The 70,166-nt window shown below is 51.0% G+C and overlaps 2 protein-coding genes across 6 annotated transcripts; one reads left to right on the forward strand and one right to left on the reverse strand.

Moving 5' to 3' along the window:
- Window positions 1-2,937: 2,937 nt before the first annotated feature.
- Window positions 2,938-11,008, forward strand: MYBPH (myosin binding protein H). The gene is made up of 11 exons (XM_055234140.2): window positions 2,938-3,213; window positions 3,303-3,437; window positions 4,165-4,332; window positions 6,707-6,795; window positions 7,148-7,343; window positions 7,526-7,665; window positions 8,274-8,433; window positions 9,352-9,488; window positions 9,649-9,835; window positions 10,066-10,116; window positions 10,650-11,008. The coding sequence occupies exons 1-10, from the start codon at window positions 2,961-2,963 to the stop codon at window positions 10,080-10,082; spliced, it is 1,482 nt and encodes a 493-aa protein (XP_055090115.1). The 5' UTR covers window positions 2,938-2,960; the 3' UTR covers window positions 10,083-10,116; window positions 10,650-11,008.
- Window positions 11,009-11,341: 333 nt separating this feature from the next.
- On the reverse strand, window positions 11,342-51,058 carry ADORA1 (adenosine A1 receptor). Of its 5 annotated transcripts, XM_055234129.2 has the most exons (4): window positions 50,943-51,050; window positions 50,438-50,592; window positions 49,679-50,000; window positions 11,342-13,415 (listed from the first exon to the last, which is right to left on the reverse strand). In XM_055234129.2, the coding sequence occupies exons 2-4, from the start codon at window positions 50,553-50,555 to the stop codon at window positions 12,776-12,778; spliced, it is 1,080 nt and encodes a 359-aa protein (XP_055090104.1). In that variant the 5' UTR covers window positions 50,556-50,592; window positions 50,943-51,050; the 3' UTR covers window positions 11,342-12,775. The 5 variants fall into 5 exon arrangements, with proteins under 5 accessions (XP_055090104.1, XP_055090107.1, XP_055090106.1 ...); XM_055234132.2 differs by lacking the exon at window positions 50,438-50,592 and having other exon boundaries at window positions 49,679-50,076; window positions 50,943-51,058; XM_055234131.2 differs by lacking the exon at window positions 50,943-51,050 and having other exon boundaries at window positions 49,679-50,076; window positions 50,438-50,546.
- Window positions 51,059-70,166: the final 19,108 nt, after the last annotated feature.

Raw genomic sequence — 70,166 nt, forward strand, 5'->3', positions numbered from 1 at the left:
GCGTCCTCAGATTCACCTGCCTTGGACTTAACCCAAGCATGGCTGATGGCCTTCCAAATATTAAAGTCATTGCCATCCAGATTTCTAAATTAAATTCCCTGTTGAAAGAAACGTTTTCTGTTTCCTGAAGGCTAGCAGGCCCTGGGAAAGAAGGCTTTTCATCCCAACAGTCCATCTCTTCTGATCCACGGGAAGGTGGTGGGAGATCATCACAGGACCAGGTTAGAAAGCCCTGAACCCTGGACCCTCAGGGCCAGCAGGAAATACAGATGTCATCTCATGCACCCTTCCTGCCTCTTGGGATTGGAGTCCCTGCAGAGTGCTTGAGAGATGGCCCTCCAGTCTCCCAGTGAGGGGCAGCTGATTGCCTTGGAAGCAACCCATTCCATGGCTGGGCTGAAATCTGTCAACAGTCCTAGTGCTGGGCTTAGCCCTTTGTTCTGCTCACCCCTCCCCTGACACTCATCCCTCCAACCATTCAGAGATCAAAGTACCTCTGCTCAAGCTGGCCTGAGATAGGAGGTCGGGAGGATGTGATGGGGTGACTCAGAACAATAGACAGATTTTCAGCCTTTATGAGGTGGAGATGCTCTCATCGGGCTTCTGTTGAATTCCCAGGGCCCCAGGAATGCCTTTATCCAAAAAGACTCCAGATACACACCCCAAAACTAAAGAGAATTGATTTGTGGATTCTCTGATGTTTGGATTATCTGTGACTTAGGATAATCACAAATTGGCCTGATGGTTTGTGACTCTGGTTTGAAGTGGAGGGAAGGAGGAAATATCTGAAATCTGAACCAGCTGGAGCTGGGCAGATGCTACTGATCCCAAGGTCACAGCCCTGCTGAAGGCGAAGAAAGCAAGGACTCGGCAAGGCGTGGGGTGGGGTGTGGGGAAGGGGTACCTGGCATTTCACCTCTGGCTGGTGGCGCCAAGTATTCCCTAATCCCTGCCACTGCCCACCCCACCACACAGGGATCTTGGAAACCCCAGGGCTGCAAGCCCTCATGGGCAGCCAACTGCCCTCCCCTGGGGCCACCCTTCCCCCAGCCTGGGACAGGCTCTCCAGGGCTGACTCAGTGTCCTGTGGGGTTAGTCACATTCGCTTATAGCTGCAGAGTCACAGGCCAAGGATGGAGATTGGGTCTCCAGGACCCGCTCCCTGCCTGGCAAGACGTGGAGTCACCTAGCAGAGGGCAAGGGCATCCAGGGAGGGCCAGATCCAGAGGCTCCCAGGCCCTGCACTGCCACTCCCCAGCAGGGACAGCAGGGTTGAGAGGCAGCCACACCCTGGTGTCCCCAGTCCCCAGGAAAGGGAAGAGCATGCATGCTGCTGAGGGCCCTGAATAAATCACGTTTACTTATTTTTTAATCGTGAGCACATCTTTCATGCTAAAGAGTGCATAAAGGTATTTGTTTAATTTGAAGAATAACTATGTAGTAAGAACCTGTGTAACCACCACCCAGGTCAGGAAAGGACACCTCATTAGCACCCCTGCGGCCATCATGATCACATAGATCCCTGATCCTCCACCTAGAGGCACTCGCCATCCTAACTCTTGTACTGGCCTCATCTTCCTTTCTGGCCTTACCACCTACGGATGCACCTTGAAGAAGAGAGCCTGGTGTTGACTGCATTTGGATTTAATGTAGATGAGACAGATGAGACGCACCATTTCTGTGTGCCTCGCTCTTCTGCTCATCACTGGGTCTGTGAGTAGCTGAAGTTGCTCACTTGACCCCATATTTTGCTTTACAGTTGCAAAAACACTGCACAGTTATTTATCCATCCCACTGTTGAGGGACAGCTGTTTTCCCCCACATTTCAACAATTACAAATAACATTACCATGAACCTTCTTCTCCATGTCTCCTGGGGCATGTGTGGGTGTTACATGAGCGGCACGGCTGGGTCATGGAGTAGGCACCTCATCCATTTTACTAGGCACTAGTAAAACTCTCACATTTTCCAGAGTGACTGCTCCAATACCAGCAATAAACTTTCTTAATGCTCTCCCTCCTTCCTGACACATGGCATTTTCTGGCTTTCCAGTGATTCCCAGTCTTAACATTTTATCGAACAAATGAATCAATGACTAGAAATCTGGCCATATCTGCCTCCTTTGGCACCCTGAGAAAGCCCATGCCCACAGCCTGCTTGGAAGAGTCTAGAAGCTTCAGAGTGCTCTCCTCCACTAGGGCATCTTCCAGGTCTGCCTACGACTGCACCCCACCCCGAAGGGTGAGGGGTTCTCTGTAATAGGTGGAAAACTGAGGCCCACAGCAGGCATCACAGGAGACCAGCTCCTTACCAGCTGCCCAACTGAGACAGGAGCCAGGAGACTTAGTGCCCCTTCCTGGGGTTCCAATGCTGGAGGACCACCCTCTGAGCAGCTCCACCCTCAGCATCACAATTCCCTCCCTCTGTAGGGCCCTCAGCCTCATACAGCACAGGCGAGAGTCCCTGGGAACTGTGGGAGCCCAGGGAACGTGGACCCCAAAGGCAAAGCTGGGAACGCTCATAAGGAAGACTGTCCCAAACTGTCAGGGCCCCAGCACCCAGCCTGAGAAGCTCTGGGCACAAGTGGCCCCCTAGACGCCAGACACACAGAGCCTGAGCTGGGTCATTCTCCAGATAGAAGTTCTTCCTCCCATTGCCCTGACACCTGGCACGCGGCCTGCTAAATGTCCCATCTCACCCATCTGCGCCCTCCCCCAGCTGGGCACCAGCACCCTGGCTGTTGAAGGCCACTCGGGGTGATGGATGAGGGAGTGACTCCTCAAGGGGCCCTTGTGGTTCCTCCCCCAGAGCTATTCCTGGTCTGGGCTCCCCTCCACCCTCCACTCCTCCTGCTTGACCTGACCCCACAGCTGGGAATCGTTTGCTGGGGGTGGGGCAGCCCAGGACTATATAAGCCTGGACCTAGGTGTCCCAGGCACCCTAGAGGCCCAGGCCCCCCAATGGCTGACCCCTGCACACTCCAGCCTGGCCCCCCAGCCAGTCCAGCAATGATGGAAAAAAACACCTCCGAGGGCCCTGCCTGCAGTCCAGAGGAGACCACATCTGAGTCTGCCAAGGTGCCCACCGCACAGCCTCCCGGAGAAGTGGCAGTATCAGAGTCCACCGGGGAAGAGCAGGTGCCCAAGCCGCAGGCCCCTGCCCCACAGGCCCCTGCAGCCTCCACAGCCACTAAGCCTGCACCCCCAAGTGAAGGTGACTGAAGGTGGGGCAGGGGGAGGAGGGAGGCAGGCATGTCGGGGGTGGAGGGGAGCTCTTGGCCATGAACCTCTTCATCTCCCCAGATGTCCCCAGTGCCCCACTGCTGCTGACCCTGGAGGATGTGAGCAACAGCTCCGTGACTGTGAGCTGGGAGCCCCCAGAGAGGCTGGGGAGGCTGGGCCTCCAGGGCTATGTGCTGGAGCTCTGCAGAGAGGGAGGTGAGTGCTGGGCTGTCTTGCATACACCCAGGGGAGATTGTCATGGAGGGCCGCAGGGACAAGTGTGCAGGCCCTGTGGTTGGTCAGTCTGGGAGAGATACAGAAGGAGGGGATGCGAGCAGTGGGCTCTTCAACCCACCCACCTGCCCTTTCTTGCTCCACCAGCAGGAGAGCAAGAAAGGGTAGGTGGGTGGGTTGAGGGGCTCCCTTGTCCTCAGCTCCAAGGAGCCTCTGAGTAAGGGAAGGGTAAGGGGACACTGGGTTCTCCTTTGGCGAGAAGGTAAGGAAGTGCTAAGTCTCAGAGGACTCCGAAGTGTAGGAAGTGGAGAGGCAGGAGCTGGAGAGGGGAATGTTAGCGTAAGAGACAGTGAGGAGAAAGCGGGAATGGGGCGGGGCTGTGGCAGCCACATCCCTGCTGCCACTGTCCCCCTCCATGGCCCAAGTCCAGCCTGGCCTCTGCCTCTGCCCCTACCTTGCTGTGTGACTTTGCAAATGTGTCCAACCCTCTCTGGGCTTCAACAACCTCATCTCTGACCACAGTTTCAGGGCTCTAACATCAGGTGTCTTTGATGCCATTTGACAAGAAGTCAGGGAAGGCAAACAAGGGGAAAATGAGGCCCAGAGAGGGAGGCTGATTTCCCCAGATCACCAGCAGGAAAAGAAGCCCCATGGAGAGGGGCGCCTGTGGCCACACTGCCAAGACCTCACACTCTCTCCATCCCCTCAGCCTCAGAGTGGGTGCCTGTGAGTGCCCGGCCCATGATGGTGATCCAGCAGACCGTGCGGAACCTGGCTCTGGGAGACAAGTTCCTCCTGCGCGTGTCTGCAGTGAGTTCCGCAGGGGCTGGCCCGCCGGCCATGCTGGACCAGCCCATCCACATCCGAGAGAACATCGGTAAAGCCCATCCTGGCCTTCAGCTCCCCAGCCCTTCCCAAACACCTTATCTAATGGAGAAACTGAGGCCAGCAGGTAGAGGGAACCAGGCAGTCATTTCCCCCGTCCCACGCGCACATGCACAAGCCACACGCTATCACCATCTTGCCTTAAGAAAGTTCCAGGTTCCTCAGCAGCAAGGGGCCTCTGGAGGTCTAAGAAGCCATTTTCCTGAGTGGTCCAGCCCCCATGCCTTGAGAAAGGGGCTCAGAAACAAAAGGTCAAGTTCCCTGGGTCACCTGCTCAATGCTAAGAGTCCATCTGTTCTTTCTCCCTCTAATCTCAATCTCTCCAGTGGCCATAAACACTCATTTTCTGCCCATTGCCTGTGGCCTGGGTTCCAGATTCTCTCAAAGGTCTTGAAACAGAGAGAAGGCCCTGCTTGCCCCTTGTTCCACCATGGCCCTGGAAAGAAAAAGAGGGCCCATGAAGACTTCTCCATTGCAGAAGGCATACCTCACTGGGGCCCCGAAGGCCAGCTGCCATCCCCATTGCTAATATTTCTATTTGCAAGGTGCATTAGCCTCAATCCTCCCCTCGCTCCCCTCCCAGAGCTGATCGGGTTTCAGTCTGTTAATGACAGTGAGTCATTTGGTCTGATCTGAGGTCTCTGGGGACAGCACAGTCCCCCAGGGTGAGGAGAGACACAGGCAGGCAGGTGGCCTGAGGCCTTCTCCACCTTCCTTCTTGCTCCTCCACTAGGGGATGGATGGCTTCTGGTAGCTCTAGACAAGGCCTCCAGAAGGAGAGGGGATCCACAGGAGGGGTCAAGTCTGGATTCAAAAGGAAATGCTCAGCTCTGAGGCCTGAGAGACATGGGAACCATGGGGTTAGGGAGCTTAGATTCATAGACTATCGAGGTCCAAGGAGATCCCAAGGAGCCCAGGGCATCCCTTGAGGTCACCCAGCCTTTTATTGGCAGTCCCAGAGTCTGATGCCTACACAGGACCACTCATGCCCCACTGCACTGCACAGCATCTTCTCTGGTGGCACCCAAAACCCAAGCCTCCCAACCCTAATTCCCAGCCTTTGGCTCTAGGTGAGATGTGGCCCCACCAGGCAGCTGCAGTATGGCCGTGTCAACTCTAGTCCTGGAGGTGCCAGGAAGGCCTCTTGGTTGGGAGGGTGCTGGGCCTTCCCCAGGGAACCAGGGAGCTCAGACTCTGAGAGGCCCCTGAGGCCCAGCATTGATGGACCCAGCCAGACTCAGCACCCACGTCTCCATTCAAATTCCTCTGGCAGGAGAGAAGGGGATTTCCTGGAGAGAAGAGGGAGGGGAGGCTGTGAACAAATGGGGAACAGCCAGGCTTGTCACAGGGCAGAGTGGGGGCCCCGTCCAGGATCCTTGGCTCCTCAGCTGTCTCTCCTTGGCCACCTGGAGCTGCCAAGAATTCTTGACCCCCTGCAGCTGTCCCTAGAGCATTCCATGCCTGAGCTCCCAGAGCCAAGTGCCCACTCAGCTAATCCTCAGAGACACCGTGTTCCTTCTCACTGTCTCATCCTCCTCTGCCTTGCATGCCACCAACCAACTGCTGCCACCTGTTTGCTGCTGAGGAGCCTCAGTCATGGCCCCAGCACCCACCCCGGGGGACAGGGGTGGTGGCCACTGCAGCTTCCCTTAGAATGCCCAGGGGCTTCACTGGTTTCCCCTGACCAGATGAGGGTCAGAAGGTCATTCCTTAGTATAGCAGGTGGCTGAAATAGGCCTTCAGGAAGGACTTCCCAGCTCTGAGACTAACAGATTATGGGAGGGGGACAGAGGAAGAAGGGGGGATACCTGCCCTGGCTTCACTGAGGAAGGGAAAGATCTTAAACCTCTCAACAGGGCCTGGAGACAGAGGAATGGAAAAACAGGGTTTCATAAGGGCTTCTCTGAAAGTCCTGGGCTTGTGGAGTGTCGGGGATATTAGAGCAGGAAGACGGCAGTGGCCTCCCTTTCCTAGAAGTGCAGCCTGACAGGTGCAGCACCTGCTTCCCAGCAGGGGGAGACAGAGAGTCAGCTGGGGCCCATCTGGTGCTTGGGAATGCCTGGGATGCAGGGCAAATCCCATCCTGGCAGAGTAGAGGCGCCAAGGGAGTGCCCAGGATGCTTACCAGTTCACACCATGAAGGCACTGACCTCCTGAAACCTCCTGCTCCCTTAAGGGATTTGGGCCCCTAGGCCTCAGGAGTGAGAGCTTCACCCTTCCTGTAAGGAGGGACCCCACGGCAGCCAGGCACACCCAGGACCCTCCTCCCAGCCAGCATCCCTGACCAGCTGTCCCCTGCCCCACCTCAGAAACCCCAATCAGCCACCCTACTGCACTGCTAAGCCCAGACTCTTGCTTTGATCCAGAGGCCCCCAAGATCCGTGTCCCCCGCCACCTCCGTCAGACCTACATCCGCCAGGTGGGAGAGACGGTCAACCTGCAAATCCCCTTCCAGGTAGGTATTCCCCCCACCAAGGGTAAGAGCCCGGGTGGGAACCCAGGCCCCCATTTAAGGGGAGCCTGGGAGATGGCAGGATCTCCAAGGGTCCGGCTGAGACCCAGCGAGACGGCCTTGTCCTCCGGCGATCATGCACATGATTCATTGGTGATTCTCAGCCTGGGGATGGGCAGGTGGGCCCCCAGAGTGGGCTCCGGGCAGCACCTGTGGCTCCAGCCTCTGCTGCCCCTCCTGAGAAGGGCCAATGGGACAGGCTTCCCCGAGAACAGGTCCAGAGACTCCTGGAGTTAAGGGGGTGTGGGGACCCTGGCACCTCCCTACACTCACCCTGGGGGCTCCTCCCTGCCAGGGGAAGCCTAAGCCTCAGGCCACATGGACCCACAACGGCCGTGCCCTGGACAGCCAGCGGGTGAGCGTGCGCACCGGGGACCAGGATTCCATCCTCTTCATTCGCTCGGCCGAGCGCTCCGACTCTGGCCACTACGAGCTCACCGTGCGCGTGGAAGACCTGGAGGCCAAGGCAGTCATTGACATCCTGGTGATTGGTATGGAGCCAGGGGAACAGTGCTGCCTCACGGGGGACCTGGAGCCCCCGACCTCCTATCCCAGAGCTGACGGCTGATGGGAGCAGGCCAAGGGAGTGTGGCAGGAGCCAAATTTTGGGTATGGGGGCTCTGTGGCCAGCCTGGCCATCACGCTCACTTCCCCTCGCACTCTGGGCCTACAGAGAAACCTGGACCCCCCAGCAGCATCCGGCTCCTGGACGTCTGGGGCTGCAATGCTGCTCTTCAGTGGACGCCACCCCAGGACACAGGCAACACAGAGCTCCTGGGCTACACGGTGCAGAAGGCAGACAAAAAGACAGGGGTGAGGCTGGCTGAGGCAAAGTGGGGTCGGGGTACGAAGTGGTCAAGGTGGTGGGGAACGCCCACCCCACTGAGTCTAGGGACCGAGTCTAGGGATCGAGTTCTGGTCTGCCCACTGCTAACCTGACTCCCGGAGGCCCTTAGCAAGACTCTTCCTCTCTGGACCTCAGATGCCTCCTGAAGACTGTGAAGAGGGCTGGCCCGGGCTGTCTGAAGCCTTTCAAGTTCTGGAGCCACGCTTCTCAAATCTTAATGTCCACATGAGTCACCTGGGGAGCTTGCTAAGAGGCAGAGTCTGACTCAGTAGGTCCAGGGTGGGGGCTGAGGGCCTGCATTTCTAAGATGTTTCCAGGTGATGCTGAAGTTGCACTTCCATGGGCCACACTTTGCGCATGAAGGCTCTAGGATTCTCTGAGGACCCTACAGAGGTCACCTGAGTGACCCAGGGGCCCCTTCTTCCAATTCAATGTCCCTGAGGCCCAAAGCTGGATGGTTCAACATCCCAGGGTTGGGGGCATGGAATGAGTTCCTGTGAGGAGAGGGCTCCAGGGTAAGCAGGGAGGGTGAGGACAGGGGTGAGAAACGAGGGTGACACCCGGGGCCCTGCAGCAATGGTTCACAGTGCTGGAGCGCTACCACCCAACCACCTGCACCATCTCCGACCTCATCGTCGGCAACTCGTACTCCTTCCGGGTCTTCTCAGAAAACCTGTGTGGACTCAGCGCCTCGGCCACTGTCACCAAGGAGCTCGCCCACATCCAGAAGGCAGGTGGGTTTGGGCCCGGAGCTGGCTGTGCTAACTCTCTCCCTGTCCCTGCCTCTTCCTCGGCGTCTCTGCACCCCTCTCTCTGGGCTTCTCCTGGGCGTCTGCCCCTGGAACGCTTGCCGTCCCCTCACTCCACAGCTATGCATACACACACATGGAGTGGCTGTAAAGTAGTGAATGTGATTGGCTGATTTTAACAAACACATCAGAGCACATCCACACAAATGAAAGATGCCCCTTTGGAGGCTGTGTACTTATTCCAAAGAGGTGTGTGGCTACCAGCATCACAGCAGCCGCCGAGTCTCAGGCAGTGCGTGTCTGAAGGGAATCTAAAGGGTGACCTGTGCATGGTTGGGTAGTGTGCTAAAAAGGGTGAGTTTGCTAAAACAAGCCTCCCAACCCTAATACATACCACATAGATGGACAAGAGAGATAGGAGTATTTACTGTCTCCACACAGGCACCTGACCCTCTTGCGTCAAATGTTAAACCCCGGGCCCTTTTCCCTGTCCCTTGTGTGCCCCAAGGCCCTCTCCGACCCACAGTCTGTGTGGGTTCCAGAAGGCAAACTTTTTTTAACACTAGCCTGGACTGCACAGAATTAGGAAGAAATTTTTGTTTAAAAAAGGAAAGCCAGTCAAGTCTCCAACGACAAACACAAAGGAAACGTGGCATCTCTGAGTTGCTAGCATCCACCTTCTGCCAAGACGCTCTCATCTCTGGTTTTTCCACCTTTTGTCTCTACTCATCACCCTGATCCACCCAGCTACAGTCTCAGCTTTCTCTGCCTCTTTGAGATTGTCCAAGTTCCCGCAAATAAGCCGTGACTTGCTATCCATAGATCCTGGAGCAGAGTCAGTCCTAACAGGTCTCCTTCACTCCTGTAAGCTCAGATTCACCCGACCTTCTCCCCTGAACCCAGATATTGCTGCCAAACCTAAAGTGTTTATTGAGCGAGACTTCTCAGAAGCCCCCTCATTCACCCAGCCACTGGCTGACCACACCTCCACCCCTGGCTACAGCACCCAGCTGTCCTGCAGTGTCCGAGCTTCACCCAAGGTGAGGGGCCAGGCCCTGTTGTACCCTGGGCTGGTGGGGGCGGGTGGGGACAGCAGGGCTGAGGAATCCTCCGGGCGTCCACACCTAAGCCTGGGGATAGCCGTTGAGGGCCCCACCCCAGTCCACACCTCCCCAGCTCTCTTCTGACCATGCCTCCCAGCCCAAGATCACCTGGATGAAAAACAAGATGGAGATCCAGGGCAACCCCAAATACCGCGCCCTCTCTGAGCAAGGCGTCTGCACCCTAGAGATCCGGAAACCCAGCCCCTTTGATTCTGGGGTCTACACCTGCAAGGCCATCAATGTGCTGGGGGAGGCATCTGTGGACTGCCGGCTGGAGGTCAAAGGTGAGAGTTTGAGGATGGGAGAACAGGAGTAAGCACCTCTCTGGAGCTGGACTAGAGGCATCAGAGAGCTTAAAATCAAGGCAGAAGAGAAGGGGTAGTAAGACTGGGGCCAGGCTGTGCTGATTACTTTCCAAGCGGGAGGGTGGGCAGGTTAGAAGAGGGTATGTAACCGTGAACCTTGCCAGTTCCCCGCCACTTCCCCCAAGCTCTAACTGCAGCATCTCTTCCAGCCTCAGCCACGCACTGAAGAGCCATGGGAGGAGGCTGTGATGAGGAGCCAGGTAAATGGCCTGACCCACCCCCGCTGTTACCTCTGCGGGCAGCACAGAAGCGGAGAGGAGGCCGGGAGCAGGGGGTTCGGGTGAGAAGGGAAGGTGGTGGTCAGCTCTAGGTACAAACCTGTGGACACAGGCAACTAGCACGCATGTCCAGAGACTCACAGTGACATTGCAGGGCCAGGCGATGACAGTGTCACCTGGAAGGGGAGTGATTCCGTGGACTGCCACACGACCAGAGTCTACTCCCAGCTCTGAGTGACCTTCAGCAAGGGTGTTCTCTTTGGATCCATTCTCTCATCCGAAAACTGGGGATAACAACCTTTCCCTGCCTTCCTTCCCCTGGTGGTTCTGAGGCTCTGCATTAGTACGGAAGGATCTAGAACTGTAGTGGGCAGAGCTCAGACCTGGGCATTGCGCCTGAGGGAGGGAGGTCTGGTGAGGAAGACGGTGCTGCTCCCCCTCCCCGCTCTGCAGCTCTCTGGCCTGCAGCCAAGCTCTGCTTACACCACGGGCTCAGGAAGCATGTCCTCCTCCAGGTGCTGCAGGCCTGAGAGGCCAGGTCCACCAGGCCCACAGTCAAACTCCAGAGATGCCCAAGACCCCTGCTTCCATAGCAACGGCTGATGGAACCGCCCCTGGTACCTGCTGGCCTCCCTCCCCCAGAGGCTGGTGTCCAGAACTCAGGAATGGGCCTGGTAGGCCCCAGGCCAGACTAACTGGGCTCAAGGGGTGCTGGAAGGCGCAGAGATTGGAGTGCCTTGCGGAGTTGCACACTGGGTGTGAAGCACTCAAATAAAGATGCGCGGTGTTACAGTGCGGGGCCTCTGTGCCAGTGAGCGACATCATCTAGTGGGAGGCGCTGTGTCACAAGGAGTGGGGGGTGCCTGAATGTTTCACCATGAGGGGGTCTCCAGATATGTCACCATGAGGAAGATGCCAATGGGAGAGGTCTCGGGATGTCATGGCTGGGGCGGGGCGGGGCGGGGGGGGTGTGGGGGGTCTTCTGAGCCTGTGAGTTTTCAGGATCTCCCTTCCTGATCAGGGTTTGCTAGCCCAAGTGCATAACTATGGAAACAGACACACCCTCTCTGGAACCCTCCTTGCTCGAACGCCTCCACATGCCCCCTCTCGCAGCTCCTCCCGGCCCCCGTCATTGCTTCCTCTCTGCTGAAGCTGTCTTGTTGCCCTCAACGGTGGTGGGGATGGGCGCCCAGCAATGTGCTCTCCACAGGGTTCACAGTTTTTTATTAGTCACATGGGCCTCCCTTGGAAGCCAGGGCACATCCAATTTCCTACAGAGGGAAGGGCTTGGAAGCAAGTCCCGGAGTTGACACTCATGTTCAGAAGGTCAACTCAACGGCCACCCCCCTTCCCTCTCCCCCCGACACAGGGGCTCCAGGCTCCCCCGCCTTGCACCCCAACACAGGGGCTCCAGGCTTGGCAGGGCATGGGTTGGTCCTTCCCCAGATCCCTAAAGTCCTAGAACCCCCGACACCTGCAACAGAGCTTCCGAAGCCCCTGAAAACCCAGCCAAATACTAGGGGTATTGACGGATTCACATGACAGCAAGGCCTTCCCCCACACGCTCTCGGGGGGGTACTCTCCTCTGCCTGCTGCAGCCTGCTAAACCCACCCCGGGGGGCCCACAGTCAACACTGAGTCCTTACAGACACTTTCCCTCGCCCACCCCGTTCCCAGGCAGGCAGAATGCTCCCAAGAGTTGGCATGTCTAGGGTTCTCCTCTCCATCAGGCCCAGAAGCAGCAGAGATGGGATCACCTAGGACAGTCCAGGCCTGGCATCAGGCAGGCCAGTGGAGTTAGTGGCCCAGATGACAGGTAATTACACTCCAGGCTCCTTCCCAGAAAGCTCAGGGCAAGAAGGAGGGCTCAGAGCTGCCACCTCATGGCTGTTTGAGGCCAGCACCTACCGCACCAAGCTCACTCCCCAGGGCGTGGAGCCAGCACTCCAGCAAATATCAGAAATGATTTCTGAACCTACGCTTTCTGCCTCTCCCACTTACAATCCTGGGCTGGCCCAGGGCAAGGAGAGCAGGCACCCTAGCACCTGGTATGGCCTGTGGCCCAGAGTCCTCAGAGGTGGGAATGGAGGCTCCTTGATTCCTGCCCCTTAGCTGCCTCTGGCCAGTCTCTCCTACAGAACAGGTCAGTGCATCCTCAATCTCTCTCCTTCCATTGGTCTCAGACAGGATGCTCTCCTCTCCTTAAGCTTGGTCCTGGGGCTGCACCACCAACATCTAAGACAAGCAGACTCCCCTGCCTCACTGCAGAAGCCCAAGCACCTTCTCCCAGCCCAGGTGGCTCCTCTGCAGTCTCGGCCTCCCCAGGACCTGCCCAGCCCTGAAGCGCTGGACTGCTCGTGGGACGGTCAGGCAGGTGGGGGCTCAGGACACTCTTGCCTCTAGACACCTGGTCCCTCTGTAGGATCTTGCCCTCCCAAGCCTCCTGCAGGGCCCAGAGGTGTAGGGTAGTTAACTCCTAGTGGAGGGACCACACTCTGTGGGCATCTCTTCAGAGCCTCCCCCATGCCCCCGGCCCACAGCCCAGCTGGGGCAGGCTCAGGGAGACCCCTGGGACAGCGGGCAGGTGAGGACTGGACTGAGACCCCACTGGATATGGGCTGGTGGGAGCAGAGGGCGGGGTCTAGTCATCAGGCCTCTCTTCTGGGAGATCCTCGTCAATGGGGGGTGCAGGCTGGCAGCGGAAATGATCATTCCAAATCTTAAGGAAGGTGACGCGGAACTTCTGGATGCGGAAAGCGTAGACAATGGGGTTCATGGCCGAGTTGCCGTGCGTGAGGAAGATGGCAATGTAGGTAAGGATGCTGGGCTTGTGGCAGGACGGGCAGAAGAGGGTGATGCAGTTGAGGATGTGCAAAGGCAGCCAGCTGAGGGCAAACAGGAAGAGGATGAGGGCCAGTGACTTGGCGATCTTCAGCTCCTTCCCATAGTACTTCTGTGGGTCACCGGAGGAGGCCGACACCTTCTTGTTGAGCTGCTTGCGGATTAGATAGAAGACCTCCAGGTAGATGAGGACCATGAGGAGCAGCGGGGGCAGCACCCACACGAAGAAGTTGAAGTACACCATGTACTCCATGCTGATGACCTTCTCGAACTCGCACTCGATCACAGGCTCCCCTATGCTGCCATTGGCTGCCCAGGCCCGCTCCACCACACTCAGATTGTTCCAGCCAAACATAGGGGTCAGTCCCACCACGAAGGAGAGGATCCAGCAGCCGGCAATGGCCACCGCCGCCCTCCGGGGGGTCACCACCATCTTGTACCTGGGGGAGAGGAGGGCAGAGTGTGAGGATCCGCCTCCCAGCTGCCTCGAAAGGCCCCTCTGAGGCACGCCTGGCCTCCAGGGGCCTCTAAGAGGAGCACCCTCCCCATCCAGGGCCCGGTGGAGTGGGGAGGTGTGTGTCTTTTGCTCGAGGGCCGAGTCTTCAGGATCTAAGAATTAGTGCTTGCCATGCATTGGCTTATTCTCCTGCAGAGAGAGGAAATCCCGATTAATGACAAAAATAATAATAGAAAATCACAAAGGAGCTCCTTTAGGAAGTTCAAGGAAATGACCACAGTAAAAATTGCTCCCATGTGCTCAGCATGCCCCCACGGGTTATCTCATCATTGCTTCATGACAGCCTTTGTCGCGTAGGAAGTCACCGGCAGAATGAGGACTGTACAATCGGCAGATGAGGAAACTGAGGTTCAAAGTAGTCACAGGATCTGCCCAAGGCCACATGGAAGGTGGCAGCACTGTCCTGTGCTTCCTAAAACACGTCTACACTGACCGAAACACACAGGTGATTAACAAACCATCCCTTCTCTTGGGCCAGCAGAGACAACTGTCATTTAAAAAAATCTTTCACACAACCCCCCTTCCCTTGGCCTTGTCCCATACTCCCCTGCCATGCCCCATCTCCCACCTCCATATTAACCTCCTGTTTCCCCTTCCAATCACTGTGCAGCACTTACCTCCTAAGGGCTTGATCTCAAGAACCAGCTCTGCACTCCCAAGCTAACTGGGAATGATGCTCAGGAAAGAAAACTGATATTCACTGAGCATCTACTACATGCTAGATACCTTCAGTCATTCCTTCATGCATTTACGCACACATACATGGATGCATTCATTCAGCAAGCATTTGTCGAGTGCTTTCTGTGCTAGGCATTGCTCTCTGTGCTGAGAATAAGATAAAAGATCCCTGCTTCTACATATCTCACATTTTGGGCGAAGAGACAGATAACACAAAAGCAAGGAAATAAACAAGACAACTTTAAAGGACATGGTATGTCCTTTAAAGGAAATAGGTTGAGTCAAGGGCCAGAGCTTTCTAACTTTTTTCATGTCATGACCCACAAAGAAGATAGAAACATATAGATGATGAGGCTGCTCATGAGCCACAAGAGTTGGGCGTTTTCATATCTCAGGGGTTCCTACTTCCCTTTAAACCAATCTAGCCAGCAGCCATCATGGCTTCTGCCCACACACTGGCCTTGGAGACACTGCCAAGGGCTGGGTCTCACCCAGCTCTGTGCTAAGGAGGCAGCTGAGCAGCAGCAGCTTTCCCAGTTGTTATTTTCCAATGCGGCTTCTGAAATGGATGGAGTGCCCTCCTGAGCACGTAAACAGCTCCTGAGACCCAGGAGTGTGAAGGGAGAGGCTGCCGACTGTTTCCTTCTGCCCCAGGGATGCAGAATCTGCGGCTTTCTCCTGCATGGCGATGATGCTTAAAGTCTGTCTCGCCCCGGACAACGCTTCTCCTAGATCCTTTACCATCCATCAAAGCCCACCTGCTCTGTGAAGGCTATAGGGGTAGGAAGGGAGACAATTTGCAGAGTGGGAGGAACCAGATGCCCCTCTCCACCCCATCTAGAAGATAAGGACTAGAAGAGACCTTTGGAATCTCATTTTCTATCCCTTCATTGTCCCAGTGAAGAAATTGAGGACTAGATGACTCCAACACCTTTGGAGCAGTTCCCCTCTCCTACTCTGTGATGATAGGATTCTTGTGCCCCAAACCACCACCACCAAGAGGCCTTGAAAGGTAACCAGTTCACTTGTGCCTCTGAAGTTTTCTTAGATACAATCCTCAATCTCTTGCTGTAATTGAAGCCCATTCCCTCCTCTGTACCATCAGCAGAATGGCCAGGCCTGGTGCAGACACTGGGAGTCAGAAGACCCAAACTTGGGCCACCAGTCTGCAACTTGCTAGATCAATGTCTCCTCTGTAAAAGAGACCTACTTCAGCGGGGGAGGATCAAATGAGATACTACGTGTGCAAGTACTTTGTAAACACCTGACCAGTATTCCTTTGCCTGAGGTCTTCTTACCCCTCCAAGCTCCCAGACAAATGGCCACCTGGAAAATTCCAGTATCTCCGGATGCTCAGCAAACACAGCCTAAGGGCTATTTAAACATCTTGCTCACATCTTGTTCCTGACCATCTCAAATTGTTCCCCACAGATATGGTGTCCTCTCAGATATGGTGGAAAGTTCTGGGCATGAGTCTACAGTGAAGACCAAAGGAACGTCGGTCATTCTGAAGGCTGAGGGATGCTGTCTCGGCAGCTACACAGCGGACAGTGGGGCCAGATCCCCGGGTGAACCTCAGCAGGAAACAGAGCTGCTGCTGCAGACAGGATGGGGCCAGGTGTCCTGCCTACCCCCACCACCCATCACATCTGCCATTTATACCACATTTGTCATTTATAAATCCCTTTCTCAGTCCTGTCTCAGGTAATCCTCATAACTGCTGCTGTGGTGAGCACAGCAGATAAGGGAAACCCCATTTCACCGATTAGAAGCTCCACTGGCCTGGGTCTCCTGACTCCAAGCCCAGCTCTCCTTCAGGGTGCCAGGCTAACCGTGGGCTGTTGAGATGCAGATGATTGGCAGGTTGAAAATATCCCTTGCCTAAGAGACTTAAAAGGGGAACTTCAAAACCCTGCCCAAGGAAGGCACCACCCAGAGTCAGTGGGGTGGGCTAGGTGACCTCTGGTGCTGCCATCCAGCCTATGGATTTGGGGATCTAACCTGGGACTGACATCAGGGCAGTGATGACCTATGGAGAGAGGAGAGGTAGACAGTGATAGCCCTAGACAGGAGAGAGAGAGGAGACTTCTAGATACAGAGGTGGCTCCCTCCCCTCTTCTCTCCTCACCCCTCACCCTTCTGACTGCCCGGAGCCCCCGGGGTTAAAGCTTTCCTGGGGCTCCTCCAGGACCCAGTCCCAGCAGACCCTGCAGCTTAGGGTATCAGCTCTCATCTGTTTTTCTTGCTATTTTCTCCCTGGTGGGAAAGGGCTGGACCCAAGACCTTGGCTGAGGTGGGGCAGGCTCTCACAGGAAGGGCTGCCTCCCAGGGCCAGGGGAGAAGCTCACCTCTCCTTACACGTGGGAAAGGAAGCAGAGGCTGCAAGTCCTGGGGCACGCATGGGGTGGGGGTGTGTGGAAGGTGCCTCTGACTCTTGGGAATGCCCCTCCCAAGTCCACAGCATCCCCGAGGGCTGTGCTGGGAACTAAGCAGGGAGATGCTGCTCTCAGGAGTGTGCAGCTCAGGCAGGCACAAATGGGAGAGCAACAGAACAGGGACAGGAAAACACCAAGTGCGGCCCTGTCCACAGGCCAGCAGGGCAGACAGTACCTTAAAGATAGCCCTGAGGGAGCCAGGCACGGTGGCTCACACCTGTAATCCCAGCACTTTGACAGGCTGATGCAGGTGGATCACCTGAGGTTGGGAGTTCAACACCAGCCTGATCAACATGGTGAAACCCCATCTCTACTAAAAAAAAATACAAAATTAGTCAGGTGTGGTGGCGCATGCTTGTAATCCCAGGTACTTGGGAGGCTAAGGTAGGAGAATCGCTTGAACCCAGGAGGCGGAGGTTGTGGTGAGCCAAGATCGCGCCATTGCACTCCAGCCTGGGCAACAAGAGCGAAAATCTGTCTCAAAAAAACAAAAAAATAGCCCTGAGGGAACCAGGGACAGCCCCACCTCCAGAATCTCCTTCAAAGTGCATAAAATCCCACAAGGAATGAGATGTTCCTTTGGGTTAAGAGTTGCCTTCTCTGTGTGCTATTTATTTATTTAGTTTATTGAGACAGGGGCCCCCCCTATGTTGCCCAGGCTGGTCTTGAGCACCTGCGCTCAAGCAATTCTCCCACCTAGACCTCCTGAAGTTCTGGAATTACAGGTATGAGCCACCACACCCACCTGTGTGTTATTTTTAAAAGCTGAAATAACATGAACTCCATAGTATGAATTAGTTTATTAGTTGGAACTTCTCATTGATGATGATAACATGAAAAGACTGAGTCCCCGGAGCAATGGGCTACAGAAACCCTGAGAGGGAAAGGGATCGCTTGAGGAGAGAAATGGCAGAGGGTTCCCATTGAGCCTCTCAGTGTTGGCAAGAGCTAGTGGCTGAACAGAAAAGGATTTCATATCATAGCTGCTGCAAGAGTGTCAATGTGGTTTAGATGTGGAAATGAGGGAATGAAGTCTACAAATCCTGCATCCAAATAGGGCAGGGCAGAGAAAGCCATTGGTTCTTCCCAGGACACCCTGGCAGGGCTGCCATAGGAGGGGTGGGAGATTCTGGAGGCTAAGTGAGGAAGGAGCTCGAAAATAATAGTTACCTGATCAATAATAACAACAATAAAAATGGGGGTAAGCGCTAACATTTATTTCTATGTGCTGGGCACTGACTATTTATTTATTTAAGAGATAGGCTCTCACTCTGTCTCCTAAGCTGGAGTGCAGTGGCACAATCACAGTTAACTGTAACCTCGAACTCCTGGGCTCAAGAGATCCTTCCACCTCAGCCTCCTGAGTAGCTGGGACAAGCGTGTGCCACCATGCCCAGCTATTTTTAAGTGTTTTTGTAGAGATGGGGGTCTCACTATGTTGACCAGGCTGATCTCAAACTCCAGGGCTCAAGTGATCCTCCTGCTTTGGCCTTCCAAAGTGCTGGGATTACAGGCGTGCGCCACTGCGCCCAGCCCTGGGCACTGACTTTATAAACATGGTTTTATTGATACTTCAGCGCAACCCTATCACTTAGATACTACAGGTTGAGCATCCCTAATGTGAAAATCCAAAAGCCCAAATGCTCCAAAATTCAACACTACTTGAATGCCAACAAGACGCTCAAAGAAAATGTTCATTTGAGCATTTCAGATTTCCAGATTAGGGATGCTCAACCAGCAAGTATAATGCAAATATTCCAAAATCTGAAAAAAATCCAAAACTGGAAACTCTTCTGGTCTCACACATTTTGGATAAGGGATACTCAACCTGTGTCATTATTATCAATTCCTAATTGCAGTAACTGAGACTTGGAGAGATTAGAAAACATGTCCAAGGCCACTCTGCCAGGAAAAAGCAGGAAAAGAATTTCTAAGACTCCAGTATGTCCAAGTGCAGAGCCCATATTGGATCCAGCTCTGCCACTCTGGGAGATGGAGGACACGTGAGGACTGCGGGGTGGAAGCTTGGAGCAGAAGAAAGGTGCCATGGCTAGGACCCAGAAGGCAAACCTCTCCTGCTCCAGGCAAATCTCCCTGGACTAAGTAGTTGTGAGGATGCCATTGTGCCTTGCCTGGGAGCCTCACTCCTCCTGCAAAGTCTGACCTTTTTCTGAGCCATCAGAATGACCTGTTCACATGCATGTGCTGCCTAGGTATTTAGTTGCTGTCTTGTTCCTGCTGGGGGCAATCAGGCGGTTGAGACTCACTCTTTCATTTATTAAAGGAGTATTCAGTGAGCACCAATCAGGTGCCAGGTTCTAGGTGTTAGGGTTCAGGAATATAGAAGAGAACAGACTCATGAAAGTATCATTCTGCAGACAGAGAAACAGGCAAGAGATATGCAAACAAATAAACCAGATCATTTTAGAGAGTGAAAAGACCTACCAAGCGAAATAAGCAGGATACCCCAGGAGCGAGCGAGTGGGCAGGGCAGACTCTCTGAGGATGAGACAATGAGCCGAGAGCCAAAGGACCACCAACGAGCCAGCCACAGAAAGATCTGGGACAGAGCCTTCTAGGCAGAAGGCACCATCGGGGAGAGGTGCTGAGGCCAGAGTGGCAAGAGAGGGCTAGTGTGAAGGAACCTCAGGGGTGAAGGCCCGAGAGAGGCCAGCTCAGTCAGAGAAGAGACCTAGGGCTGAGAGGGCTGCAGCAAGTGTTCTGGGGTTTATCCTAAGTACAAGGGGAAGTCATTTTAAGCAAAGGAATAATAAAATCGAATTGCTGGTTTTAAAAGATAACTCGGGCTGCTGTGTGGAGAATGTGTCGCAGCAGGGAATGATGGAAAGCAAGAAAACCAGCAGGAGGCTATTTTAGCCATCCAGGCAGATGAGGGTGGGATGCTGTAGCTGGCGGCATGGGAATTGAGGAGAAGCATATGGCTTTGAGATGTATTTAGGAACAGGGCCAACAGGACCTGCTGCTGAGTTTGGATGTTGCTATGGTTTGAATGTGTCCCCCAAAGCTCATGTGTTGGAAACTTAATCCCCAATGCAACAATGTTGAAAGGTGGGACCTTTAAGAGGTGATTAGACCCTGGGAGCTCTGCCCTCTTGAATGGATTAATGCCATTATTGCAGAAGTGGGTTCATTATCACAGGAGTGGAGTCTTTATAAAAGATGAGTTTGGCCACCTTCATTTCTCTCTCTTGAGAGTGTGCTCTTTGTCCTTCCACCCTTCAGCCATAGGATGAGCCAGAAAAAAGGCCCTTGTCAGACGCAGACCCTCAATCTTGGACTTCTCAGCTTCCAGAAATGTGAGCTGAGTAAACTTCTTTTCTTTATAAATTACCCAGTTTCAGGTATTCTGTTATAGAAGCACAAAATGGACTAAGACAGAAGATTGGTACCAGAAGTGGGATTGTTGCTATAACAAATACCTGAAAATGTGGAAGCAGCTTTAGAACTGGGCAACAGGTATAGGCTGGAAGAGTTTAGAGGAACAGGCTAAAAAATGCCCAGACTGCCATAAATGGAGCATTAAGGGTAATTCTGGTGAAAGCTCAGAAGACAAGAGCTGTAGGGAGCAACTGAATCTTTTAAGGGATGATTTGAATGGTCGTGATCAGGATGCTAGCAGAAAATTTGGACAGTAAAGAAATTTGGATGAGGTCTCAGATGGAAACGAGAAACAAGATATTGAAAACTGGAGTAAAGGTTATCCTTGTTATGTAGTTGTAAAGAACTTGGTGGAACTGTGTCTGTGTCCCAGGACTTTGTGGAAGGCAGAACTTTAGAGCAACTAACTGGGATATCTAGCAGAAGAAATATCCAAGCAACAAAACATTCAAGGTGCTACACGGTTTCTTTTTGCCATTTATAGCAAAGTGAAGGAAGATAGAGATGATTTAAAGATGAAACTTATCATTGAAAGAGAAGCAGAATGGAAAGATTTGGAAAACTCTCAGCCTGGCCATGTAAAGAATTAAAAAGTGTGTTCAAGAGAGAATACTAAGGATGTGGCCAAAACACCATTTGCTAAAGAGAATAATATGGATAGAAGGAAGCCACGTTCTATTCATCAAGATGATGGGAGAATGACCACACAGGCATTTCAGAGATCTTCAAGGCAGGTGAGGACCTTTAGAGCAAGGTTTCCAGAGACACCAGGTGGGACCTCAGTATTTGCTGCCCAGGGCCACCTCAGGCCTCTGCTGCCCCATAGTGCCCTTGGCAGCCCCAGCCATGACTCAGGCAGGCCCAGATGTAGCTCATGCTGCTGCTCCAGAGAGCACAAGTGGTAGGTAGGTCTTGGCAGTGTCCACATGGTGCTGATTCTGCAGGTGCACAGAGTGTGGAAGCCGTGGGGTCACACCAGCCTCCAATTAGATTTCAAAGGATATCATGGACAGCCTGGAAGCCCAGGCAGAAACTTGTCACAAGGACAGAGCCACCACAGAGATCCCTCACCAGGGCAATGCCTCCTGGAGCCATGGGAGTAAGGCCACTGCCCAGACCCCAGCACTGTAGGACCACCAGCATGCAAGTCCAGTATGGGAGAGCTGCAGGCATGAGACTTCTATCCACGAGAGCTGCTTCCTGGGCTGAGCCCAGTAGAGCCAATATGTCCAGGAGGTGGTACCTGGAGTAAAAGGCTATTCTAGACTCTTAAGATTTAATGTTGTCTGGCTTGTTGGGGTTTGGACTTACTTGGATCCTGTTGCTGCTTTCTTCTTGCCTATTTCTCCCCTTTGGAATGGGGATACCTATCCTATTCCTGTCCCACCATTGTATTTTGGAAGCATGTAACTTGTTTTGATTTCATAGGCTCACAACTGGAAGGAAATTTGCCTTAGGATGAATCCTGCCTTGAGCCTCACCCATATCTGATTTAGATGAGACCCTGGACTTAGGACTTTTGAGTTGATGCTGGAACTAGTTAAGACTTTGGGGGCTACTGGGATGGAATAAATGTATTTTGCATGCAAGAAGGACACGAATTTTGAAGGCCAGGGCAGAATGCCATGGTTTGAATGTGTCCCTCAAAGCTTATATATTGGAAACAATCCCCATTGCAGCAGTGTAGAGAGGTGGGACCTTTAAGAGGTAATTAGGTCATGAGGCTCTGCCCATATGAATAGATTAATGCCACTACTGCAGGATTAGGTTTGTTATCACAGAAGTGGGGTCCTTCTGCAGGATGAGTTCAGCTCCTGCCTGTGTGATGCCTTCCACATGGTATGAGGCAGCAACAAGGTCCTTATCAGATATGGCCCTCTAATCTTAGACTTCCCAGCCTCCAGAACTGTGAGCCAAATAAATTTCTGTTCATTATGAATTACCTAGTCTGTGCTATTCTATCATAGCAGCAGAAAATGAAGTAAGACAGATGTCCAGGTGAGAGAAAGAGTCAACAAGATGACTCTGGTTTTTATCCTGACCGCTGAGCAGAGGGTGCTGTCATTCCCCCAGTCTCCCTGACCCTTCTCTCCCTGAAGGGCCCATCCCCTTACCTTGAACTCCACTTCACTCTCCCTGAACTCCACTCTACTCTCACCATGCTAGTGGACACTCCTTTGTTTACATACCTGGGGCATTCTCCCACCTCAGGGCCTTTGCACTTCCTGTTCATTTCCTGAAATGTTTGGGAAGGCTCATTCTCCATTCATTCAGGTCTCCATTCAGATGGCAGGTCCTAAGGGAAGATTCCTGACTCTCCTGAAAAATAGTCTCTATCACTGTCTCCTCTTGCCATATTTAATTTTTCTGATAGCACTTCCTGACCCTCTCCCTCCTCCCTCTCTCTCATACCCTCTCTTCCTCTATCTATCTATCTATCTATCTATCTCCCTATCTATGCATTTATTATCAGTTTCTCTCCAGTACTCCAGTAGAATGTAAGCCCCATTAGGACAGAACCTTTGGCATGTTTACCACTGCATCCCCAGTACCTATATCAGTGCTCAATAACTATTTGTTGAATGAATGAATAAATACATGTAAAAATGGATTAATGAAACCATACATCCACTTATTCAGAAATGATTGCTTGAGGACCTGCCATGTGAGTACATCTCAGGGAACAAGAGATAAGGATTAAATGGTAGGTGCTCAATTAGAGACAGTCAGATTAGAAAGGCATGACCCGAGGCCTGAAGGCAATTACAATGCCCTGGATGAGGAAAATCATTCCCTGGTCCATTCCCTGCTGTGCTGGGGGCTGTAAGGGATCCACTGCTGAATCAGACAACTCCTGGCCCCCTACCTAGGTCCTGCGACATAAGGCCGCTATGACAAGGGCCTCTTATGAAACGTATGAGAAACTGCCACCAGGCCACCAGCCAGCCACCAACATGTCCATAGTGGCTTGGAGTCCCAGCATTGCCCTGCACACTGTGAGACTAGCAGAGGCTTCCCTGGCCAGAACTCACCACCCCAGAGTCTCTTAGTCTGCATCCCAGAAAAGCAAGTCTTCATCTCATGCTAATTCCCAGCAGTTGCCATGAGAATGCCCAAGCTCCTCATTGGTCCTTTGCCTCATGAATTGTCCTTTTCAGGGATGAGATCACTTCTAGTTGGAGGCCCACCTGTGCACAGAGGGGTGGCCTCTCCTTGTCTACACCCTCAGAGGGCAGTCCTTCTGGATGCCATTGGGGACTGATTGTTAGGCTGACTCAGAGAACATAAACGATAAGCCACTTTAGAATAGGAAGAGCTGTCTGGTCGCGGTGGCTCATGCCTGTAATCCCAGCACTTTGGAAGACCAAAGCGGGCGGATCACTTGAGGTCAGGACTTCGAGACCACCCTGGCCAACATGGTGAAACCCCATCTCTACTAAAAATACAAAAACTGGCTGGGTGTGATGGCGGGTACCTATAGTCCCAGCTACTCAGGAGGTTGAGGCAGGAGAATCGCTTGAACCTGGGAGGCAGAGGTTGCAGTGAGCCATGCCACTGCACTCCAGCCTGAGTGACAGAGCGAGACTCCATCTCAAAATAATAATAATAATAAAAAAGAATAGGAAGAGCTCAGATGCCATCAGATGGTGAACACACCATGGGACCAATCAGCAAAGACATATCTGACAGAGAATAAAGAAGGAAGAAGAGGGTGGGCATAGAGGTCCTACAGAATTCTCTTTGGTGAATGCAGAACAGCCAAACTGAGAAAGGTGCAAAGAAGCCAGCCACCACTGCAGGGATGAGACTGGATTGCGCTGGATCTGAAGCTATCTGTCCTTGGCTTTCTGTCCTGGCCCTGCCCTGCTTTGTATCACCATGGGGCTGACCCCGGCAGGCTGCATTTCCCAAGCTCTGGGGCTATCCGGGTCCGTGGGAAATACTGCAGTGCTGGAGCAATGGGGATGGGGCGGTGGCGGGGAGCTGTCTACCTCCCTGTCCCAGCCATGCACTAGGCAGTGGTTATGACTCCTCCATGGCTCCAACACACACCAGACAAGCCCACCACGGGTGCAGCTTCTACCAGCCAACTGCAGCCCCTGGGCTCTGGGATCACCGCCTCCTCACTTTGTCCTTCTGCCTCGGGGGAGCTTCCTGTTGTTACTCATCTCTGGGTTACTTCACTCTCCCTGTTTGTGTCTCGGCCGCTTCATCACCAATTTCTGGTATAAGGCCCTCGGCTGTAAACACCTAAAATGATTTCTATGTTCCTGGTTAGACTCAGATGGTTCAAGAGTAAAGCTGCATCAGGAAGAACTGAGCACAGTCATCCCTAAGAACCCCCTGCCAGAGGTATAGGTACGAGTGAGCCACCCAACTCTTACAAACGCCTTCACTCAGAGCCAAGAGAACCCACATGTGGGTTTGGAAAATGCTAAGCATGGCTTGCCTGAGGGCAGGATGACACAGTGTCCTGTCAACTGCTGAGACCAGAGCAGGGTCCTCAGGCCTGGCCGTCCCTGTTTCTCATCACCTGCTCCTCATGGAAGCACTGGACATGGGCGCAGGGAGGTGGAGGCCTGGGTGGTGGCAGAGGTCCACGTCTTTCCGCTGTCCTGCGGTTTGGATAGTCAGGGACTGAATCCTCCCTCTTCCCTTCCCTCGCTCTTGGCTTGGAGGGAGTGACAGTTCATAGCTCTGGTCCCCTCCTTCCCACCTCCTCTCTTATCAAGGATCTCAGCCACTTGTAACTGGAAACTTGGATCTCAAGAGCAGGCAAGTAAGGCTTTCAGACTATTAAACTACTTCCTGCAGAGAAATTCTTCCTCCCCAAGGAGAACAGGAAACCAGATATAATCAAAGGTGCTGGGCACACTCCAGGGGCCAAATATTTAACAGCAACATTGCCCAGGGGAGTCTGCTTCAGGGGCCCTGGGGAGGGGGCCGGATGTCGGGCCTAAGAATCCCACCTTGAATCCCGCTGTGAGGGGCTCTGTGGCATCACTCACCATCTAGAACATCAGTGCCCACCAATCCCCAAAAGGAGACTCAGGCTGACACCCCAGGGCCAGTCTGCAGGGCTACAGGGAGGACGGCAGACACTCTGTCATGAAAGAAAAGAGCTGGATAAATTGATTAGGTCATTAGTGTAATGGGCCTTGGAAATCACTCCTGGTCACTTGCTGAGGACAAATAACTCCACAGCCTGGTGGGGAAAATAATGAGGTTCCTGTGTGTGACTCAGTAACACCCTCTATTCTGAGCAACCTCCCTCACCGTCTGTCCTTCGGATTCAGGGCCCCTTTCTGAGCACTGGACATGAGCAGAATAAACATAGCTCCTACCATGAAGGAACTCTCAGTCCATAGGAGAGGCCCAGCACCTGAGCAAAGGTATCCCCAGTCTGATGAGAGCGGCATGTGCTGCAAAGCACAGGGCAGAGTTCCCTGCCAGCGCCCCCACTCAAAGGTTTCGTGGATGACTGACAGCACAAGCTCCCCGCAGACCTGTATGCCTGCAGAGAGCTCTTTTCTCTCTGTCTCTGGGTGGGTGTTCTCATCCCAACAAACAGAAGTTTGGATTTGCTCAGTGGTTCTGATCCAGAGGGGGCTTCAGAGGGTAGGGTGCAAAGTGGGAGCTTTCAGATTTGGAGGAGGCATGTTTTCAAAGTATATTTGCCTCTGATCCTCATCCTTTTCTCCCAGTCCAGGGCATATCCTATGCAATGTTTTTCCACAGCCAGGAGGCCAAGGTATCGCACTTTGAGACAATGCCCTGGGCGATTTCACAATGCAGCCACCTCCTCCCCTCCCAAAGTCAAGCGCAGCCCCGACATCCTCGTGAGGCAGTGGTCCTCGAGGGGGAGGGTGTCTGATCTGGACGGTAAACACAGGAAAACTGGACCCAGATCTTGGCATTCTCAGCTCTTTCTGCACGGAGATTTTATTCTCTCCATCTCTTCAAGGAAGACTGGGATGGCAAAAGGACCAAGGCCAATTGGCCCCACCTGCTATGGGTGACTGTTTCTGACTCATCCCGTGGGACAGGAAAAAACCATCCCATCTGCATTCAGACTTAATGACCTGTGAGTAGCTGCTGCAGGGAGGCCTCACTGGGATGGCCAGGGTGCTAAAAGGGGCAAAATTCCTTTTCCAGTGAAGTGGAAAGGTCCGCCGTAGTGGAAAGGGAGCTGATGGCTTTATGCGGCTTCCCATAGGCCTCTCTGGTCTTTGCAGACTGTGGCCTCTTAGGAGAGCAGCAGAGAATCCTCCAGCCCAGCTGGCACCCGGGGAGGGCCCAGGCAGGAGGGAGCCAGGAAACAACAGAATTCTGCAGGCTCAGGAGAGCAGAGGGGGCCCATGCTGGACCCCCAAAGGAGGGCAGTCCTCCCTTGGAATACCTCATTGTGGTGGGATTTGGGAGACCCCCGTTCTGGTCCAGGCTGTGCCAGGAGTGAGCTGGCCTTTGGGGAGACCCTTTCCCTTTTGGGGCCTCTGTGTCCTTGTCTGGATGATGAGGGATTGAATGAGATCTTTTCTGGGCTCTAGCAGGTCACGGTTCCCTACTTCTGGAATGTGTCAAATCATCTTCTATAGAGAGCTGAGCTCAGTGCTAGCAGAAGGGAGGGAGGGGCACTGAGCACCGAACTCCTTGTGGGGAGGAGGAGCCCCGGGGCAGTGGTGAGGGGCACCCACACCTCCCCGGAAGGGAGTCCCTCCTGAAAGGATTCCATGCTCTAGCTCTGTGCCCCATGGAGAGGAAGATGGGGGGCAAGATGGAATGTAAAGAGAAATAAATATTTATTGAGTAGAATGAATGAATGAATGAATGAATGAATGAATGAAGTGTGCTGTGGGGTAAGATCCGAGTTTAAACTGTGACTCCACCGTTAACAGCTTGTGGCCTTGAGCAAGTAACAATTCCTTGAGCCTTGATTTTGTCCTGGGCACAATGGGAGGAGAAGGCTGGCTTGGCAGGCCCCCTGTGAGGATGAGGCTGGCACAGTAACTTATCTGGGCACTCAATGAACAGCAGCCCCAGGTGCCCATTGCTATCTCCACCAGGAGCACACCCCTGATTCTACTGGAATACACAATCGGCCCTTGAAGAGATACAAAACAGGTTGCAAGGACATAGACAAACAAAAAGTTACTTCTGTTTCACTTTGGAAGGCCAGTCACATGGTTTCCATATCTATTTCACAGCCAGCTCTCCCACCTAATTCAACCTTCATACAGAACGGGTCTGTGTTCCCAGACCTATCTGACGAAAATGTCTGAGTCTGGGGTGGGCGTTTGGGAACCTGCTCAGCCCAGCACTAAACCCTGCACAGGGTCCTGGAGAGGTCATGCTCCCTGGGCAACCCCATTAAAGCTCCACTGGGGAAGTGGCCAGGGAGGATACTGGAGGTATGGGAGGTAGACTCAGTGGGAGCCCACGCCTTTCCTCCCACCTCCCTTCAGAGTATCTATTGGCTTGCCTGGAACCCTGAACCCTTGCAGGGTACAGGGCATCTGCCTGAAGGCCTGTTTCCACCAAGGGACTGTAAATCCGACCCCCACTGGAGAGATCCCGTGCAGACTCAAGATCAGCCCAAAGTTACCAGTTGGGGTTGGGATCTGGAAAGCAGGTTGGATGCCTGCTGACAGCCTGGAGTGACAAGAGGAGGTGCCTCTTGAACCGGGGAGATTGGGATGCTGTGCTCTGAGGAGGCAGCTGCTCTCACTAAGCTTGGGCTGTCAGGGCCCCCTAAAGCTCACAGCACCTAGCCCTCTGCTCTGGAAAAGATTCAACAGACAGCAGGTAGGGGGAGGACAGAGAGGACAGGAAGAGCTCACCACCTCGGAAATCTTTCCAAAGAAAGAGTCCACCCCCACACTCAGCTCCGCATTCCATAGCTTGTGCTTCCACATTAGAAAGTCCTTCCCAGAGTCTAACTTCAGTTCTTCCTGCTGCATCAGAACTCAAGGAGACACCACTCTTGGGACCTGGAAGAAGTACAGTCATATTCTCCCCGATCCTGGCCTTTCTCCCCACCTTGCAACTAGGCCAAGGGGTGTAGAGCCCAAATAACAGCAGGAAGGACCCCAGGACCCAGCAGTTTTCCACTGACCCTCCGTGGTATCTCCTGATGCTCTCTTTGCCCTGTGTCCCTCCACATAAGCACTCACCAAGCCCACAGTATACACAGTCCCTACAGAAGCCATAGGCCAGGCCCAATCCAGGAACCAGTCCTCCCCAGCCAGCAGCCACCCAGGCCAGGGCAGAGCACATGGAAGAGTTTAGCGTCAGCTGCAGCCCTCCTGCCCCACTGCATGTGCTCAGGGCCTTCTGCCCCAACTCCAGGGATGGCTTTGTGGAGGAGGGGCCCAGACACACAGATGCAGTGGGAGGTGGGGGGCACCCAAGCTCACCCAGTGGGTACAGGTGAGCCAGAGATCCCCCTCCCCAGAACAACATGCAGCAGGAAGTGGGAATGTGAGGTCTCCTAGACCATCTGGGGGCTGGCTCCCTTCCCTTCCCCATGTAGGACAATCAGAAAAATTCTTTATTTTTCTCCCAGAGCACATAACTGCAAGTACCTGAAGGGCAGAGACCAAGTCTGGTTCAAAGTCATCTTCCTAGCACCTACCACAGTACCTGGCACACAGTAAGCACTCAATAATATTTGGGGAAGGAAATGAAATCATATAAAATGTTCGATTAAAACCAGAGAGGCAGAAAAAGAGAAGCAAAAAAAAAGAAAACAAATATAATGACTAGAAAACAGTTACAAACATGGCAGAGATTAAGCCAACTATTGCAATAATCACCTTAAATGTGAAGAAAGTAGGAGAAATTGGTAAGAAGAAGCCATTCTGAGCCTTCTTGCTCATCTCAACAACAACATCCCTCCTGGCAGGCAGCAGAGCTCTGCTCCCCGCTGAGGGGCCTTCTACAGAATGCTCAGGGTCTCCACTCGAAGGTCCCGCCTCAACCACTCAGCCCCGATATCTCAAGCCACTTAATTAGGTGGTTCTCGCAGGAGTCTAACACACTTCCTCCCACTGCAAGACCAGCCCGTCTCCTCAATTCCCAGCCTGGGTGGAGGTGGGGAACAGCCTGTCCTCCTCCTCCTCTGGGAGCTGGTCTGTGCCCCTGTCATTTGCACGGGTAAAACGGAGCAGCATGTTAGCTGCTGGCAGTATCCCAGGCCAGGAGCCTGCCAGGCAGCTTCTCTGAGGTTTGATCAATAAACTCAATTTCCGTCATTTCTTCCACTTCTGCAAAGTCCTATAAATCACTCTGATCTGCCACAACCCTGGATGGGGGAAACTCATGATGTGTGTGGGGGAGGAAGAAGCTTATCAAATCAAAGACTTTTTTTTCCATTCACCATTCATGGAAACTTCCAGGTGCTGTGCTCAGAGCCAGAAAAAGAAAATGCAGGCCGGGTGCAGTAGCTCACGCCTGTAATCTCAGCACTTTGGGAGGCTGAGGGTGGATCACCTGAGATCAAGAGTTCGTGACATGGTGAAACCCTGTCTCTACTAAAAATACAAATATTAGCCAGGCTTGGTGGCATGCACCTGTAGTCCCAGCTACTCAGGAGGCTGAGGCAGGAGAATCGCTTGAATCCGGGTGGCAGAGGTTGCAGTGAGCCAAAATCGTACCATTGCACTCCAGCTGGGGCAACAGAGCAAAAACTTGGTCTAAAAAAAAAAAAAAAAAAAAAAAAAATGCAGAGAGCCAGCAGTAATGGGCCTTGGGGAACTCCACCAGGCAAGAATCGGGTAGGACATGCACTGCAGCCAGGAGAGGGGTGGACACATGAGCAGTGACACAGAGGGCACGTGGGGGAACAGGCATAGAGTGGCTTCCTTCACCCAGGTGATAGAAACACTGACAGTCTGGGGCATTTGGAAGGTCCAACCCCAGGGCCTCCAACTTCCAATTCCACAAAGGCCTGACCACCCACACTGCTCTCTCCCCTCCCAGCCTCCTCAGCTGGTGCCCACTGTCTCCAACAGAGCACACTGGCTGGCTAGGGGGGCCAAGGCTCAGGGTGATGAAACGCTGTGACAGGCAAAACACTGTGACAGCATTAGAGGACCTGGATTGGAATCAGACTCAGACCTGCTGTCAGCGAATCACATCACCTCTCAGAACCTTAGGCTCCTCATCGGTAAGATGGAGCCAATGTCTGCTCCGCCCGTGATGTTGGAGCTACCATTTAGCATTGAGCTTTCACATACAGCCCTCCTCTGCTCTTCATCCTAGGAGGAAGGGATCCATCTCCACAGGTGAGACTGGGCGACTTGCCCAAGGTCATACAGCTAATGGCCAGAATCGTCATTGCAACCTAGGCCAGCTGCCTCCAAAGCATGTATTTGTGTTGTTTGTTTTTTGAGACAGGGTCTCATTGTCACCCAGGCTTGAGTGCAGTGGTGCGGGATCTCGGCTCACAGCAACCTCTGCCACCCCAGTTCAAGTGATTCTCCTGCCTCAGCCTCCCGAGTAGCTGGGACTACAGGTGCCCACCACCATGCCTGGCTAATTTTTGTATTTTTAGTAGAGACGGGGTTTCGTCATGTTGGCCAGGCTGGTCTCAGACTCCTGACCTCAAATGATCCGCCTGCCTCGGCCTCCCAAAGTGCTGGGATTATAGGCATGAGCTACCATGACTTTTGTTTGCTTATTTCATGGAATTTTATTTCTTTTTACTGAAAAACATTAATTGTATATATTTATGGGGTACAACGTAATGTTTCAAAACATTTATACATTGTGGAGTGAGCAAATCCAGCTTTCAAAATTACTATAAGAGTAGATTTTAAAATCAATGTTTTGTATTTCATGCACTGCCATTCCCATGAGGCAGTGAAGAAATTGAGGACAGGGACTGTGGTTTTATATTCCCCAGTATCCTTCACTGTCTGAGCTTCTCAAACTGTAATGTGCATTTCAATCGTCTGGGGTCCTTTTAAAATGCAGATGATGAGTCAGACAATCTGGGCTGGGGACTGAGACTCTGCATTTCTAACAAGCTCCCAGGAGATGCCAAGGCTGCTGGTCCCTGACCACGCTTTGAGTAGCAAGGCCCAGTGGCACTCAGCCCAATATCGGGCACAAAAGGAGCTCTCTCCAACCTTGTTTGGGGAAGAGGGTGATTGAGGAAGCCCAGAAAAAGAAAGGCATTGTTTTGGATCATGAAGGAAATAGGAACGTAAATCCCTGCAGGGTCCATCACAGATTCACCAGTGTGACCAGTTTCTCTTAATGGATAGCCACCTCCCCTGACACGAGGAAAGAAAAGGCCAGGAACCAGGATGGGAGAAGAGAGGGGAAAGAGGCTCCCTGCCTCAGCAAAATGATAGCGATCCATCACAACACCCCTGGCAGAGCACTTCCAAACCAATGATCCTACCCAATGCATACCCCAGCTTGTGAGTGAAGAAGAGCAGGTTCTGTGGTTGCCACTTTACGGGTGGGAAAATTGAGGCCCAGGAAGGTTCAGTGCCTGCCTACAGCTACAACTTGGATGGTTAGTGTTTAAGCTGAGACTGAACCCAGTCTCCTCTGCCTCTGGGCCCGGTGTTCTTTGCGTGAAGCACTCTACCTGTGGAATGGTGGCAGAGAGGGTCTCCCTGGGCCCTTCATCATGCCTCACTCCTGGGGCCTACTGGGCTGCTTCTCCAGCCCATCTCCACCGTTCTCACCTCTGGGGACCATGTGGGATTACTTCTGCTGCCATGATGCTAGCCACACCTCCTGAGGTAGCTCGCCTGCACATGTGATTGAGGCAGCAGACTCAGGCCGAGAGAAAGCCGGCAGGACCGACAGAAACCCAGGCAGCAGGCCAGACCGGGCCTGGCTCGTGCCCACAGCACTCTCCATCTCAGAAATCTCAGCCCTCTTAGCTTGGCCAGTGCTGATTTCTCTGTTATCTGCAAGATCTTGTACTCTCTCTCTTTTTTTTTTTTGGAGACAGGCTCTCACTCTGTCACCCAGCCTGGAACGCAGTGGCACTCATGGCCCACTGTAGCCTCAACCTCCCAGGCTCAGGCGATCCTCCTGCCTCACTTTCTCAAGTAGCTGGGACCACAGGATCATGCCACCACATCTGGCTAATTTTTAAAATTATTTTTAGAGACAGGGACTCCCTATGTTGCCCAGGTGGTCTCAAACTCCTGGGTTCAGGTGATCCTCCCACCTTGGCCTCCGAAAGTATTGGGATTACAGGCATGAGCCACCATGCCTGGCCAAGATCTGATATTCTGTCTTGCCCTCAGCCTAGAAACTCCCTGAAGACAGTCTGAAGGGAAGTAAAGTGATGTTGATACCAGCCTTGCAAGACTAAATAAAATTAAATCTGCTACCAAAGAAGTCACGCAGTGCCACCCCTGACATTGAGGAGATGCCCAACATGTAGGCACCCCTCCCCCACCAGACTGCAAGTCTTCCTTCCTTGAGAACTTCTAGTGCCAGGCAGCCCCCTGGGCTCCCAGAGGAGCTGGAAGGAGGAAGGGAGGTGCCCATCTGACATTTCAGAGGCAGATGCCCCGGGCACCATACCCAGAGCAGTGGCAGAACACACTCTGACCTGAGTGCAGGGCTTTATACGCCTCCCAGGCCTGCCACAGCCACTTCCCCAAGGCCAGGCTTGCCAACTTCAGGCCTTGGCAGGCTGGTAAAGGAACTCCTCAGGCCACACTGTCCACCCCAACTGCAACAGAGACAGACAGACACACCCGCCACTATCCATCCATCCTCCTCCTTCCCACCAAACAGCAGGAAAAGAGGAATGAGCCCCTGAAACTGGAGAGAGATGGTGGTTACACAGTGGTTCTCTCCACAATCCTGTGAGACATATAATATTAGTTCCACTTCACCGATGTAGAAGCCAAGACTCAGAGAGGATAGCCACGGGCACACAGCAGGCAGGTGGCAGAGCCGGGACTGGAAGACTGGCTCGGCCAGCCGGACTCCAAAGCCCAAGCTGTGTTGTGTCCCTCCAGGCTGCATTCAGGATTCTGTGCCTCTCAGCGCCTCTTCCCTTCTGTCAGCCCCTGCACACACCACTCACCGGATCCTTACAGGCGGCCGGACCTGCCTCAGCAACCCTGAGAAGTCAGGCTGGGCTGCCATTCCCATTTACTAATGAGGGTGCAGGTCAGAGGGGAAGGTGGCCTCCAAGTGGGCATATGGCAGCCCAGGCCCAGAGTTCAGGCATCCTGTTTCCCAGCCCCAAGACTCCCCTGTACTAGGCAGATTGGGGAATCACTTCACTCCACCTGGACTCAACACTCACTTTCCTTGTCCCCTGGCCAGTCTCTTCTTAACCTGTCTAGGCCTTGGAGTTGTGGAGAATGATAAAAGAAAGGGATTTGACATCAAGGCCACCTCTTATACACATTGGTTTATAAGTCTGGTGGGGGGTGAGGGGCTCTCCTGTCCTTGATTCTCCTCCTTTGAACGTTTTTTCTTCAAGCCTTGACTGTGGACTGAATTCAAACTCCTGGGCACATGAGGTAGGGAGCTATGCCTTGGGGATGGCGGGGAGGGAACCCACAGCGGTTGAATTGCACGCTGGCACTGGGCTTGAACCCCTTGAGGATGAGGTGGCTCTGGGGCCTCTGCACAGGAGGTGAGTGTGAGTCGGTGTCTCTCCCACAGCTGAAGTCTGCACAGACAGGGAGGGGACGTTCTCTAGGCCCTACTCTTCCTGTCAGGGCACCCCCTCCCACAGGCACACTCAGAGCCAACTCACCCCTGAACAATGAAGCCATTCTCTCTCCCGTTCCAAGAGCACTGCCTCACAGACAACTCCACAGTGGGGATTGGAATGGCGCCCATCCTATAAACTGAGACCCGCAGAGGTAAGTGATTTATTCAAGGTCACCCAGCAGCAAGCACTGGAGTCAAGGCTCAAGTACAGATCTTTTCATTCATGCATTCAATTATTCATTCAACAATTCTGGTTATAGTTAACTGTGTGGCTGTTACCTAGTAGTTTAATTTCTCTGAGCCTCGGCTCCCTCATGTGGAAAATGGGGATATATTATTTAATTTATTAGTATAAAATACTATTAGGAACTCTTCATAAAATTGTGCAAGGATTTCAGCAAGATAATCCACATAAAGTATTTAGCACGGGGCCTAGCAATCCTAAGCACACAAGTGTCACTACTATTACCATTCATTCAGTGATTCGTTAACACTGAAACGGCAGAAACTATCCACCACTGTGGATATAGAGATGAATAGGCTTGGACCCCACTTTCAAATTGCTCACAGGCCAGTGCAATTTGATAAGGGTTATGTTAAAGGGGAACACAGGGAGCTGTGAAGACATGCAGGCAAAACAAGGAAGGCTTCCTGGCGGAGGTGTCATCTGAGCTGAGTGTTACAGACTAAATAGAAATTAGACAACAGAAGGGAACAGCTGTGTGTGTGTGTGTGTGTGTGTGTGTGTGTGTGTGTGTGTGTGTGTAAGAGGTGGTCTTGATGTCAAATCTCTTTCTTTTATCATTCTCCGTAACTCCTAGACAGGTTAAGAAGAGACTGACCGGGAGACAAGGAAAGTGAGTGTTGAGTCCGGGTGGAAGGAGGTATGGGGCTGTGCCTCCAGGACGGGAGGTGGCCTCGCGCTGTGTGCCTGGGTGTGGGCCAGGCCTGCTTAGGCCTCCTGCCACCATGGCAGTTGGAAACGTGTCTGTCTCCACACTGACTGTGGATCTATGCCCTTGAGGACAGACTTATGCCGTCAGAAAACATTTGTTGACTTGAACATGTGAACTTCGTTCTACATCAAGAAGGATTAATGGGTGGGCCACAAACAGGAAACAGATTAGTTTGGCTCAGACTTTTGTCTGGACCATGGAGAATGTGGGACTGGGGGCAGGGGCTGCATGGAAGTGAGCAAACAGAATTAAATGAAAGATCTGGAAGCCAAGAATATTATTTTTTGACTTACAAATAAAGATTAAAAAGCTATAACCCCCTACACACACACACACACACACACACAGGTGTGCATATGTGAATACACAAACCCCACTAAGAACCTGAAGCCACTGTGGTGGTGTGGGGGGGGTGCTTCATGCCTTCACACCTGACTGTGTCACCCAAATTTCATGTGTTGAAAACTTAATCCCCAAATTCTTATGTTGATGGCATTTGGAGGTGGGGTCTTTGGGAGGTAATTAGGATTAGATAAGGTTATCAAGGTAGGGGCCCCCCCAATGGAATTGGTGGCTTTATAAGAAGAGGACAAGAGACCTGAGCTGGCATGTTCTTGCCCTCTCACCATGTGATGTCCTCCACTGTGACGCAGCAAGGAGGCCCTCACCAGACCCCAGCACCATGCTCTTGGACTTCCCAGCCTCCAGAACCATGAGCCAAATAAACTTTATTTCTTTGTAAATCACTCAGTCTGCAGTATTCTGTTACAGCAACAGAAAACGGACTAAGACAACACCCCTCATTCTAAGTTGTTATTAGCCCCTGGGACCTGACACAGCCACTCTGAATGTTGTTTGCATCATTGTCATCCAGGCCACTCTATCAGCTCTCCCAGTTATGGCCCCAGGGGACCAATGGTGGGTGGGGGTGTTGTGTTTACAGAGAACAGGGCATTGTGGCAGGTGTGTGTGCTGGGCACAGCCTGCTGAGTCCCCAAACACACTGAACGGTTTTCTCCCTACAGTCAATTTACAGAGCTGCCAGGCCCCAGGGGAGCCCTCACTTCAGCTCCCTCAGAGCCAGCTCCCCACCAGGAGCTGCACAGGACAAGGCCTCCAGGAGAAGGGGGGATCAGGAGGAATTATTCACACCCTGGAAGCAGAGTCATGTCAACACTCTTCCCCACATACAAACAGGCAGCATGGGGACAGCAGGGAACCAAGGTGAGAGTCAGGAGACCAGGATACTCACACCCTAACTTGCTGTACAAGCTCCGGTGACCCCATTCAACCCTCTGCACCCCACCCTCTGAACTCTTAGGGATGTTTTCATTAAATAACCTTTCCTTCTCCATTACCTGCCTTTGTCTTCTATAGGTGAATATAAAATATGCAAATGGCCGGGCGCGGTGGCTCACGCTTGTAATCCCAGCACTTTGGGAGGCCGAGGCGGGCGGATCACGAGGTCAGGAGATCGAGACCACGGTGAAACCCCGTCTCTACTAAAAATACAAAAAATTTAGCCGGGCGTGGTGGCGGGCGCCTGTAGTCCCAGCTACTCGGAGAGGCTGAGGCAAGAGAATGGCATGAACCCGGGAGGCGGAGCTTGCAGTGAGCCGAGATTGCACCACTGCACTCCAGCCTGGGTGACAGAGCGAGACTCTGTCTCAAAAAAAAAAAAAAAAAAAAAAAAAAATATCCAAATGACTTCTTCCCAACCTGGCTACTCAGTCTTCCCCACTAAGGTGTCCTTCCTCCATTGGAGCATTCCTTCATTTCTTCACTCCACAGACATTGATTAAGCCACCTACTAAGTGCCAGTCAGACACGTTAGGTGCTGGTTACCATGGGCAGGAGAGTTGGATGGGACCATGCCTTGCCCTCATAGTGCATGCAAATCATTTTGCCACTGACCTGAACCCACAGGGATCACAGTGGTCACATAACATCAAGTGGTAAATAAAAAACAAACTTTGGATTATTTAACAACAGTAACAGCCCCACTTACTGAGTGCCTACTATGTGCCAGCCCTTGAATGTACACTATCTCCCAGCCTCACAGCAACCCTAGGAAGGAGGTATTACGAATCTTGCTTTATAGAAGAGGAAATAGAAGCAGCTCAGAAAGGTTAAGCAACTTATCCAAGACAACACAGCTCTAAGTGCCTGAACTAGGATTTTTACTCCAGTCTGACTGCTTGGGGAGACTGCTCTTACCCTTCAGTTCATTAGAGTGTCTCTGTAAAGCAGCAGGAGGAAGATGTCTCTTGGAAAGGGGGATCATTAAAAACATTCAGGTTAGGCCAGGTGTGGTAGCTCGTGCCCGTAATCCCAGCACTTTGGGAGACTGAGGCAGACAGATCACTTGAGGCCAGGAGTTTGAGACCAATCTGGTCAACATGGTGAAACCCCATCTCTACTAAAAATAGAAAAGAATTAGCTGGGCGTGGTGGCATGAGCCTATAGTCCCAGCTACTCGAGAGGCTGAGGCAGGAGAATCACTTGAACCCGGGAGGCAGAGGTTGCAGTGAGCCGAGATCATGCCACTGCACTCCAGCCTAGGCAACAAAGCGAGACTCTATCTCCAAAAAAAAAAAAAAAAAAAAAAATCCAGGTTAGAGGAGCTTTTTTCAAACAGACCATCCCCTCTCCTGCCCCCAAGAATATCACTGGTGAGGTACCATTCCAGCAGTGTGGGTGTGCATCAGAGCCCTCAGTTCTGCTGGGATAGAGAAAAGGAGCTGAGAACCAGCTCTTGCCATGCTGGAGTCTCAGCCCCTGCTCTCCCAGTGGTGGGGAAGTAAGAACTGGAAACCGGTAGCCTCTGAGAGCAGGGTGCATGGTGAGAGCTGAGAGGTCTGGCTCTCACCGCCCACGCCAATCCTGCCAACTGCAGTGCAAAGTGTTCTCTGCTACATGAAGAAAAAGGAGATGATTTCTGCATGTAGGAGCTGATGGGGTTGCCACGAGCAGGCCAGGATGACTGAGACACAGCGTGCCCCCAGGCCAGCCCTGGGACTCCCCCATCCCACCTGCTCTGCCATCAGGGCTGGGCTAGAGCTGACACTTGGTGATGCCTGCTTATTGATTGACCCGGTTCTCTGCTGCATTCGCGGAAATGGGGCCACTCAGTGCTCTACAGCAGCTATGAGAGGACCCTGATTGTTGCGGGTCAGAGTGGGAACCACTGTGCAGGAGTTAACACAATCCACAATGCAGACCACTGGCTGCGTTCCAGCAATGATAAGAAATGAGGCCCTGGAGGCACACAGAGGCCAGGATTCTCCTAAGGGTTACTGGGGAGGGGCAGAGGCCTGGGGTAGGGAAAGGAGGCCTTAATGTCCCAGAAGCCACTGTGCCACATTCTGAAGGAGCCTAGCCAGAGAGCCCCCCAACTCTGCTGTCTCCTTCTGGAAGCTTCGGGGAGCCTGAAGCCTCATGTTCCTACTGCTGTGGTCCCAGCCTGAGAAAGCAATGGCTTCCTGAGAAGTAAGGTGGAAAGAGAGCAGCTGGAGTGGCTGAAGTCACCTGGGAGTGTCTGGATTGGTGGGTGTTTAAGAGACCCTTCCATGAGGCTGTGTGAGGTAAGAGAGAGCCCCTCCTCCTGAACACACCAGGGGAGGAGAGGTGGGGAGTGGTGAGAGAGAAGACACCAGCGACCCTGCCATCACAGTGCTTCCATTTGGATACCTAACAGGATCTGAATCGTCCTCAAATTTCTTCTTCCTCCCCACCCTTCCCCATCCCCAGAAACAGCATCACCATCCACCCAGTGGCTTAAGCCATAAGCCTGGATCGTTACATGGGATTCCTTCTCCCACGTCGCACCTCAACCCATTTCCAGTTGGTTCCAACTCTAACATGCCTGAAATCTTTCCAGTTCTGTCCATCTCCACAGCCTCCTCCACTCCCTGCCTGCCTCAAGCCCCGCCTGCTGCCCCCCAATCCTAACTAGGCTCCCTACGTCCTCTGTAACCATTCCAACCCATCCTCCACAGAGCAGGCAGAGTGACCCTCTTATGTTAGTGTGATGAATTACACTGATTGGTTTTTTTCAAATGTTAAACCACCCTTGCCTAGATGGAATAAACCCTTTCGGGTTGTGATATATTATCCTTTTTATATCACCGGCTTTGATTTGCTAATATTTTCTCAAGGACTTTTGACCTTTTTAAAATGTAATTTGAATTATGTGATTCCCTGCTTAAACCACTCAGAGGCTTCACGGCACACTTAGAAAAAAATCCAAACTCTTGACCATGAACCACAAGGCCTCCAAGGCCTTACTGAAGCCCTTGTGGGTCTCTCTGGACATCGACGTGGGGTTTTGGAGAAATCAAGAAGGGCCTGCCCCAGAGAATACCAGCATGGCTCCCTTTGAGTTCACAAATTGCAGTCAAAGCCACCTGCTTGCTGGCATGTCCACGGGCTCTGGCTGCCTGCTAGTGTCCAAGTTCCATGAGCTTAGAGACCCAGGCCCTCTTCTTGCCCGTGGCAAGGTCCTTAATCTCATCATCAATCTGGCATTCTGAGTTAATGAAGGAATAAACTCTCTGCCTCCTCCATGCCTGTGCCCGTGCAGCTGAATGTGGCTGGTAAGAAACACACAATCACGCTGCTGAGTTGCACTTCAAATTCATCACTGTGAACTTAAGGGGGGCCCTTCATGCTGCCCCCAATTATACTAGACTTCCTGAGCCTAGTCACTCTCCCACTTCCTAGGGGGTTATTTCACACTTGCTGCTCTCTCCAGCACCTCCTACTGCATCCTCACTCTCAGCTGGTGACCTCGCTTCCCAATTCACTAAGAAAATGGAAAGAATCAGGAGAGAGCTTCACCTACCAGCATCTGCGGCCACAGATGCCACATGTTGCCACAGAAGAGCCTCCAGGATCCCGTCTAAAGCCAGTCACTCCACGTATGTCCCACTAGCCTAAACCAGGACATCATTTTAGAAATTCTCTCCTTTGTTTCATCACTAGTGTTTTATTCTCTGCTGGATCGTTTCTGTCAGCACACAAATGCACTAACCTCCCTTCTATCTTAAAAAACAACACAGTGGGCCAGGCACGGTGGCTCACGCCTGTAATCCCAGCAGCTTGGGAGGCCGAGGCGGGCAGATCACTTGAGGTCAGGAGTTTGAGACTAGCCTGGCCAACTTGGTGAAACCCTGTCTCTACTAAAAATACAAATATTAGCCGGGCATGGTGGCATGCACCTATGATCCCAGCTACTTGGAAGGCTGAGGCAAGAGAATCACTTGAACCCGGGAGGCGGAGGCTGCAGTGAGCTGAGGTCATGCCACTACACTCCAGCCTGGGTGACAGAGTGAGACTCTGACTCAAAATAAATAAATAAATAAATAAATAAATAAATAAATAAATAAAATCCCACAGTAAGACAGCTCGTTTCCACTTCCCCTGACAGCTACTGCCCCATTCCTTTGCTCTCTTTGCAACAAAATTCCTCAAGAGTACTCGATACCAGCTGCCTTCAATCCCAGTCCTCTTTTTCTCTTGAGCTGTCTCCATTCAGGCTTTGCCCCCATCACTCCTTTGACATTGCCCTTGTCAAGGTCACCAATGGCCTTGCAAAATCCAGTGGTAATTCTCAGTCCTCATCTCACTTCACCCATTTGTCCACCCTCCTTGGTAGACTGTCTACACTTGGCTTCCAGGTACCACACTGGCTCTGAGTTTTCTTCCTGTGTCTGGAGTTCTCCTTCAGTCTCCTTTGCTGGTGCCTCCTCTTTTCCCACTTTCTCAATGCTCGGTTCTTGATCTTCCTCTCTTCTGTATCTGCACTGTCTCTCTTGGGGATCTCATCCAGCCTCATGGATTTAAACCCATCTACATGCCATAGCTCTCACATTTACAACCACCCGCCCAGGCCTCTCATTCTTGTATATCCAACCACCTGCTCGACATTCCACTCAGATATCTGTTAGACACGCCAAAGTCAGCATGTCTAAATCTGAACTCATTTTCTTACTTCCACCACCTGCAGCCTTTCCCACCTTAGATGATGCCAACTCCATCCTCCCAGTTGCTTACAAGTAAAAGTCTGGTCATATTGATTCTTCCTTCTCACATCCAATCTATAGGAAAATTCCCACATCCAACCCATAAGCAAATTCTTTGGCTCTTTTTTTCAAAATACATCATGAATTTAAACAAATCATGGTACATTCATACAATTGAATTCTAACAGCAATGAGGGGAAAAATCCTGCTCAGTAACAGGGATGAATCTTGGCAAGAATTTTGAGCTTCAGAAGCCAGACACAAAAGGGTACAAACTGCTTGACTCCACTTATAAAAGTTCAAGAACAACCAAAATCAATCTATAAGGATAAAGGTCAAAATAGAGGTAGCCTTTTGGAGGGTACTGACTGGGAGGGAGCCTTGTACAATGCTGAAAGTCCTAAATATTGATCAGGGTAGTGGTATATAGGTATATACATATGCAAAATTTTATAGAACTGAATACTTGAGATTTATGCACTTTACTGGATAAAATTTTTACTTTGATACAAAGTAAATTAAAAGTTAAAAATTTTAAATGCATATCCAGAATTAACCACTTCTCACCACCTCCTCTGCTATTGTTCAGATTAGAGCCACCTCCGTCTTCCCTCACCTGAATCACTGCAATAGCGCCTAACTACTCCCCTGTTTGCACCCTTGTCCCTAAAGCACATTCTCAACACAGCAACGAGAGTGATCCTTTAAAGCCTAAGTCAGCTCATGTCACATCTCTGCTCTAAATCCTGCAATGGCTCCCCATTTCCCTTAGAGTAAAAGCCATTGTCTTTCCAGTGGCCTCCATGCTGCACCTGGGCCAGTGGCCCATTATCTCTGACCACTCTCCCCCTTTATCTCTCCATCTCAGCCCCACAGGCCTCTTTGCTAGTCCCTAAACCCTTCAGGTACATTCCTGTACTAGGGCCTCTGTTCTAGTTCTTTCCCCTGCATGGCGTGCCCTCCCTCTATCTGCATGGCGTGTTCCCTCACCTCCAGGGTTTTGGTCAAATGGCGCCTTCTCAGTAAAGCCTCACGGACCACCCTATTTAAAGTTGCAACCCTTTCTCCCAGCCCCATTCTGGGCTGGAGCATTTCCAATCCCATTTACCCTGCCCTCTTTTTCTTTTTTCAATAGCACATTCTACCTTCTAACACTCTACATGATTTAGGTATTGCATTTATTATTTAGCATCTGATTTCCAATGCATTAGAATTCAGTCTCCATGAGGATCTCTGTTTTATTAATGAAAGTATCCCAACAGACCCTGGCTCATATGAGGTACTCAATAAGTATTTGTTGAATAAATGAACAAATGAATGAATTAATGAATGAGTAGGTCTATCTGTACCAGGGCCCTGTGCAGGGACAAGTCAGCTGCCCTCCTCTCTCAAAGGCGAAGCAAGAGGCAAGAAGGTAATTTCAAAGAGCCTTTCCTACACAACCTGAGCTGCATGGAGTGAGTGTAGAGTGGGATCCAGCTGCCCAGCCCAGCTCTGCAAGGCGTCAGCTGCCAGTCTCCTGCCATCTCCACTCCCACCACAGGTGGGGTGAGAGTTGCTCCTTGGCCACCTTGGTCTGTGGGAATCCATCATCTCAGCAGAGACTCTGAGCTGTCAGACAGAGGTAGAGACCAGATCAGCCTGCCCATCTTTGTATTCCCAGGCCTGGCCAAGTGCCTGACATATAGCAGGTGCTCAAAGCACACTTATAAAATAGATAAATGGATGTTGCCAGCCCCTCAGCCCCACACCTCTCTGCAGTTCTGCTGGGGAATAAACTTCCAGGGTAAGGAGCAAGGCAGGAGAAGATACCCCCATGTCCTCTCCCTTGGGGTCAGGAAGTCCCTTGCCAGCTGCTCCCATCTCCCTGCCCACCTTCAAGCCAGTATTTCTAAGAGGACGTGTATGCCAAGACCAACCCACCTGCCTCTCCGTCTTCTCCTTATCCCCATGGCCACCTGCCAGACTTTTCTTTGGACGGTAGCAGCTGATAGTTCCCTCTGGGCTTGAATTAAGAAGGCTGAGGTTAAAGGAGTGATTCATGCAGCCCAAGGAGCCGTGTCTCTCCACTTCCTTCCTCTCTGCTCTATGTGTCTGTCCCCACCTGCCGAATGAGGCCAACCAAGATGTGCCTCACCCCAAGTCCTCTCCCAGGGACACTGCTTCCTCACCTTCAGGATGCCGAGGCCTTCAGGAAAGAGACCAGGCGATAAGGATTAGACTTGGGGCCCATAGAGTCCTGCCCAACCCAGCCCAGAAGGGGAAGTGGGCTAAAGAATGCCAAATGCCCCCTGGGGATTTGCAGTGTGGGTAAAATTGGGGAGGGAGAAGGGAAAGTTGGAGTAAAGGGAGTTGGGAAATATTTAACCTCACAAGGCAATCTTTCCAGATAGCACCTACGCTATTTACTGGGTGACACAGCCCAGGTTCTGACTTGGCTCTGACCCTGTGAACAATGTGAATCATTAAAGTGTTTTTTTGTTTGATTTTATAATTTCAACTTTTTAATTTTTTTTTTTTTTGAGACAGAGTCTCACTCTGTTGCCCAGGCTAGAGTGCAGTGACATGATCTTAGCTCACTGCAACCTCTGCCTCTTGGATTCATGCAATTCTCCTGCCTCCGCCTCTCAAGTAGCTGGGATTACAGTCATGCACCACCATGCCCAGCTAATTTTTGTATTTTTAGTAGAGATGGATTTCACCATATTGGCCAAGATGGTCTTGAACTCCTGACCTCACATGATCTGCCTGCCTCAGGCTCCCAAAGTGTTGGGATTACAGGCGTGAGCCACCGCGCCCAGCCTCAACTTTTATTTTAATAGATTCAGGGGTACATGTGCAGGTTTGTTACACAGTAAAGCATTTTTCGTAACAATAAATAATCAGAAACAATTGAAGTAGCCAGTGATATAAGAATGCATAAATAAAATATGATATTCAAATATTCATTTATTCAAAAAAGGTTTCCGGCATGCCTGCTCTGTGCCAGGCATAGGGAAATGTATGTAAGCAGATGTGGTCCTGGCCTTTGGGAACTTACCAAGCCCAGAAAGAGCGACATTAACTAGAAAGCTACCCAGGTGATGAGTGGTGGACTTGGAAGGAGAAGGAGATCCAACCCGAGTGCCTACCAGGTGGGGTGGGGCTCAGGGAAGGCCCCCCTAAGGACAGCGCATTTTAGCTGAGACCCAAAAGATGAGTAATAATGCACTCCAATATTATACCGCCATAAAAATCCTTACGAAATCATTTTAGTTGACACAGGGAAATGCTTATAATGTTAAGTGAATAAAATAGGATATAAAACCATGTATATATAGATGTTCTCAATATGTAAAAATAATATATCTATATATATGTATGTGTGGAAAAATTTTCTGGAACACCGAAATGTTAACGGTAGTTCTCTGTAGGTGGTAGAATTACTGGCGATTTTACCATCTTTATTCTTTCTTCCATTTTTCACAATCAACATGGATTGCTTTTATGCTCAGAAATAAATGGCAAATGTCAGGGTGCGGCCCCTACAGCTCCGCCTCTGGGTAAAAGGCATCCTGGCCATTCTCTGGCTTCCACGCAAAGCTGACACCTCGGCAGGTTGCTCCTCAAGCACTCAGAAACTTCCGGGAAGCCACCCGATGCCAGCTGGGGGAAGCTTTCACACTTGAAAGGAGTCCAGATGCCTCTTCAATTAAAGGCCATGTTCTCCCTTGGCCCAGTAAGCTGCTTGGCCTAACCCACCTGAAGGCTATCCCTAATTCAGAGAAATTATCTTCTCAATCACAAAGCAACTTCCCTCCGTCTCATTCCCCTCTAAGCCTGCCACTGATCTGCTGACTTCACCCACTGAGGCTGCATATTTTCCTTTTCTGTTCCTTGAGGGGCGGGTGACTGCAAAGAGCTCTTCTGCTCAAGCTTTTTACATCAGAGGCGGGGGAGCAAGCATCCAGATGGGAGGAGGAAAGAGCTCCCAGCCAAGTAATCTTGCGTAAGCTCCTCCTTCTCCAATCTCAGTTTCCTCCTCAGTCCACAAGTGTGAGAGTTTGGGCTTCAGGGCTTCCTCCAACTCCTCTTCCCTCTCAGACACTCCAGGCCTGTGACTAATCCATCCTTAGACACAGGATTTGAAGACGGCCTACCTCTCTGAAAGCAGAAGGCATGACCTGAGAGCAACTGTTCTGAGACCCAGAAGCCACAGACCGTCACCTGCGGGGGCATGACGGCACACAAGGCATTTCAGGGTTGTCAAGAAAAGCCCAGGCTAGCCAGGGTGGGGACAGCTAAATTGATGCCTAAAAGTGAACATGGCCTAATTTACGAGATTTCTTTCCCCGCTCCGGCTCAGCACACCGGGCTCCTCCACCACTCCTTGCTCTGCTTCCCCGGGTCAGCAGCCCAGTGGGGCAGGCTTCCAGCTATGGACAGAGGCAGAACTGCCAAGGGCTCAACTGCCCACTGGAGTGAAGGTGGAGGGAGGGGAAGATGCTGGACAGGGACTGAGCAGAGTGCAGAGGCCATTGGCAAAGATCAGAGGAGAAAAATCACCCTACTGACAACTTCATAGAAACTCCTCCAAAAATCCTACAGCTTCTTGGGTTGACGCAAGATATACATGGGCTTACTGGTTAAAGGCATCTGTTAGGCCTAGAGTCAAATCCTGCTTCTGCCCCTGACAAGCTGTTTGGGCAAGTTACTGAAACTCCCCAAGCCTCAGCCCTCAATTTAGCTAAAGTATTGTCTATAGAGAGGCCAGGTGAGGTGGCTCACACCTGTAATCCCAGCACTTTGGGAAGCCAAGGTGGGTGGCTCACCTGAGGTCAGAAATTCGAGACCAGCCTGGCCAACATGGTGAAACCCCATCTCTACTAAAAATACAAAAAATGAGGTGGGCGTGGTGGCATGCACCTGTAATTCTAGCTGCTCAGGAGGCTGAGGCAGGAGAATCGCTTGAACCTGGGAGGTGGAGGTTGCAGTGAGCTGAGATCATGCCACTGCAGTCCAGCCTGGGCGACAGAGCGAGACTCCATTTCAAAAAAAAAAAGAATTATCTAAAAAAAAAAAAAAGGAATGTCTCTAAAATAGTGAGCTATGAGCATTGAATGAGATAAAGTATATTAAAAACCTAGCATTGTTCCTAGCATACACTCGCTAGGAGCTAAAACACACAACACAACAAAACCCTCCCGGGATCCCAACACAGCACTGGCAGGAGTCAGGATAAGGAAGAACCACAGAATTATAGCTGAAAGGAACCTCAGAGACCTCAAATCCAACCCCTTCATTTATTTCTTTTTATTTATTTACTTATATTGAGACAGTCTTGCTCTGTTGCCCGGGCTGGAGTGTAGTGGCGCGATCTCGGCTCACTGCAATATACGCCTCCCAAGTCCAAGCAATTCTCCTGCCTCAGCCTCCCAAGTAGCTGGGATTACAGGTGTGTGCCACCACGCCCAGCTATTCATTTTGGGTATTTTTAGTAGTGATGGGGTTTCACCATGTTATCCAGGCTGATCTCGAACTTCTGGTCTCAAGGGATCCACCCATCTCGGCCTCCCAAAGTGCTGGGATTACAGGCATGGGCCACCATGCCCCGCCTCCAACCCCTTCATTTAACAGATGGTGAAAGGGAAAGGCTCAGAGAGGCTGAATAACTTATCAAAGGTTGCATAGCTAATTAGTAACAGAGCAAGGTTCAAACTCAGGTCTGCCTGACTCGCAAACACCCATCACCCCTCACTCTACTCCAACCCAGCTGGCCATGGACAGCCCCCTTGCTAGGGTCTCCTTCCCACAGAGAGGTTTGGTCATGGAGCCCTCTGTTGGCACCCTTCCCTGCAACTGGCCCTCGGGAGTAGGCACCAAATTGCCACAGAGTGCCACCAAGAAAGCTCTGGGTGAGGGAGTAGGGGACAAATGATAGAGATTCCCTAGAACCAGGAGCTGAGTGGAATAGTGTTTCAATTACCAAGCATGTGGAGGTGCCATGCAAATAGCATGCAAATTATATGCAAATGACCACAGGTTACTGATGAATCAACAATTTGATCTTAAAAAGAAAAAAGTTTGTAACTGGATCATATTATATGGTGTGAATCTCTTTTCTCTCTTGGTTTTCTGCCAAGTAGAAAGAAAGAAAATTTGTGGTTGACTGACCAAACCATGCCCCACTTGGTGATAGCCAGCAGACACCTGTATCCAGGTGCCCCAGACACGCCTCACCAGTGCTTGGTCAGTACAACTCTCTGTGCCCAGGGCCACATCTACCTTTGACTGGCATGTCAGGGCAGCAAGCCTGGTGCCTGGGGACCTCTGGCCAAGAGGAGTTTCATAGACCCAGCAACCTGCTGACTCCAGCCACGTAGAGGGGAGCAGAGCATGCTGTTCCTCCTGGAGGGGACCTGGGCAGTGGCATGCAGGACCCCAGAATGGCCCAACACCTCAGCCAGGATCCCTGCTTGAGAAGCGAGGCCCCAGCAGCCTTTCCCTAACTCAGGAGAAAGGCTCCTCTCCATGGGGCAGGACACTCCCGGGCACTGCTGGTGTGTGGCTATCAAGGAGCCATGCTGAGCCGGTGGGGGCATCTGTGGTCATGGCCCTGAATCAGAAGTGGGGACAGGTCTAGCCCACAGCAAGAAAGTGAGAGGTTAGACTTCTAGAAGATCTGCTTGAGGCTCAACTGTGTGTGCTCCAGAAACCTGGCCAATTCAATCAATGTTTACTGAGGGTCTGTGATGTGCCAGACACTGAGCTGGGCATTCTGAAGAATTTGCAGAAACAGATAAGATGTAGTTGCTGCCTTGAGGCACCAACACTCCACCAGAGGAGTAGAAACATGTATAGACATAACTTAACAGTACTTAGACACCTCCTTGGAGATGTGTTGTGTATGTGTTTGTGTGTGTGTTTCTTCGTGTGTATGTGTTGACACCGAATGACACCTAAGAGCGTGAGTGGCGGGAGTAGGGCTTGCCTATCCAGCCACACTTGAGCCATATGTTAATAGTGACAATAAAACTACAAATAAGACCTCCCTATGGCTTGCATATATGAGGCATAATATTAATACAAGTGCTTTGCATATATGAGTTCATTAAATTATTCCAATAACCCTAGGGAGTAGGCACTATTATTAATGTTCCCTTTTATACATAAGGACATTAAAGCTTAAAGTGGTTAAGTAAGTGACTTTTGCACAGCTAGAAATTCCCAGCAAGGATTTGAACTCGGGCCCATGGCAGCCTCTGTGCAGGCCCCTGCCTCCACCCTCAAAGGACAGCTCCCAAGGACCCCAGCTCCAAAGCCACAGCAGCTGCCTCCTGAAGGAATAAGCCTGCTGTTCCCACCAGTGCAGCCATCCCAGCCCCACAGGGTAAGTAGGGTGCATTCTGTCACAGCAAGACGGGACCTTTGGCTCACCTTAACACTCACTCAGCAGACAGAATTTCTCCAGCAGCCTTCCTACAGCTGAACATCTGCATGAGTTTCCAAATGTGGCAACACTTTGTTATAATGGCCAGGCTCAGAGGCCCTGCTCTTCTAATGCACTGAGACCAGCTTTATATGTGCAGCCCGGCAGCAACCTGGGACTAACGGCAGCATGTGGGCCCCTCAGTGGATGAGCCTATGGGGCTTCTGGCTGTGTTCCCTTCTTCACCCCACCTTCCCTGGAAAACCTGGAGGGTAGAGGGAGGTAGACAGGGCAGAGAGACTGGCATCAAGCCACTGGGCATGGGGGAATCAGGAAGGAAGGCAGATAATTAGATCACACTTCTCTCCGAGTGAGCTTCAAGGAGACCCTCTGAGTCTTAGTTTCCCCTTTAAAAGCTCCTGCTCCACCTCCCTTACAGTGGCATGATGATAACAGGAAAAAATCATGCATGTAACAAAGCCTTTGAAAAGTTAAATGTGCACAAATGTAACACAAAGGGAGAAACATGGGTCCCTAGGCCTGCCCGGGCAAGGGGCCAAGTGAGGTCAGAGGCCCTACATCCCGGAGAAGCTATGCCGGGGATGGCAGGTGCTGGAGATGGCCAGAGCTCCCCAGGAGAAAAGGAATCTACTGGGGGCAAGAATTCAAAGAGGGGGCAAGCATGCCTCACAAGAGCGTCCCAGCAGGGCCAGTCCCTGGCAGTATGCCCAGGCACCCGCTGGCACTTGGTGGCCCAAGGCACTGCCTGGTGATGAGATTGTGGCCTGGCAGGGAGCTCCAACATGGGCTGGACACCCACACTGAGGACAGCACCAGCAGGCCACCCATCCCAGTGCTGCCTGGGAGCAGCACAAGCACCTCTACTGTGACCAGCAAAGACGTGGTTTTGCAACAGAACAGGAATATGAGGAGTAGGCACCAGCATTTTTCCTTCCTCCTGTCTATAACAGAGATCCCATAAGTGGGAGTGAGGCAAAGGTAATCAGACTGTTGGGTTCAGCGGGAAAGCCCTGGAAGGAACAGCTGGCTAGCACAGAGATACCTGGTGAACGAGAGAGCTAAAGCGTGCCTTCAGGAAGCCTGCCGGGGTCTGGCTGGAGAAGCAGCACTCCTGCCCCTGTTGTGCCACCTTCAGTATGTTCCCACCCCACCCTAACTCTCTTCTCTGCCTCTTCCTCTTCCTCTTCCCTGGGACTGGCAGAGCTCAGCTCATTCCTACCCAGCACTCACTGTGACCCCATCTTAGTGGCTCCTCCAAATCTCCCACCTCCACCCCAGGCCTGACAGGCAGCCTCAGGTTCCCTGGCTGCAAGAGCTTCAGCTCTGAGGTCATAGGCACTGGTAAATTCACAGTCCAGTCCTCCAGCCACCCATCCCCCTCCTGTTTCTCTGGCACTGCAGAGCGGAGCACAGGAAGGCAGAGTGAGAACTGGAGCACAATGGCCCAAAGAACATCTGGCTTACTTGGGGTCTTATGCGCTACCTTTTTTCCTTTCTAGATGGCCCTCAAGCCAGCCATCATGCAGTGCTGTGAGTACCTTCGGCGGCTGTGGACTCACCGGAGAGGGATCTTGACCCGGAGGTAGCGGTCCACGGCAATTGCCAGCAGGGCCAGGATGGAGCTCTGGGTGAGGATGAGGACCGGACAGGCAACCATGAGGCAGGTGTGGAAGTAGGTCTGTGGCCCAATGTTGATGAGGATGGCGAGGGGGATGACCAGGGCACCCACGGCCACATCAGCCACCGCCAGCGACACGATGAAGCAGAAGGTGGCATCCCGCAGCGCCTGGTTCACCTTCACCGCCCAGATCACCAGCACGTTCCCGGGCACAGAGACCAGGGCGATGAGCACCTCGATGCCGATGTAGGCGGCCTGGAAGGCTGAGATGGAGGGCGGCATGGCGGGCACAGGCTGGGCACATCAGCAGACGGGCACCAAGGGGAATAAGGCAAGCACCTGTGTGGTCAGGGAAGCCTAGGATGGGGAAACCCGTCTGGGAGAGACAGGGAGTTCAGGCTGCCCTGGAACTCCAGGTACCCCGTGGAGATGTGTCCCACTTGGCACATGCAGCTCCTACCCAGGCTGGAGGGGCACCCGGACGCTTCTCTGCCTAATCTTTGTCCCTTCCATTTATCATTCCCAGAGGTTCCATTCAGCAACTTAAAATAGCAGCGCTCACTCCTCCACTGGCTTTTTTATCAGGTGTGAGGCGGCTCCTAGCGCGCGCGCGCGCGCACACACACACACACACACACAGGGGTCTCCCATGACTGGCTCTGCCCACCCCTGTGCACAGAACAGGATGCAGGGAGCTCACCATCCTGCCTGCTGGCCGGCAGGGGTCCCAGAGGCAGTGCCCAAAGTTCCAGGGAACAGAGCTCGGGGCCGCGCTCGGTGGGGCTGGGCTGGGCTCTGGACACCGCGCGGCAGCTCATAGTCCTCCGGCTCCCGCCGCAGCGCTCCCAGCCCGGCCTTTCAAGCAATCACATGGTGCGGCAGAGACTGAGCCCCGGACGCTTTTAAAGAGGTAGCGCCCCTGTTTCCCCACCTGGGACTGGGGTGGCAGACGTGGTTCTGGGGATGGAGCCCAGGACAAGGCTGGGGCGTTTATCCCTATTCCCCAGCGTGCCCGCACCTGCCTTGCGCCCACCCACTTGAGACCCGTCTGGTGCCTGGCTCTTAGCAGTCCCCTGGTCTCGCTCCAGCTCTGTCGGGGACCCTTGCCCATGGCCTGCCCCAAGAGGGCATTCCGGTCTCTTCTTTCAACCCTCTTCTGCACCCCCATTGGGGAGCCCCAGGGGCGAACCGAGACTCAGACTTACCCAAGGTCACCAAAGCTGGCAGAGCTCCCGGCTGCCTGACTGTTCTGTCCAAGTGCCCCCACACCTCGACGCCTTCAGCAGCCGCTCGCTCCAGGGATTCCTGGAGAAGCCAAGGCCGGCCGGTAAGCTCCAGAGGGATGGTAGCTGGCTGGGACTCGACTCGGGCGCCGGCGGCTCTGTCGCCCCCGGCGCGGGAGCTGAGTGACAATCGAGCTCCGCACACCGGGAGGGGGCGGGGGCGGCGGCGGCACCCGTGAGCCCCTCCCTCCTCATCCTCCGTCTCCTCCCCCAACCCCTCCTCTTAACAAAGGAAGTGATACTGGGTGAGAAAAGCTGGAAAAAATGTGAGCTTTTCCAAGGGCCTGGTGTATGCGCCCAGCCTCAGGACTGGACAGAGGCGCAGCCTTCCTGTGTCCACTCTCTCCCTTCTCAATGCAGGACTCCTGGGAGCCCCGGTCTGGCCTCCAGCGACCCCTCACCCCTCATGGCACAGCATCTCTTCTGCAGGACTTCAGAATGTCCCCTCTGGGATCTCCCAAAGCAGTCAGTTGGTAGCCCTGGCACCCTCCCCCAATCCTAAAACCCTGCTCTCTCTATGAAACCAGTCCCTGCATCTTCTCATCGCACATTGTTTTGCAGGCTCTACCCTGAGTCATTATATTCCTTTCTCATCCATCTTTCAGAATTGCCTTTTAGTCTATTACCAATTTCCATTTTGCAGATGAGGATGCTGAGGCTCAGAGAGGTGACCTAGCTTCCCAGGATCGCCTGTCAGTGTCACCGGCTCTGCACTCCTTTTCCTTCCTCCTTCTTCCTCTTCATAGCACAGCGCTAAGCCATAAGGCATCCAGTCTAATCCCCTCATGTTATAGATAAAGAAGCAGGCTCAGGGAAGGAAGGGACTTCCGGAAGGTCACAGGGCAAATCCTACCAAGACCAAAATAAGAATCCAAGGCTCCTGACTCTCTCCACTCTGTCCAGACCCCTCCCCTGGCCACCTTCTGCCAGTTTCGGTTTAGGCAGTCCACTGATATTAACTAATGACCAGACCCTAGAAATGAATGGACGCCTCGCAGAGATCCCAACCTGAGGAATCCTTGTTTGTGGGTATTGGGCAAGGGTCCTAGGAGGGCAAAGAGAGTCAGGCTGGGGACCCCAATGTCAGCCACAACCCAACCCGGCCTCTGGGAGCACTGCCCCCCTCACTGGATCTCAGAATGCAAGGAAAAGGGTTCTGCCCAGAAGAGGGTGGGCACATTGCTTCCGTTGGGGGCTGCACTGAATCACAGTGAGGAATGATGTGGGACCGGGAACCTGGGTAGATGGGAGGCAGGGAGGAAGGGGAGTTGAGTCTTCTGAGGAGGAGGGGGAAGCCCTCTGTGGGTAAAGATAACTTCCATTTCTGCCTTTAGGGGGAGCAAGGAATCAGTGCCTCAGACAGTAAAATTACATTCCTTCCCTAGAAGCTAGTTGGAGAAATTAGGAAGTGTAAACTCTCCTTCCTCCTCATCCCCTTTCACTTCCCCTGCTGACTTTGTCAACACGCCCAACAGTACCTGACATCCTGCCTACTCCCCCTGCCACCCAGACATGCAGGCCTTTGCGACCATCCCCCGCCTCTCCACCCTTTCCTTGGCTCAAGCCATTTTTGGCTCAAGGCTTTCTCTCTCAGTTTACACTCAGCTTCCCAATGGTCACTCATCTAGATGTCAGAAGAGACTGTGAAGACCCAGATGGGCCCAGCTTGCGGACGGGGATGGGTGAGTGGGGTCACCCTGTCTAACTATTGACAGCATCTTCAGCTCTGGAGGGCACCTGAGCACCCACCACCACCTCCCACACACATACACTCCCACCTCCAATTCGTCTTACCACAGGTTGCTGACATGTAGTGGATGCATTTGCATAATACCTGTAGGTAATTTGTTTCTCAGTTCTGGGCAAAATAAGCCAAAATCTTCTTCCCTTATCTTCTCCATCCTTCCACTCCTGCCTGTTCCCAGGCCTCAGGGATTAGACCAGCCTATTTGACAACAGAACTGGCCAAGGCAGGGTCTATTCCAGAAAGCTGCCTTGGGGGAAGCACACGGTGTCCTCAGTCCTCTGGCTTGACACGGAGGTAGGAGGGTCGGTGCTGAGATCTCCTGGGCAGCAGGGTCATTTGGTGTGGTGAAAAGAGCACTTGACTGAGAGTCAGAAGAGCTGGAAGCTGGATTCTAGGCTCTGCTCTGCCACCACTGGCTGTGTGACCTCAAGCAGGCCACTTTTCCTCTCCTGGCCTCAGTTTACCTATCCTACACCAACAGCTGGTAAGTCCACTCCAAGGTGGGAGAGATGGGCTGAGATGGAGACCACAGAACTGGGTCCTTCCCCCTGGAAGCCTTCTAATTCCCAGCTCCCCCATGAGGAGCAGATAGCAGGGCTGAGAGAAGGGGAAGTTTGTGATGGAGGCGAGTAGAGGAAGAGGCAAGGTCACAGGTCTATAACGAGGAAAGGACAATGAGGGAGGCTGTAGGCAGAACAGGTGGAGCCAAGGTGTCTGGAATGTATCCTGAGTCAAAACTCTCTGGCTTTCACAGTGTGTCCAGGACCCTTAGACAAGATGACCCTCCCCACACCAGGGTCCCCTCACACATTGCAGCCATGCGACCCTCCAAGCTTCACCTGCCTTCAACAGATGATCCTTGGTTTCCCCACCTGTAACAGCAGTGTAGGAATACCCCTCGGTGTAGGATGGTTATGAGAACATAATGAGCTGGCTTTTGGAAAGTGTCTAGCACTGGTATTTTATCAAAAAGGCAAGCAAGCAGCACCAGGCCAGTGAAGCGTAGGGGTGGAAAAGGAAAGAGAATACAAAATTATGAAATCTGCCCTGCACAGCCAGGGATGCTAATGTTGGTACCAAATCCCACAGGTACCAAGTTTAGGTGCCCTCCAAGATGCCCAATGCAAAGCTTCTATTTTCCATGTGACTCAGGGGGTGAGATAATGCCACAGTAAATGTAAAGATCCCCTGTGGTCCTTTTACCTCTTGATCCTACTTCTTTTCTTCCTAAGCCCCTGTCCTGGGTTTCTCCACTGGCCCCTTGCACCTGCAGCTTCCCCACTATGGACAGAGGTGGGTGGGGAAGAGGGAGGGCTGAAGGGGAAGCACTCCTGGGTGAGGGGAACCTTGCTGAGTAGCCCTGCTCTTTTCTCCCTGGAACTCTCCAAATTGGACTGTACTCCTCAGGTCAGAAAGGGCTGCCCAAGGAGGCTGAAGTATGCCAGCACACCCCTCCAGAGCCCAGGAAGGAAGGCAAGGAGTAGTGGCTGTTAAGTCTTGGCTTAGCCCTGTGGGGAGAGCTTGGGGACTGGAGGAGGTTTTAAAATTTTTCTCTGTCCTTTCCAGCAGGCAGAAGGATATTTTGGTCCCTGTCTTGTTTTTTCAGCATTGCTCTGGCCAGCATGTGCACAAGGAGGAGAACTGTTGGATAAGAGCAGGCAGTTGGGACAAAAAGATTTCTGGGTGTCAGGAAAGCCCTTAGCCCTTCCCCCAAGGGGCCCATAGCCATGCCTGTCTGCCCCTGCAGTGACTTCCTGGAAGTTCCCTTGCTCTCCTTTTCTACCACCCTCCTTCTGCTCAGATTTGCCTCCTGGATCTCTGCCTCCTTCTCCCTTCCTCCTTCCAGCTCACTTCTCCCCAGTCAGGGCTTCTCTGGGCCAGATACTGGGCCTACAGGAGGAACACAGGCTGCGTGTTTCCCTGTGTGTTTGTGAGGCAGTGGGAAGGCATGGGGTAGGTCAAGGCTGTCTAGTTCCCATTCCTCCAGACAGCATGGAACTGTTCCTACCTCCGAAAGCAAGGTTGTCCTTCACATTTCTTTCCTCATCTCATCATCATTCATTCATGTATTCTGTTGGGTAAACATTTCTTGAGCCCCTTTTGTGTATCAGACAGTGAGCTGAGCACGGGGGGTAGAAGCATAAAAAAGCCATAGTCTCTCCTGCAGGCTCCAGAAAGAGTTCACGCTCGGGTAGGGAAGGCATGAAGGGCCCCAAAACACAGTCCCTCCAGTGAGAATCAGGACATGTTTCCTGGGTCTTGACACACTGAGGACCGCTTAGGGCTCCACAGAGGAGCCTCAGGACCTCCAAGGCTGGGAAGGAGGGTCAGGTCTTGGGGGCTCAGGGAGCCACTCTGTTTTAGATGAAGCAGCTCTGGTTATTTCATATATGGGTTCCTGGTATAAGACTTTCTTTGAACGTAAGATTTTATTAGCTCTGTGGCTCTTAAAAAAAAAAAACAAGTGAAAATCTGAGCTTCAATCCAACCTCTCCAGATAAGGAAACTGAGACCCAGAGAAGGAATGAACTTAGCCATACCCATCCAGCAGTGAGGGGCAGGGCTTGGTGCCCAGGAGGGTCCTGGAGGTGAGCCTCATTTTGAGCCCTGGTCCCACCTATCCTTCAGGGAACCCCTTGAGAATCCCTCAAGCATCAGCCCTTTAATCTTAGAACTTGATGAAGTGAGGGTTCTGGGCTTTCACACCCTCCCCACCTTACAGCAGAGGGAGGCAGTGTTAGGTGCACACACCTGTATATAATTATAAAAGCCCCTCACAGGTGCACAGAAGTTTAGTGTTTTTAAAAGAATTCCCTTCAAGCTCATTCTTGTTGGTATAATAAAAATACGGAAATTCTCACAGACAATATCCCATTGAATGCTCACTATACACCAGGGAGATAGCAAAGCAGGTGTTATTAGTCCCTGGTCACAGATGAGAGAGGTTCAAGGGAAGCCATGTGGCAGAGCTGACACTAGAATCTGGACCGTGCGAGGACTGAGCCAGGTTTGATGTGTGGTTTTTTTGTTTGTTTTGTTTTGTTTTTTTGAGACACAGTCTCACTCTGTCACCCAAGGTGGAGTGCAGTGATGCGATCTCAGGTCACTGCAACCTCCGCCTCCTGGGTTCAAGTGATTCTCCTGCCTCAGCCTCTCAAGTAGCTGGGATTACAGGCGCCCGCCACCATGCCTGGCTAATTTTTGCATTTTTAGGAGAGAAGGGTTCTCATCATGTTGGTCAGGCTGGTCTCAAACTCCTAACCTCGTGATTTGCCTGCCTTGGCCTCCCAAAGTGCTGGGATTACAGGTGTGAGCCACCGCGCCCGGCCGTGTGATGCGTTTTACCCATGAAGGTGTATGTGACGCTCGGGAGGTGATTGGAACTGCTGGGCCAATTGGTCTGAAAGGGCTTCCTCAAGGAGGAGAATCTCGGGCAGCCCCATCCGCCATTTGTTTCTTTGGCATTTGTGGAGGACCTACTATGAAGATGCCCCCCCAAGAGCTGCAAGCATGGGGACTGGAGGCCCGGCTGGGTCAATCCCTGCTAAGAATCAGCTGGAGCTCCCGGTGGTGTGTTCCAGGGGTCCCAGACAAGGGAGGAGCATACTGGCTGGCAGGGGCTGGGAAGGATTCTGGAGAAAGCAACATGTAGCCTGGGCCTTGAAGGAGGCACCAGATGCTCTGTGCTTGCAGAGACGGGCTGGTGGCCTGGAGGAGGACTTTGTGGGCAGAAAGTGAATGAGCAGCCTGAGCAAGGGGCATGGGAAACTGCCCGGTGTGTTCTGGGCAAGACCAGGGGCTTGGCAGGGGCACTGGATCCAGGCTGGGCAGCAGGGTGACAACTAGGGGCCACATTGCTGCGGTCCCCAGGGCAGACTGAGAGGACTGTAGTGGGCGATGCACCCACTGAAAGGCCTCACCCACAGAAGGCCTCAGCCCCAGTCCCAGATCTGCCCTGTAGCACTGGGTGAAGCCCAACCACTCCCCACACCTCCCTGAGCCTCAGTTCTCTTATCCATAAAAGAAGAATAGTATTACCTCTTTGACTTTATGTGAAAGTGCTTTTTAGGTTGTAGATCACTACACATATATACAGTCTACTCTGTTGATAATGGGAAGCTTTTGAGGATTTTTGAGGATTTTCTGAAGGACCTGAAAGATGCTATAGGAAGATCATCCAAGACGCTGTGCAGAGGGGAGGAGGAGAGGGTGAGAGCAGGCAGACCTACCAGGCAGCAATCGTGGTCAAAGATGACGAAAAGTTAAACCTAAGAGGAAGCAGTGGGAACAGAGATGAAGATGGACAGGAAAGATGTCTCGTGGCAGAACTTCCGGGCATAGTGGCTGGGGGACCGAGGAGGCAAAGATGACTCTATTTCAAGCTGAGTTCCCAGGGAAATGCTGATGAGGATGAGGGAGATTTGATGGACAGGCTGTTTGGGGGGATGGGGGATAGGATACGAAGACCACTCCTGGACAGGTTGGGCTGGCTGTGCCCATGGGAGGGGTCCAGCAGCCTTCTGGAAATGGCCAAAGAGTGATCAGAGCTGGAGCTGGGTCATCACAATGGAGGTGACAGTCAAGGCCCTAGGAGAGATGAGGCCACCCAGGAGAGGATGCAGAGAAGAGGCTGGGGAGAAGCTGGGCTGTGCCCACAGTGATCAAGAGGGAGGGCAGCCAAAGGGCAGGAGCAGGCTACCAGACGTTTCAGGAAGCAGGGGTGCTGAGTGGTTCAGGGCTGAGGGCTGAAGGGCAGCTATGATAGGTCTGAGGGGGATGTGGTGGATTTTGTGAAAAGAAGGGTGTGGAGACCTCAAAGAAGCTTCAGGGGATGGGGGAGTAGGAGTGCCTCTCAAGGGTTGACGCTGCAGCAGGTACGCAAGTTGGAGGCCGTGGGTGCAGACGAGTCTAGTTTGAAAGAGCTTGGCAGGGAGGAGAACAAAAGATGGATGGTGAGCTGCAGGAGAGAGGGGTCAAAAATAGGTTGGTTTTAGATGGGGAGCTCTGAGCATGCTCACAGTCTGAGGGAGGGAAGCAGTGGCAAGGAAGAGATGAATCAGAGGGAAACGAAGCTGAGCACAGACCCCAAGGAGCTAAGCAGTTAATGACAGCTGGCTGGGCACAGAGCTCTGGATGTCCCCAGACCTGGAAGTATCTAGCCCTTCACCAGCTCCAAGCCCTCCCCCACTGCCATGGGTCCTAAGGAGATGCTCCCAGGTCTTCAACCCCAACCCAGCCCTTCCCTGAAGCCCCTCCACTCCCCCACCTGACACAAGGCCAGCAGTTGGCCAGCAGTGCTGCAGCCCCATTAAAGACTCAGCCGTCTCCCAGCACCAGCTCCTCTTCATCTGACAGCCTGTGGCCCAGCCCCTACCCCTAACCCTAGCCCACCGGGCACCAGTCACGGATTTCTTGGCTTCTCTCCCCCATCTGCGGCCAAAGAGGTGCCTCTGGGCAATCCACCTGCCACACCACCACTGTCTGGGAGATCCACCATGTGACTCATAAGCGCTCATGCTGTCCTGTGCAGCCCACCCCATCCCAGCCAGCACATGTACCCCGCCTTCCTGGACTCCTCCAACAGCACCTCCAAGGGTTCAAAGGCAAGCAATCCTCTGTTTCCCCTCCCCTCACTAGGCAGAAGGGGAAATTGAGGCAGGGGAGATGATGTGATATCTGTTGGAGGTGAGGCAGCCTGGTATCTGACTCCCTAATCGCTCCCTTATTCCTCCCCACCCATCAAGAGGTGCCCTTGTCCCTCAAGAAAGACAAATACACCCACTACCTTCTGTATGTTCCAAAAGGGAGAAGAAGGCTGTCAAGACTAGAGAAAAGAAGGAAGGATGGGCAGAAGTAAAGTTGCCAGACTAAATTCAGGACACCCAATTAAAAATTTTTAACAGCTTTATTGAGATACAATTTACATATTATAAAGTTCACCCATTTAAGGTGCACAATTCAGTGGTTTGAGTTGCTTATGGAATTGTACAACAATCACCATCATTTAATTTTAGAACATTTTCATCATCTTTCCTCCAAAAAAGCTTTGCACCCATCAGTAGTCACTTCCCAACCATTCCCTCCACCACCCATCCCTAGCAACCACTAATTTACTTTCTGCCTCCATGGGTTTGCCTATTCAGGACATTTCATATAAATGGAATCTTACGATACATAGGATACATGGTCCTTTGTGACTGGCTTTTTTCACTTACCATAATGTTTTCAAGGTTCATCTGAACTGTAGCACGTATCCATACTTCATTCCTTTTTAAGGCTGAATAATATTCCATCATGTGGAGAAGCCACATTTTGTTTATCCATTCTTCAGTTGATGGACATTTAGCTTGTTTCCACTTTTAGGCTATTGTGAATAATGCTGCTGTGAACCTTCGTGTACAAGTTTTTTTTATTTTATTTTATTTATTTATTTTTTTTTTGAGACGAAGTTTCACTCTTGTTGCCTAGGCTAGAGTGCAATGGTGCAATCTCGGCTCACTGCAACTTCTGCCTCCCAGGTTCAAGCAATTCTCCTGCGTCAGACTCCTGAGTAGCTGGGATTACAGGTGTGAGCTACCACACCTGGCTAATTTTTTGTATTTTTAGTAGAGAGGGGGTTTCACGAAGTTGGCCAGTCTGGCCTCAAACTCCTGACCTCAGGTGATCCACCCACCTCAGCCTTCCAAAGTGCTGGGATTACAGGCGCGAACTACCACGCCTGGCCCACGTACAGGTTTTTGTGTGAGAATGTGTTTTCATTTTTCTAGGGTAGGTATGGACAGAAGAAAAATTAGAACACATGCCTGGCCCTTTCTCACATTTATCCCCTGTATCATCACCCCACCTGGGTGGGAAGCTATTATGATCCCCTTTGCCAGATTAAAACACTGAGGCTCAAGGAGAGGCCTGAAACCACTGAGTGCTGGAGCTGAAATGTGAGCTCAGGCCTCCTGATTTCCACTCCAAGGTTCTTTCCAGTTCATCGCAATAGCCCACTCAGAGAGTCTGCAGTCCACTGAGGGAATGAAACAGAAGGAACTGAAAAAGCAACATCTTCCACGTGAACCATCACCTCATCCTTCTGAAGTCCTAACTAGGAGCTTCATGGACCATGTCCTGGGGTGTGAGGGCTGAGATTGAAGCCAGAGCCTTCATGGAAGGAACGAATTTTTGCTCCGCTCGGTAAAAAGCTAACTGGGATGAAATGGCCCCTGTCCTCACCCAGCATGCCTGGGTCCCCTGAGAGCCTGCAAGAGAGCCCACCATGCACACATTCTCATAGTTATTTCTCTGAGTGAAGCCCCTCCCAGCAGCGATGGAAACCAGGTGTGGAAACACTAGGCATTCACTCATTATACTTAGGAACCAGAACTGGTCACAGAGGCTTGGCCACTGATTCCGGCTTCAGCCCATTCCCTCAGCTCCAGTCTCATCCTGGCCCCAATTCCTTGATGTTAAGCAGAACTCAAAGTGCTAGTCTAGAATCATTCCCTTCAGATCTGCCTCACCCCCTCCGCCCTGAACCCTGTCATCAGCGAGCACTGGGCATGGAAGGGAATTTGTGCTAAGTGCATGTTCCTCCAGGATAAAGAGGTAGTGGATGGCCTGGGCTCCCTGGTCCTCTGTGGGCTCATCCCAAAGTCCTACCTTCCACACCAGAAAAACAAACAGCAGCTGGCTAGAGGAGTCCACTCTATAGTTAAAAGCCACTCACTCCATCACTCCATCTGGCTCGTCAAGTGGGGTGGGAGACACAGAGGAGCCCTCCACTTACTGAGCTTTTCTGTTTCAATCACTATCCGTGGCCCGAGTTGGAAAGACTTCATCCAGGGCTTAAAATAGCTCCTGGTGCATAGAGCTCAAGAAACATTGATTGAATGTTCAGTGTTCAGGATAATACACTTCAAGAGTACAAGAAGGAAGTCTCACAACGCTTTATGGTTTAGAATTCATTTAACTCTCATAGCATGGCCGGTGAAATAAGTATAATCATTTTCCCATTTCGCAGAGAAGGAAACTAAGGCTGGGGGCAGGAGGCGGGGAGGGTGGTCTGCTGAGCAGCGGGATCTAGAGCCAGAAGTAGCCGCCCAGCTCAGGACTGTTGTCCGGGGCTCGGGGTCCCCCTGCTGGCCAAACGGAAGCCTGGGCGTGGGCGTGGGCGAGGAGCTGGGCAGGGCCAGACCCCAGTCCCGCAGCCTGAGTTCCCTGCCCCGCCGCGCTGGGTGCTGGGTTCCCGCGGAAGGGAGAAGAAGGAGGAGCCATAGCTGGGCTCAGGATTAGAGCGCCTGGCGGAGCACTGCGCAAGGCTTCAGGTGAGATACTTCACCCGACATCATGGGCCAGAACAGACGAAAGAGGCAGCGCATCAGCTCCCCACCTGCCCCTCCTCTCCTGAGATCACCTGCAGAAAGGCCAAACAGGACGGCGCCTATGAAGGCCCAGCAGACCCGCCCCCTTGGAGGGAAGAGACAGATTCGCTCTCCTGACATCCAGTCCAAAGTGCTTTGTTTCCACAGCACTGTCTCCTCCCGTTTCCAGGCAAATCTCCTAACACAGCCCCAAGAGAGCAGATTCCTCTTTGGATCTTGTCGCCCAGGCTGGAGTGCAATGGCGTGGTCTTGGCTCACTGCAACCTCCGCCTCCCGGGTTCAAGCGATTCTCCTGCCTCAGCCTCCCAAGTAGCTGGTATTACAGGTGCCTGCCACCATGCCCGGCTAATTTTCTATTTTTGGTAGAGACGGGGTTTCACCACGTTGGCCAGGCTGGTCTTGAACTCCTGACCTAAGGTGATCCGCCCACCTCGGCCTCCCAAAGTGCTGGGTTTACAGGCGTGAGTCACTGCGCCCGGCCTTCTAGCTCCTTTACTTTCACCCCACTTCATCTAGCTGCTCTCAATTCCCACAGTGAGGAGGGCTAACTTAGACCCATCCACCACGTCCAGAAGTCACCCTTTGTTGGGGGACGGCTGGCCCTCAACTGGGCATAGAACCCTCTGTTATTTCAATACTCCTCAAAGGTTTTAAGTTTGGTCTCTAGTGCCAAAAAATTGGGCATGAAATCTCACTTATGTCTCTTCTTAGTGTGTGACTTTGTGCACATTACTGAACCAAGAAGCCTCCGTTTTCTCATCTGTAAATTAGAAATTATAATACTTTCCTAATGGGCTGTTGGGAGGATTCAGTGATACATTATACAATCAACAGCACTGTGCCTTGCATTACAGTGAGTGTTTGGTAAATGTTAATAATGATCATTACCTTTCCTACCCTAACACCTAACTAAAGAGAGAATGGGGTGAAGGGTACATGGGCAGGTAGTTCTGGAGAGAAAAGGGCAGAGTCCCCTATCACATGCTTGAGTCTTCTCCAACCTGGCCACCTCCTTGCGTTCCCACCCCCTATCTGCAAGGGGGTGGGTGGCAGCTGCATCCCTCCCCTGCCCATGCCCTCACAGTGCCAAAGGGCTGGCACAGCTGCTGCAATGGCCCAAATGCCTCAGGTTAGGGCTAGGTAGGGGACAGCTGGGGGTAAAGGAGACGTGTGAGGAGGCAGAGCAGGGGCACCCTTCTCTACCAGCATGTCCACTCACCCTGCAGCTTCCTAAGCCTTTCAGGTCAGCCAGGGACCTCTGACCTCACTCCTGTCCAACCTGAGGGGGCTTCCCCCTCTTTCCCTCTCTTGTTCTCTTGCCCTCTAGTACCTCCTCCTCCATGGCTGGACCCACCCAGTCTCCCAGCCCCCTTGCCAACTCCCTCTCCTGCCCACATGCTGCCCAGCTGTCGCTGCCCCTGAGCTGGCACTCTGCCCACCTGCACCACTCATGAATCGCCAGCATTCACACTCTGACCCTGGAACCTCCACCTGTTCCCCTCGGTCTGAGCAGCAGGGCTGTGTGGCCCCATCTGTTGTCCTCCACCCAGGATTCAGTACAAGGGACTACACTTCAACCCCCCCCAACTTCCACCTGCCAGGAGGGGGCAGGAAGGACTGGCTGAGATGATGTCTGATTTGGGGGGCTCCTTATCTCCTGGAAGAGCAGGACTTGTTCTCCCCTGCCCGAGGCCCACCAGCACTGTCTTAAAAGACCAACATTACAACTGAAAAAGCAAAAAGCCCACTCTTCCCAAAGGACATTTGCATATTTAATAGCATTCTCCTATTACATTTCACTTGTTGATGGCCAGCCCCTAAATCAGAAGCCGGTCAGTGCAAGATAGTAAGCAGAAAGACACAACAGTGGCAACAATTTCAATTAATGTTTCATTATACAAACAATATGTAAATGTGCTTTCCTTGATAAAAAAGTGAAGCCACTGTAGTTCAGGCTCAAATTCCATTTGACCAGTTCCCTAAATCAAGACCCTTTCATCTAAACGCAGAGGTGACCATTGTTACCAGTTTGATGTGTATATTTCCAGAAATTTTTCTATGTATTTGCATAATATAAGTGTGTGTGTATATGTACATTTACACACAAGTGTGTTTACATTACATATAAATAAGAGTATGTATATACCCCTATACACACATTTATATATGCAAATATATGTATATTCAAAAAAATACGTAGTACTAACATGGGTTTGGGTTTTGTTTTTTTTACATGAATTGTAAACTACAAATATTCTGCAACTAAATTCACTAAAAAAGTCTTATCAAGTCAATACATCTAGCTCTGCAATCTCTAAATGATACATAATTCTAGCATAAACACATCATAGTTTGTTTAGCCATTTCCCTATTGATAGGCATTTGTGTCTCATTTTCTCCCACTACAAATAAACATGTCCTTGTCACAGATTTTAGCCTTCTCCAATTTGATCTTACCTGGTCCCACCTGGTCCTGTGTTCCTACCTCTTGTGAACAAAAAGATTTATCATTTAACTCTTTTTAAGGGCACAAATGTAACAAAAGTGTCCTTGGGAACATTTTATTACAAATTTTTAGTAATTTTTTTCAAAACCCTAGGTCCCACTATGATGATTTCTGTATCCACTCAGAAGCAAATTATTGCTGTAGGAGAGAGAGCTGCAGTCAAGGAGGTAGAAGGAGATACAAGAAAAAAAAAGTGAAGAGAGAAAAAGGTGAAAAAAAAGGGAACGGAAGGAGCAAGAAAGAGAAAGAAGTAAAAGAACATGCTTATTTATTACAGCACTCTGCAACAGGGAAAAACTGGAACTGTCCAACAGAAAGGAAACAGTTAAGTAAAACTTGGCATATCCATTCAATGGAATATTACTCAGCCATTAAAATAATAATTGTGAAGATTATGCAGGAGCATGGAAAATGCTTCTGATATTAAGTTACAAAGTAGACTACAAAATTAAAACTACATTATGATGACAACTATGCAAAATGATGCTGGCATACAGAAATGGGAAGGCAATATATACAAATGAAACCAATCTGATTTGTTGGAGTAGCAGAATTGTGGGGACACTATTATTTACTTACTTCCATTAATATTGCTATAATATGGTTTGTGTAATATATGATTAATGCCAAAGTGAAACAGCAATGGAAAGAAGGCAGGAAAGGAAAGTGAATAAAAGCGGGAAAAGGGAGGAAGGGAAGAAGAGCACGAGGGAAGGAATGAGAGGAGAGGGTTGAAGAAGGGAGATGAGAAGAAGGAGGTTGGCGTCAAGCCCGCGTTTGAGGGCTGGGCTGTCTTCAGCAGATCTGTCAGTCACAGTGTCGATGCAGGATTTTCTTCCAGACCCTTTGGATCGACAACAGTTTTCACTGTTCATAGAAGATGGGATCTCCCTCCTTCCTCCCTCTTGTATTCTTTGAAGCCTGCCAAGGAGCTAGGGATACCAAGCTCAGGACTATGCTCTTCAGGGACTGAGAGTCTAGTCAGGTGGGGAGAGATGGAGACATAGATATGTGAGCAAACTATGACAGCCAGCCCACAAATGCTCAAATAGAGATCTAATCCTCTAAAGGTGGAGGCTGTAGGGTCCCAGTAGTCTTCACAGATCAAAGAACATTTGAGCTGGGGCTCAAAGGATGGACAGGAGATTTCCAGGCAGAGAAAAGGCAGTGGCATCCTAGGTAAAAGGCACACATGCAGAGGAACTGGGGCCTAAATACACACCCATACCACGTACACTACCATTCATATGGCTAGACACGGGGCTCAGGAGAGACAGAGACAAGAGATGATGCCTTGACTTTATCCCCAGGGCAATGAGAAGCACTGAAGGGTTTAATCAGAGCAAAGGCACACTCTGATTTGTCCTTTAGAGAGATAACCCTCGAGACAATGAGGAAAGTGAGTGGGAATAGGGCAACGTGGAGAGAGGGAACATCAGTTAGGAAGTTACTGCAAGAGTTCTGTTGAGAAGAGTAGGACCCTATTTTGGGCAGTCAATGGGGTGAGGGGAAAAGGATAATTCAAGAAATTCTTAGGTAGAAACGACAGAACTCCATTCATTCATTCAGCCAATGTCTTTTGAGGGCCTGCTATGGAATTGGGTATTCAGAGATCAAAGAGAGTCTGTGTCCTAACAGGGAAGACAGATGGTTACAGATCAATGTGAAAAGAGCTAGGATTGAGATAAGCCAGTGGGGCTGCGGCCGTGAGACCAGGAATTGATGGGCTGTGGGAAGGGAGGAAGGTCTCATATGACTTCCAAGTTTCTGCCTCCCATGGTGAGTGAAGAGTGGAGCCGTCTACTGAGACAGGAGGCACAGAGTAAGGCCATGTCTAGCACATGTCTAGAGGCAGATGATAATTTTTATTTGGGCCTCTCACTCTTCCTTTGCTCCTGACCCATTCAAAAAAGGCAAATGTAGCTTAAAGAGCTTGTTGCCTTCCCGACAGAATGAATTACATGAAAAGCACCTAGAATAGTGCCTGACACATAGTAAATGCTCAACAAATATTAACAAAGAAAACAAGAAAAATTCAGAAATGTAAAGCAAGGTTCATACTTAGGAAGGTGCCTCTCTCCCTTCCTCCATGAGACCAGGGAGGAACATGCGACTCCTGGCCCTGAAAGGCAGGTCACAGGAGACTTGACAAAACGAGAACTCAACCAAAACTAAGAAGAGCTTGTTAAAAAGAGAGTGTGGCTATAAACATGCAAAAACTGAGCTCATTGCTAGCACATAGGACACCTGCAATGAGGGGAGAGATGGGGGAAGAGGGGTCTCAGCAGTTTCTTCCCATGCAAAGAGTTTGCACCATATTATTCGTTTGAAGAGTGTAAACTGTGCACATTGCAAATCACGTTCATTGCATTATATCATAAAGGAAGCCACCAAAATTGTGAAGTTTTTTTTGTTGTTGTTCTCATGCTTCAACTATTGTGTTTACTGAAATTTTGGAAGATGAAGCAGAGTGTGGAGACATTGTTTATGTTGATGCTGTTGGGTGGTGTAGTCATGGAAACTTGTTAGAAATATTTAATGAACTGATTCCCCAGATGAAGGACCATGGAGAATTAAAAGGCTTTGAAGGCCCCAACTCATCAGACCTCAGGTCTTACTGATGTGACAAGACTTGTAAACACTCTAATCTTGTTTGAAACAATGTTGATGTCCAGGTTGAACTTAAGCTGCCCACACGGACAAGGTGACTGACCACTGGAACCTGCTTTCATTTCTTATTGTTTGACTATTCTGAGCACAATAAAATCACTAATCATAAAGAAATGCAGGCCAGGCACGGTGGCTCACGCCTGTAATTGCAATGCTTTGCGAAGCCAAGGCAGGAGTATCACTTGAGGCCAGGAGTTCAAGACCAGCCTGAGAAACATAGGCCTTGTTTCTACAAAAAAAATTTAAAAATTAGCTGGGCATGGTGGTGTGTGCTTGTAGTTCTAGCTACTCAAGAGCCTGAGGCAAAAGGATTGCTCAAACCTAGGAATTCAAGGCTGCAATGAGCTACGAGTGTGCCACTGCACCCCAGCCTAGGTGGCAAAGTGAGACCCTGTCTTTAAAAAAAAAGAAAAGAAAGAAAGAAAAGAAAAGAAAGCAATGCAATGAATGCAATGCTATTTAATGGACACAAAGTCATATTTTAGGATAAATTCTCAGGTTTTGTTAAGTCTGAATCTTGCTCTAAGTTTCTGTATGCTTACCTTTTTGAAGTTCACCTCTGTGTTCCATGTACATTCCAGGTGTTTCACACGTACTCATGCATTCAAGCCTTACAACAAACCTGCGGGATAGTTTCTGGTATTATCCCCATTTCACAAATGAGAAAACTGAGGCACAGAGAAGAGGCAACCACTTTTAAGTGGGGGAGCCTAGACTCCAAGTCTGGTAGTCTGGCTTGAGTGCTCTTAAACACTTTGGGTATAAACTTCAGAATGTATTTATAATAAATAACCAGGCTTCCTCCCTATCAGTGGGGCCTCATTTCCAGGGAACTTACTAAGCTGAAAGTGAATTATGCTCACCAAGAAGACTCAGTTTTCCTAGAATTTTACAAAGCACTGGATAAATCCCAGAGCCCGAAATGTCGTATTGGTCAGTGGTCTAACATTGGGAATGTTTGGATCCATTTTCTATTTTTTCACGAAGTGATTGGGATCAGCACTGAGAACCATCACAGTGATGAAAATCTGGGACGTGTATTGAGATGTACCCTGCCTAAGCACACTCCATGGTGCCATTTGTTAAGTACCTGTCCTTGTGGATTTCACTGATGTTCTCAAAATTGACCCACATCTAGCATGGGCTAGTAAGAGTGCATGTTTACATAAATTGTGTTAATTCAACTGCTTTTGTACTGTTGTTAACAAACCATAAATTTGTTCAGCTAGCTTCACTAATATAGAAAATTATATTGTTTTCAAACATTACAGACTTCAGTTATGAAGTATAGTGGAGTAGTTTACTGATTAGTTCTCTCAGTAAAGACAACAACAAATATTCAGACAAAAGATTTAAAATCTCTTTGTAAATGCATTAATAAACTGGAAAAGAATGAAAGGTAAATTCAGAAGCCTAAAATCATGAGAAGCAGGCGCCCAGAGAGGTAAGCCTTGTACTGATGTCGGCATTTACATTGAGCTTCAATTTCCACAAACCGAGGGCTTGTCAACAGTGAGAAGTCCAATAGGGGACCACACCCCCAGCATCAACCCATAAACCTGAAACCCAAAGGCTACAATTCAGTCTAATGGTGAATTCAAAATAAATCAGTGCCCCACCTGCCTGCCTTAAACTTGACACTGAATAGAAGGGAGAAAAACATCTCCCTTGAAAATTAATAACTACCAGCTAACCCTTATGTAGCTTTGCTGTACAAATTCACACTGTCTTGCTGGTTCTAGAAACCTAAAGCCAATAATTTACTTTCTTGTGATCCAGGGCTGGCAGTTCCCTCAGGTGACTGGCTGATGCAAATGAAAGACTCTCCTGGAGGAAAGGAAAATATCTTTAAGCCAGGCATCAGAGAATTCCCAGAGATATAGTTTTTTTTTTAATTTCAATTTTCAAGGTACATGTGCAGGCTCGTTACAAGGGTATATTGTGTGATGATGAAGTTTGGGCTTCTATTGATCCCATCACCCAGACAGTGAATACAGTACTCAATAGAAAAGTTTTTAGCGCTTTCCACTCTTCCTCCCGCTCTCCTTTTGGAGTCCCTAGCATCCATTGTTCCCGTCTTTATATAAATGTGTGCCCAAGATTTAGCTCCCACTTATAAATGAGAACATGCAGTATTTGGTTTTCTGTTCCTGAGTTAATTTGCTTAAGATAATAGCCTCCAGCTGTAACCATGTTGCTGCAAAGGACATGATTTCATTCTTTTTCATGACTGTGTAGTATTCAATGGTGTGTATGTACCATATTTTCTTTATCCAGTCTACCTAGGTTGATTCCAGGTTTTTGCTATTGTGAATAGTGCTGTGATGAACATTCAATCGCGTGTGTCTTTTTGGTACAACTATTTATTTTCCTTTGGGAATATTCTCAGTAATGGGGTTCCTGAGTTGAACGGTAGTTTTAATTTTAGTTCTTTGAGAAATCTCCAAACTGCTTTCCACAGTGGCTGAACTAATTTACCTTCCCACCAACAGTGTATAAGCTTTCCCTTTTCTCCACAACCTCACCAACATCTGTTTTGACATTTTAATAATAATTACTCTGACTGGTGTGAGGTAGTATTTCATTGTGGTTTTGACTTGCATTTATCTAACGATCAGTGATGTTGAGCTTGTTGACATACATGCTTGTTGGCTGCATGTATGTCTTCTTTTGAAAAGTGTTCATGTTTTGCCCACTTTTTAATGGGGTTATTTGGTTTTTTTCTTGTTAATTTGTTTAAGTTCCTTATAGATTCTGGATATCAGTGCTTTGTCAGATGCATAGTTTGTGAATGTTTTCTCCCATTCTGTAGATTGTCTCTTTTCTCTATTGATAGTTTCTTTTGCTGTGCACAAGCTTTTTAAAGTTTAATTATGTCCCACCTGTCAGTTTTTTGTTTAGTTGCAATTGCTTTTGAGGACTTAGTCATATTCTTTGCCAAGGGTGATGTGCAGAAGGGCAGTTTCTAGGCTTTCTTCTAGGATATTTATAGTTTGAGGTCTTACATTTAAGTATCTAACCCATCTTGAGTTTTGCATATGCTGATACACAGGGGTCCAGTTTCATTCTTCTGCATATCGTTAGCCAGTTTTCCCAGCACCATTTATTGAATAGGCAGTCCTTTCTCCATTGCTTCTTTTTGTTGACTTAGTCAAAGATCAATTGGTTGTAGGTTGTGCAGATTTATTTCTGAGTTCTGTATTCTGTTCCATTGGTGTATGTGGCTATTTTTGTATCAGTGCCATGCTGTTTTGGCTACTTGTAGCCTTGTAGTATAGTTTGAAGTTAGGTAATTGATGCCTTTGGCTTTTTTTTTTTCCTTTTGCTCAGAATTTTTTTTTTTTTTTTTTTTTTTTTTGGCTATTCAGCCTCCTTTTTGGTTCCGTATGAATTTTAGAATAGTTTGTTCTAATTCTGTGAAAAAAAAAAGAATTTGTTATTTGACAGAAATAGCACTGAATCTGTAGATTGCTTTGGGTGGTAATGGACATTTAAATGATGTTGACTCTTTCAGTCTACAGACATGGGATGTTTTCCCATTTGTTTGTGTCATCTATGATTTCTTTCAGCAGTGTTTTGTAGTTCTCTTTGTAGAAATCTTTCACTTCCTTGTTTAGATATATCCCTAGGTGCACGTGCATGGCTATTGTTGCATTTTGATTTGGCTCTCAGCTTGAACATTATTGGTTTATAGAAATGCTACTCATTTTGTATGTTGATTTTGTGTCCTAAAAGTTTCCTGAAGTTGGTTATCAGGTCTCAGAACCTTCTGGCAGAGTCCTGAGGGTTTTCTAGGTATAGAATCATATCAGCAGTAAAGAGAGAGAGTTTGACTTCCTCTCTTCCTATTTGTA

The sequence above is a fragment of the Symphalangus syndactylus genome, chromosome 19 (assembly GCF_028878055.3).
Source record: "Symphalangus syndactylus isolate Jambi chromosome 19, NHGRI_mSymSyn1-v2.1_pri, whole genome shotgun sequence".
Taxonomy (NCBI): domain Eukaryota; kingdom Metazoa; phylum Chordata; class Mammalia; order Primates; family Hylobatidae; genus Symphalangus; species Symphalangus syndactylus.

What these genes read in the sequence shown, in the direction of transcription:
- ADORA1 (XM_055234129.2), bottom strand. Translation starts at nt 50,555, where the DNA reads ATGAGCTGCCGCGCGGTGTCCAGAGCCCAGCCCAGCCCCACCGAGCGC. An exon ending in GCCGGCCAGCAGGCAGGATG is followed by an intron (nt 50,001 to 50,437) that starts GTGAGCTCCCTG and finishes CCTCCATCTCAG; the next exon opens with CCTTCCAGGCCGCCTACATC. An exon ending in CGGGTCAAGATCCCTCTCCG is followed by an intron (nt 13,416 to 49,678) that starts GTGAGTCCACAG and finishes CCTCTCCCCCAG; the next exon opens with GTACAAGATGGTGGTGACCC.
- MYBPH (XM_055234140.2), top strand. Translation starts at nt 2,961, where the DNA reads ATGGCTGACCCCTGCACACTCCAGCCTGGCCCCCCAGCCAGTCCAGCA. An exon ending in GCCTGCACCCCCAAGTGAAG is followed by an intron (nt 3,214 to 3,302) that starts GTGACTGAAGGT and finishes TCATCTCCCCAG; the next exon opens with ATGTCCCCAGTGCCCCACTG. An exon ending in GGAGCTCTGCAGAGAGGGAG is followed by an intron (nt 3,438 to 4,164) that starts GTGAGTGCTGGG and finishes CCATCCCCTCAG; the next exon opens with CCTCAGAGTGGGTGCCTGTG.